The sequence below is a fragment of the Blennius ocellaris genome (genome assembly GCF_963422515.1).
Source record: "Blennius ocellaris genome assembly, chromosome: 6".
Taxonomy (NCBI): Eukaryota; Metazoa; Chordata; class Actinopteri; order Blenniiformes; family Blenniidae; genus Blennius; species Blennius ocellaris.
The window spans coordinates 25,135,976-25,207,460 of NC_137655.1; the positions used below are offsets into that span (position 1 = coordinate 25,135,976).

At 49.6% G+C, this 71,485-nt stretch overlaps 2 protein-coding genes across 2 annotated transcripts in view; both read left to right on the forward strand.

Annotated features, from left to right (window-relative positions):
- ska3 (spindle and kinetochore associated complex subunit 3) overlaps nt 1–2,901 on the forward strand; it is a gene marked incomplete at its 3' end in the record, with an annotated part of 10,732 nt that extends 7,831 nt beyond the window's left edge. Inside the window, exons 11-16 of the mRNA XM_080498570.1 lie at nt 529–656; nt 743–922; nt 1,034–1,213; nt 1,325–1,468; nt 1,580–1,651; nt 2,744–2,901. Coding sequence (XP_080354696.1) covers nt 529–656; nt 743–922; nt 1,034–1,213; nt 1,325–1,468; nt 1,580–1,651; nt 2,744–2,901 — 862 coding nt within the window. The remainder of the gene's footprint in view (nt 1–528; nt 657–742; nt 923–1,033; nt 1,214–1,324; nt 1,469–1,579; nt 1,652–2,743) is intronic.
- A 17,912-nt stretch (nt 2,902–20,813) lies between these two features.
- On the forward strand, nt 20,814–59,039 carry lats2 (large tumor suppressor kinase 2; the record flags this gene model as incomplete). The annotated part of the gene is made up of 9 exons (XM_080497566.1): nt 20,814–20,926; nt 37,013–37,698; nt 49,421–49,553; nt 49,633–51,236; nt 53,077–53,304; nt 53,381–53,735; nt 54,331–54,513; nt 57,567–57,673; nt 58,488–59,039. Exons 2-9 carry the CDS (start codon nt 37,342–37,344, stop codon nt 59,037–59,039), a joined length of 3,519 nt encoding a protein of 1,172 aa, XP_080353692.1. The 5' UTR covers nt 20,814–20,926; nt 37,013–37,341.
- Between the last annotated feature and the right edge of the window lie 12,446 nt (nt 59,040–71,485).

The window sequence follows — 71,485 nt, forward strand, 5'->3', positions numbered from 1 at the left end:
CTCAGCTCTTCTCTCCTGTCTCAACTCTTCTCTCCTGTCTCAGCACTTCTCTCCTGTCTCAGCTCTCCTCTCCTGTCTCAGCTCTCCTCTCCTGTCTCAGCTCACCTCTCCTGTCTCAGCTCTCCTCTCCTGTCTCAGCTCTTCTCTCCTGTCTCAGCTCTCCTCTCCTGTCTCAGCTCTCCTCTCCTGTCTCAGCTCTCCTCTCCTGTCTCAGCTCTTCTCTCCTGTCTCAGCTCTCCTCTCCTGTCTCAGCCCTTCTCTCCTGTCTCAGCTCTTCTCTCCTGTCTCAGTTCTTCTCTCCTGTCTCAGCTCTTCTCTCCTGTCTCAGCTCTCCTCTCCTGTCTCAGCTCTCCTCTCCTGTTCAGGGTTGCAGGTCTCAGCTGATCCCAGCTCTCCTGATGGGCACAGCAAATGCTTCACTTATATCAGTTTAGACGTCTCTTTATTTCTCTTTCCTTCATCCATGCTGTTCTCTCTCTCCCTCTGTCCTGTCCTGATGTGTCCCATGTGGACACTTGTCCTCTGCAGAGCCGGCAGTGTGTGTGACGTGTCGCAGGAGGAGTTCCACAGTCTACCGAAGCACCTGAGGCAGATGAGCCTGTCCAGCCTGAACGCTGCAGTCAGCAGCATCAGGAGGTTCTCCAGGGAGCACCGAGGTCAGGGTCCCTCTGGGTTCTTCAGGTCAGGGTCCCTCTGGGTTCTCCAGGGAGCACCGAGGTCAGGGTCCCTCTGGGTTCTCCAGGGAGCACCGAGGTCAGGGTCCCTCTGGGTTCTCCAGGGAGCAGCGAGGTCAGGGTCCCTCTGGGTTCTCCAGGTCAGGGTCCCTCTGGGTTCTCCAGGGAGCACCGAGGTCAGGGTCCCTCTGGGTTCTCCAGGGAGCACCGAGGTCAGGGTCCCTCTGGGTTCTCCAGGGAGCAGCGAGGTCAGGGTCCCTCTGGGTTCTCCAGGTCAGGGTCCCTCTGGGTTCTCCAGGGAGCACCGAGGTCAGGGTCCCTCTGGGTTCTCCAGGTCAGGGTCCCTCTGGGTTCTCCAGGGAGCAGCGAGGTCAGGGTCCCTCTGGGTTCTCCAGGGAGCAGCGAGGTCAGGGTCCCTCTGGGTTCTCCAGGTCAGGGTCCCTCTGGGTTCTCCAGGGAGCACCGAGGTCAGGGTCCCTCTGGGTTCTCCAGGGAGCACCGAGGTCAGGGTCCCTCTGGGTTCTCCAGGGAGCAGCGAGGTCAGGGTCCCTCTGGGTTCTCCAGGTCAGGGTCCCTCTGGGTTCTCCAGGGAGCACCGAGGTCAGGGTCCCTCTGGGTTCTCCAGGTCAGGGTCCCTCTGGGTTCTCCAGGGAGCAGCGAGGTCAGGGTCCCTCTGGGTTCTCCAGGTCAGGGTCCCTCTGGGTTCTCCAGGGAGCACCGAGGTCAGGGTCCCTCTGGGTTCTCCAGGGAGCACCGAGGTCAGGGTCCCTCTGGGTTCTCCAGGGAGCACCGAGGTCAGGGTCCCTCTGGGTTCTCCAGGTCAGGGTCCCTCTGGGTTCTCCAGGGAGCACCGAGGTCAGGGTCCCTCTGGGTTCTCCAGGTCAGGGTCCCTCTGGGTTCTCCAGGGAGCAGCGAGGTCAGGGTCCCTCTGGGTTCTCCAGGTCAGGGTCCCTCTGGGTTCTCCAGGGAGCAGCGAGGTCAGGGTCCCTCTGGATTCTCCAGGTCAGGGTCCCTCTGGGTTCTCCAGGGAGCAGCGGGGACAGGGTCCCTCTGGGTTCTCCAGGTCAGGGTCCCTCTGGGTTCTCCAGGGAGCAGCGGGGTCAGGGTCCCTCTGGGTTCTCCAGGTCAGGGTCCCTCTGGGTTCTCCAGGGAGCAGCGGGGTCAGGGTCCCTCTGGGTTCTCCAGGGAGCAGCGGGGTCAGGGTCCCTCTGGGGTCATGGTGTTTCTGTTGTCTTGGTTGGATGTGGGTCCTCCAGGTAACGGAGCCTCAGGCAGCTGGAGAACAAAGAACATTGAACCACTGTTGAGTAACACACTTTAGAAAATAAGATCAATAAATCTCGTTAGCATTTTAGGCCTTTTAATCCCCGGCCCTTCACAGCCACTGTGAACTGAAGCTGCACAGCTGTTTGCTTTATGTATTGTTGTTGAAAACACTTTACAGGTTTTCATATTTCAGTACAACTTTTTAAATAAAAATAGTCTACAGGTAAGCCATTACTGTTATGTGCCGTATTTTATCATCAACTTAGGTTGAAGTTAGTGAAACTCACTTTGTACATTTTATCTCCGTGTGGGAGGATCAAATATTAGAAACGTAGTGAATTAACTCAGTATATTTCGTGAAGCCATGACGGTCAGCAGGAGCTCCCTGGAAGTAACTGTAACGACACACGTGACCAAACTCAACAGTTTCTCCAGGTGATGGAAATACATCAGGCCGTTAGATTGAGAGTGGCGCCCCCTTCTGGCCGTCTGACATCATGACGTCAACCGTGAATAAAGAACAGGAATACTTTAATATTCCCTGGGGGAAATTCTTACGTCTAGATTAAAGGAATCGTGTGGCTTTTGTTGTTTTTTTTGACTGTGTGACAAACTAAACTTTATAAATTGTATTTTAAAAAAACACACACATTCAAAACAAATACAGTGATTGTGGTAAAAAAAAATTTTTTAAGAACTTTATTCATTCTGGTCGTCTTAATGCCACAAACAATTCTATCTTGTTGTTTGTCTGTAAACAATGGCAGTGAGTTACTCAGGTGGTTGTGTGGCGCCCCCTGCAGGAGAGGTGACGGAGCTTCGGATGGACGAGCTGAAGAGGATCATCGGTGTGGGAACCAAGGCTCCAGTGTTCGTCCTCTGCCTGGTGGAGCTGAAGAGGCTCTGCTCTGTGGGGGGGCTCAACGACACCTGTGTGTACCGGCTGCTGCCTCAGGATTAGACTGCAGGGCAACATCTGGATGGACCCAGACCCAGCATCTGGATGGATCCAGACCCAGACCCAACATCTGACTGGTGCTGCAAAAAACCTCCATGTGAGGAATCTCAACGTTTGAGCTTTGTTAACTTTGCTTAGTAGAGTTGTGCAGTTTTTGTATCCACATTGTAAACAGTTGATTAATAAATGGCCACCATACCTCTGAATACTGTGTAATACAGGAAGGTTTACTTCTTGTTCTACCTCTCCTTGGTCTCATTTATTGGCTGCTTCAGTGGGACTCTGGAAGCAGACGGGTCACTGTGGGTTCCTGAGCCAGACCCTGGACCCCCATCAGCCCCCCAGGAGGCCTTAACGTGGCCCACTGCAGCTGAGACAGTGAGGGTCTATTCTAGTTCTGCTCCACAACCAATGATATAACATGTCAATGTTTAAAATGTGACCAGTTTAGATTGAATAAAGCCAAAGAGGAATTATTTGATTACATTCTGGATTTCCCAGTGGCCCCTTGATGCCCAGGTCTGATGAGGGAGGGGGGTGAAGGGGGGGGGCAGCTTAAAGGTAATACATTTTATTGTTTTGCACTGAAAGCTTGTCTATGTTCAGTTAAGTCGTCTCAAGACATTCCAACATATTCCCGTTCTAGTTTTGATGAATAATGATCCTCCGCAGCCCCGCTTGAGTAAAGATCGCATTTCGGTGACGTCACGCCCAAACCGTCCAATCACGTCCCAGAGTAGGCAGCCCGGTGATGACGCGGCGGTGCCCCTCTCTCCCGGCGGCCTCTGCTCGGCCACCATTTTGGGAGTCAAAGCAGCGGCCAGCGCCGCCCCGCCGCTCCGCCGCCCGCCGCCCCGCCGCTCCGCCGCGGCCTTACTATGGTTCACACATGTGTGGTGTCCGGATGTAGGAACCGCAGGACCCCGGGAACCTCGCTGTCGTTCTACCGCTTCCCCCGGGACCCGGACAGGAAGCAGCGCTGGATCGCCGCGGTCAACCGGGAGGGCTGGGTGCCGAACGACGGCAGCCGGCTGTGTAGTACCCACTTCGTCTCAGGTAGGGAGCCACGGACCCCCTACCCTACCCTACCCTACCTCACTTCGTCTCAGGTAGGGAGCCATGGACCCCCTACCCTACCCTACCCCACTCACCCTCACCCCCCCTCACTCCGTCTCAGGTAGGGAAGCACGGACCCCCCCCTACCCTACCCTACCCCCCTACCCCACTCACCCTCACCCCCCCTCACTCCGTCTCAGGTAGGGAACCACGGACCCCCCCCTACCCTACCCTACCCCCCTACCCCACTCACCCTCACCCCCCCTCACTCCGTCTCAGGTAGGGAACCACGGACCCCCCCCCTACCCTACCCTACCCCCCTACCCCACTCACCCTCACCCCCCCCTCACTCCGTCTCAGGTAGGGAACCACGGACCCCCCCCCTACCCTACCCTACCCCCCTACCCCACTCACCCTCACCCCCCCTCACTCCGTCTCAGGTAGGGAACCACGGACCCCCCCCCTACCCTACCCTACCCCCCTACCCCACTCACCCTCACCCCCCCCTCACTCCGTCTCAGGTAGGGAACCACGGACCCCCCCTACCCTACCCTACACCCCTACCCCACTCACCCTCACCCCCCCCTCACTCCGTCTCAGGTAGGGAGCCACGGACCCCCCCTACCCTACCCTACCCCCCCACCTCACATCGTCTCAGGTAGGGAGCCACGGACCCCCTATCCTACCCTACCCCCCCCACCTCACTTCGTCTCAGGTAGGGAGCCACGGACCACCTACTCCCCCCCCCCCCCCCCCCCCCCCCCCCACCACTTCGTCTCAGGTAGGGAACCATGGACCCCCCTACCCACACCCCCCCTCACTTCGTCTCAGGTAGGGAGCCACGGACCCCCTACCCTACCCTACCCCCCCTCCTCCCCACTTCGTCTCAGTAGGGAACCACAGACCCCCCTACCCTACCCTACCCTACCCTACCCCCCCCCACCTCACATTAAACAGTCAGATAGAAAAGGCAGAGTAATTAAATACATAGATAAGTATTCACCGGCTAAATAAATAGCAGTAATAATAAAAATGTGTTAATAAAAGTGTGAGTCAGATTTAAATAGAACAAAGAACGAAGGTCAAAGGTTAAATATTATAAACATGCAGGAGGCAGGGGTCAGCAGGATGGGATGTGGTCGGCAGCTGCTGAAAGTAACTCAAAAGTTACTTGTCATCTAACTTTTTAAAACAAGTAATCAGTAAGTAAGATCGTGTTACTTTTTCAAGGCAACTGGCACCGCCGGTCACTAGTGGGGGCCGTTGTTTGTTTTGTGATGAGACCAGCCTGGCCGTTGTTTATTCAAGTGACGGAAGAAAAGAAGAAGAAAAACCAGTTTCATGATGGTAAAGTTTAATAAATACTGATTTGGTAGATCCACGTTGTTGTGATTCCCCTTTAGTCCAATTTAGATATTAGCATATATCAGTGTAGTGTGAGCAATAATGCTTTACTGTAGACACTGGATCTCAGTATTTATCACCAGACTGGATCTCAGTATTTATCACCAGACTGGATCTCAGTATTTATCACCAGACTGGATCTCAGCATTTATCACCAGACTGGATCTCAGTATTTATCACCAGACTTGATCTCAGTATTTATCACCAGACTGGATCTCAGTATTTATCACCAGACTGGATCTCAGTATTTATCACCAGACTGGATCTCAGTATTTATCACCAGACTGGATCTCAGTATTTATCACCAGACTGGATCTCAGTATTTATCACCAGACTTGATCTCAGTATTTATCACCAGACTTGATCTCAGTATTTATCACCAGACTTGATCTCAGTATTTATCACCAGACTTGATCTCAGTATTTATCACCAGACTGGATCTCAGTATTTATCACCAGACTGGATCTCAGTATTTATCACCAGACTTGATCTCAGTATTTATCACCAGACTGGATCTCAGTATTTATCACCAGACTTGATCTCAGTATTTATCACCAGACTGGATCTCAGTATTTATCACCAGACTGGATCTCAGTATTTATCACCAGACTGGATCTCAGTATTTATCACCAGACTGGATCTCAGTATTTATCACCAGACTGGATCTCAGTATTTATCACCAGACTTGATCTCAGTATTTATCACCAGACTTGATCTCAGTATTTATCACCAGACTGGATCTCAGTATTTATCACCAGACTTGATCTCAGTATTTATCACCAGACTGGATCTCAGTATTTATCACCAGACTTGATCTCAGTATTTATCACCAGACTGGATCTCAGTATTTATCACCAGACTTGATCTCAGTATTTATCACCAGACTGGATCTCAGTATTTATCACCAGACTGGATCTCAGTATTTATCACCAGACTGGATCTCAGGCTGAAATAAGGAGACACACTTGTATATAGTGTATCGTGATATGGCTGAAAGAATATTGAGATAGTAATAAAATGATGGCGAGTTCACAAACATCACCAAGTCGCAAGAGAAAACTGAGTCATGTAATTGTGGAGCCGCCATTGTTGTTGTTGTTGTTGTTGTTGTTGTTGTTGTTGTTGTTGTTGTTGTCCATCTCCTGGCACATGCAGAGGATCTACTTTCAGGTGTTCTACAGTCGTGGTGCACAAACATTTCCTGTCTACATGGAGGTGGAGCCAAGTTACAGAAAGTTGTGTTTTCAGTGGCTCCGCCCACTGTCGTCGTGTAAAGACACAACGGAACACAACGGAACACAACGGAACACAACGGAACAGAAGGGAAGGTTCACTTTTTCACGTGAACACGAGGTGAAATCAGAGCCGGATGCTGCTACAGTCTCAGAGCAGCAACGTCTCTGCTCACATCTCAGGGTTTAACACATTTCTTCTGTTTTATGTGACACTTCTGCAGTTTGCCTGGTCTGGTTCTGGTCTGGTTCTGGTCTGGTTCTGGTCTGGTTCTGGCCCTCAGGCCTTATGGTTCTGGTCTGGTTCTGGTCTGGTTCTGGCCCTCAGGCCTTATGGTTCTGGTCTGGTTCTGGTCTGGTTCTGGCCCTCAGGCCTTATGGTTCTGGTCTGGTTCTGGTCTGGTTCTGGCCCTCAGGCCTTATGGTTCTGGTCTGGTCTGGCCCTCAGGCCTTATGGTTCTGGTCTGGTTCTGGCCTGGTTCTGGCCCTCAGGCCTTTGGTCTGGTTCTGGTCTGGTTCTGGACCTCAGGCCTTATGGTTCTGGTCTGGTTCTGGCCCTCAGGCCTTATGGTTCTGGTCTGGTTCTGGTCTGGTTCTGGCCCTCAGGCCTTATGGTTCTGGTCTGGTTCTGGTCTGGTTCTGGCCCTCAGGCCTTATGGTTCTGGTCTGGTTCTGGTCTGGTTCTGGCCCTCAGGCCTTATGGTTCTGGTCTGGTCTGGCCCTCAGGCCTTATGGTTCTGGTCTGGTTCTGGCCTGGTTCTGGCCCTCAGGCCTTTGGTCTGGTTCTGGTCTGGTTCTGGACCTCAGGCCTTATGGTTCTGGTCTGGTTCTGGCCCTCAGGCCTTATGGTTCTGGTCTGGTTCTGGTCTGGTCTGGCCCTCAGGCCTTATGGTTCTGGTCTGGTTCTGGTCTGGTTCTGGCCCTCAGGCCTTATGGTTCTGGTCTGGTTCTTGCCCTCAGGCCTTATGGTTCTGGTCTGGTTCTGGTCTGGTTCTGGCCCTCAGGCCTTATGGTTCTGGTCTGGTTCATGGTGACGTCTGCAAGTTGTGAAGGTTGTGGTGGTTCCTGCCAAGGCTGATGTCACATCGTTGTCTCAAAGCCTCTTTCTTTACCCGCTTCATTAATGAGGCCAATGGGTATGGACATGTAAGGCTGAAACACATATCGTATATATCTATATCTATATCTATATCTATATCTATATCTATCTATATGCAGGTGCACATTAAGCTGCGATGGCTGTTATGTCCAGTAAAAACAGAGTTAAAGCGTCAAAACTGTTGTAGTTACCAAGCTAAAACACCAAAATATGACATTTTCACTGGAGAAAAGTTTTTTCTCAGTTCACAACAACTTAATAGAAATTGAATACAGTAAGTAATTTTTCCATCTGTTCTTTGTTTGATAGCTTGTTGTTTGTAATTGTTGACACTGTGGCTGGTCCACATTGCTGCTATGAGTTGTTGATCAACTGTTTTAGAAGGAATCCATTTTTAATGACAAATCACAACAAACGCGTAGTTCAGAGGACGAAAAGCGACATTTAAGCTTAAATGTAAAATTACAAGCTAGTTCAAATATCCAACTGTCAATGAAGAACTATGAAGTACATAAAATATGGTAGCTACATTTTAGCATGTCAATATTGGTCAATGACTTGGCCTGTTGTTTTTCGTTGCAAAGGGAAGGTTGTATTAACAGGTGATGTTTTAGACGTGGAGAACCTGCAGGGCTGCAGCTCTGGAGGACGGGAGTTCAACAAGGTGGTCTAACAGGTCTATTTCAACTGACAATGGGAAATGAGCCGACGTACCCTCCAGTTCATCAGAGACTGTCTCACACCTGCAAACAGTGATGGACCTCTCTGGTCCAACCGGACCGGCGGAGGAAGAAGCTGCTTCATGGAAACAAAACTCCATGTGGCCACAAGCAGAACTGCACTTACAAACACCCTGGACTCATTCAGTAACCTATGACAGTGATTCCCAACCGGGGGTACACGGACCCCTAGGGGTACGCGAGGGTATTGCAGGGGGTATGCAGAAAGATTATAAATTAGCCTACAGTATCCACACACACACAAAAAAAAATTATACTATATTATATTGTATTATATCATGAATTTTAGTAAGGCCATACGTTTATTTTCCATGAGTAGCAGTTCGTCCACAGTGATTGTAACACTACAATGCACATAATATGAAAAGACTATAAAGTGGCGCGCTTTAAAAAAAAAAAAAAAAAGGTTCACGTTCTTGCTGCGGGCGCGCACGATTCGCGAAGCTAGCTAACTCTAGCTGCATACCGACTGTAAACATGGATGCATGGCTAGGCAGGAGTAAACGTCCAGCTACCGCTACTGCTACCGTCGCCTCGGACGCAGGCACAGGGGAGCCCAGTGAAAAAAGGAATTATGAAAGACTTATGAAAGACAAGCAAGTGCAAGTGTCTCATTAAAAGGTATGTTTTTACACTCACAATAATTGTTTTATTTAAATGAGCAGTTGGATAGATAGAAAGACAAAGGGTTAAATATAAGTACACATTAAGGCGAATAATCACACACGAGAGAGGGGGTACTTTTCACATGGAAACCAGATCAAGGGGTACACTGGTCAAAAAAGGTTGGGAACCACTGACCTATGAGATCCCAGTGTAAGGCAAACGTCTACATCAGTGTAAGGCAAACGTGAAGACCTTGTCCACATCAGTGTAAGGCAAACGTGAAGACCTTGTCCACACCGGTGTAAGGCAAACGTCTACATCAGTGTAAGGCAATCGTCTACATCAGTGTAAGGCAGTCGTCTACATCAGTGTAAGGCAAACGTGAAGACCTTGTCTACATCAGTGTAAGGCAAACGTGAAGACCTTGTCTACATCAGTGTAAGGCAAACGTGAAGACCTTGTCTACATCAGTGTAAGGCAAACGTGAAGACCTTGTCCACATCAGTATAAGGCAAACGTGAAGACCTTGTCCACACCAGTGTAAGGCAAACGTGAAGACCTTGTCCACATCAGTATAAGGCAAACGTGAAGACCTTGTCCACATCATTGTAAGGCAAACGTGAAGACCTTGTCTACATCATTGTAAGGCAAACGTGAAGACTTTGTCTACATCATTGTAAGGCAAACGTGAAGACTTTGTCTACATCATTGTAAGGCAAACGTGAAGACTTTGTCTACATCAGTGTAAGGCAAACGTGAAGACCTTGTCCACATCATTGTAAGGCAAACGTGAAGACCTTGTCCACATCATTGTAAGGCAAATGTGAACAGCTGGAGCTCCAGTGTGTGTCCGGTACTGATCCGGTCACTGCACGACCCAGGAGATGTACCCCCCTATGAAAACTAGGCTGGTGGCCAACTGTTTGTCCTTGCTGTGTTTGGGTGGGTGGGTGTATTCGCTCATGTAGGGGGAAAGCATTATGTAATACAATACTGTACGCGGCAAAGTCACACATGGACGCTTGAGTTTTAACATGTTGTTCCGTTGTGGTTTTTGTCCCCGATCCTCAGGTAAACAGGTGAAGAATCCTCGCTCACCAGATTATGTTCCCTCTGTGTTCACGGCAGCTCCCCTGTCCCCAGAGATGAAGGAGCCGGGTGCCTTAGAGGTCCTGGACAAGCAGGAGGCGCGTGTGGAGGCAGCCAACGCCTTGCTGTTCCTGCAGGGTCAGGGCCAGCCGGTGGTGGAGGTCCAGGGCCAGGACAAGCCTGCTGGGGACAAAGACAAGGAGCAGCAGGCCGTCGCGGAGGAGAGTGGGTCCTCTTCCCTCAGCACGGATGAAGATGACGACGATTCCGTGAGCGAGAGCAAAAGAGGAAAATTTGCACAGACGTCCGATGCGCCGGTCATCTTTGAAGACATGTTGAAAGCCCTGAAGAAGGAGAACCAGGCCCTCAGGGAGTCTGTGGACAAAATGTCCCTTTCTGAGAACTCGCTAAGGAACGATGCCGAGAAGGTCAAGTTTTACACCGGTTTACCAAACTACTTTGTCTTGGAGACGGTCATGTGGCTGCTGGCCCCTCACATGGACGGGATGAAGAACGTGAAGCTCTCCAAGTTCCAGCAGCTGCTGCTGACCCTGATGCGTCTCCGTCTGGACCTTCGCAACCAGGACCTGGCCTATCGCTTCGGCGTGAAGATCGGCACGGTGACCAGAACAGTCCACAGGATGGTCAACATCATGTCCTCCACGCTGGTGCCCACGGCGGTCTTCTGGCCGTCCAGACTTGAGCTGCGGAAAAACCTCCCGGCAGCGCTGCGTTCGTCCCACCCCGACTGCGCCGTCATCGTAGACTGTTTCACGGTGCCTTTCGAGGAGCCGGTTTCTCGGGGTACCCAGCAGCAGAGGGCGCTGCCGGCCCCCCAGGAGGCAGGGACAACTTACAATGTTTTGAAGTATCTCATCGGTGTGGCTCCGCAAGGCGTCGTCACCTTTGTGTCTCGGGGCGTGTTGGGAAACGTCAGTGACAAGAGCCTGGCCGAGGGCTGTGGCTTCCTGTGTAAGCTCCTCCCGGGCGACGTGGTGTTGGCGAGTCGCGATCTGGACATCAGCGGGTCCGTGGCCGCCCGGGGAGCCCTGTTCAGGATGACTGGCAGCTACCGAGGACAGGCAGACGGCCCCCCGGCTGAGACCTGCTCGGAGACAGCCAGTGTGCGGAGGCATGTGGAGAGGGTGATCTCCATGGTGAAGCAGAGGTACGCTATGCTCACCGGCCCCGTGGAGAGCCCCTTCACCACAGCCTCCGAGCGCACATCCAACCTCTCCACGTTTGATAAGATTGTACAAGTTGCCTGTGCCTTAAACAACCTGTGCATCTCTGCTGCTCCGCTAGAGTGATCCGTACAGAAATGCCTCGTGCTCTTTAATGCTCCCTTTACTGCTTTGGACTGTATTCCTCACTCCCCCACGACGGGAAGGAGACTGACACCGGACGTTAGCTTGTTTTAGGTGGTTGCATTGCGGCACTTGAGGCCCAGACAAGTAAATGCGTTGAGGACAGATTGTGATCCGATTGTTCAGACCATCTCTGGATGGATGCATTCAAATAACATTAAAAACCATCGTGACAACGATGCGGGTAGAAATATGTCACGTTTGTGAAGCACCATTTGAGCACTGCTTCCTTCTCGTCCAGCTGTAAAGCCACAGTCTCTTCCCAACCGTCAGCCACAAATAGGATGAATCTACATGTGTAGGTCTGACAGCCCCCCCCCCCCCCCCCCCCCCCCCCCGCCTGCTGAGGTCCCCATCACTGTCAGCTCCATCTACTATGATGTATCGGCCCTCATGGTCCTGCTGACAGTGACCACATGCTCAGCTTGTCCATCTTCTTTGCTTTAGTTTTGGACATTCCATGGAGAAAACGCCATGGGGCTGCTTTCTGAATGGCAGCCTCCCTCCCCTCCCCTCCCTCCCCTCCCCTCCCCTCCCCTCCCCTCCCCTCCCCTTTCTTCTGTTGGACTTCACCTGAACAAAGCAATCAGATCACAATCAAATCTCAATGTCAGACACATACTAATGTAATCAGGACAAAGTCAGAATGGAAAACACTTTAATGGCAGGTTAATGAGTCAAACAACAGATTGACTCAATAAAACCAGAGTTGTACTCTTTCATTTGAGTTCTACTCTGAAGCTCTGTCACTTCCTCAGTAGGCAATAAGAGCACTTCTCCCAAACCTAGGAACCACACTTTTGAGACGTGTCATTAACTTATGCAATGCAACTTTGGGCTTTGAATGACATCTGTAAAAGCGAAACCTTTCTTTAAACCCTCCTCCATCAGCTGTCTTCTAACGCCCAGGTCCACACTGCTGTTTGTGTTTTCTCATTAATCCCGTGTCCACCAACAGTCTGCATCCCCTCCTCCATCCTCAAGCACTGCAGCTGCTGACTTCACAGATCACCTCGTCCTTCTGTTGCAGAAAAGGGGTTTTGCCGATGAAACCAGCTTATTGTGTCCCTACTGGTAAATCAGGAACAGTCCTCACAAGGCAAAGGCGTAAAGCGGTCCAGATAAGAAGAAGAGCTGCACCTCGTTGATAAGCTGCTCAGAGACGCAATGAACCTCTTGGGCTCTGAAAGATCTGCATTTACTTTTCTCAGCATATACATTTATTAGTAAAGTACATTTCTATAACCCTCTACTCCTGTCACTGGGAGGATGAGGCACTACAGACAAGTACGCCACCTACAGGCCAATCCTGCGCCACATGTCCAGAGTGCCGTTCAGGGCCTGGTAGAACCAGCTCGGTTCCAGGAGCTTTCTACCAGGCCTCCTGGTCCAGCACACATCCTGTACTGACAGCTGTGTGGTTCAGCAGGGGTTTGCTGGTCTTGACCACTTGTACGCAGAATAAACTACTTCCTGCAGAAAAGTCAACTGGAAAGGACCAAAAGCTTCCAGCTATTAACTCATGATGTCACTTCTTACCTCGTGTTTCAACACATCCGTGCAACTTAGTTCTTTTTTCTCATTTTGGCCAAAATGGTTAACACTTAATTGTAAAAATGTCTTTTTCCACATGTAGTAGGGAGGAGAACAAACAAATGGAAGTGGCTGCTAATATTTAAAAACAATCCCACATGGAAGCTCTTCCTTTACGACACTGCTGTTCTTTACTGTCAATCAGAGGACCGTTGGTCATTGAAGCACACGGTAAAGACATGTACCCAAACACTTTCCTTCCTTCCTCACAGACTGTTGATCAGAGTTGGTCACGTTCAGAGTGGATGAGCTTTGCTCCACCTGCTGGTTCCAGTCGGAGCTTTGTTCCACCTGCTGGTTCCAGTTGGAGCTTTGCTCCACCTGCTGGTTCCAGTCGGAGCTTTGCTCTACCTGTTGGTTCCAGTTGGAGCCACTGGGCTGTTCAGTGTTCAGTTCCAGACTGAAGCTGTTTCTACTTCATGAGTCAAATGAAGACACAATGTCAGGATGTCAAAAAACCCAAATCTGCTCTTGATTTTGTCTGAATCTTTTGTTGTCCTGCGTCGTCGGTGCCTTAGTGACCAGCTGTTACACATCAGTGCATCTTCACTTTGCTTCAGTGGTTACCGGTGAGGATCCAGGACCCCCCAGTGAGGATCCAGGACCCCCTCGGGGGGCGCCAGATGTCACAGTGAAGATCCAGGACCCCCTGGGGGGTGCCAGAGGTCACAGTGAGGATCCAGGACCCCCCAGTGAGGATCCAGGACCCCCTCGGGGGGCGCAAGAGGTCATGGTAAAGATCCAGGACCCCCCAGTGAGGATCCAGGACCCCCCAGTGAGGATCCAGGACCCCCTCGGGGGGCGCAAGAGGTCATAGTAAAGATCCAGGACCCCCAGTGAGGATCCAGGACCCCCTCGGGGGGCGCAAGAGGTCATAGTAAAGATCCAGGACCCCCCAGTGAGGATCCAGGACCCCCTCGGGGGGCGCCAGATGTCACAGTGAAGATCCAGGACCCCCTGGGGGGTGCCAGAGGTCACAGTGAGGATCCAGGAACCCCCCCAGTGAGGATCCAGGACCCCCTCGGGGGGCGCAAGAGGTCATGGTAAAGATCCAGGACCCCCCAGTGAGGATCCAGGACCCCCCAGTGAGGATCCAGGACCCCCTCGGGGGGCGCAAGAGGTCATAGTAAAGATCCAGGACCCCCCAGTGAGGATCCAGGACCCCCTCGGGGGGCGCAAGAGGTCATAGTAAAGATCCAGGACCCCCCAGTGAGGATCCAGGACCCCCTCGGGGCGCGCCAGAGGTCACAGTGAAGATCCAGGACCCCCTGGGGGGTGCCAGAGTCACAGTGAAGATCCAGGACCCCCTGGGGGGGGGGGGGGCGCCAGAAGTCACAGTGAGGTTCCAGGCACTGACCTGCCCTGAGACTGAGACTCAAAATTTGATTTGCACAAACAAACAAATAGAATACGGCACTTTGTTAGAATAAACAGATGTGGTGTTTTTTCTTGTTTGACCTGTTGTGTCTAACTTCACTCAGCCTTTTTGTTTTTAAGGAAATGAAGGGGATGTTCAAGACTAAACCTGAGGGGAACCACTGCTTTAGACTTTCTTTCTGTTTGGTATCTAAACCAAACGTGTGTTTAGGAATGACGTGTTCATGAAGTGTCCTCTGGTTTTCAAGATGTTTGTTTGTAAAGTGGCTCAACATTGTCTTCATTCTTCAGCCTTTAGCCAGTCGAGTCTTAGTTCCCAACATTGTCAAGTATTTCTGCTTATGTATGAATATTTAAAGTATTGAGAGTTTATTGTTCTGAACATTGTCCCCTGGGTTAGTAACTAATTACATGTTGTGAAAACTGGCTTCTGATCGTAATGTTCCTCCATGACCCTGTTCTGGTTTAGCCTCTGTCTCCCTTCCTCTGTCTCCCTCTGTCTCCCTTTCTCTGTCTCCCTCTGTCTCCCTCTGTCTCCCTTCCTCTGTCTCCCTCTGTCTCCCTCTGTCTCCCTTCCTCTGTCTCCCTTCCTCTGTCTCCCTTCATCTGTCTCCCTTCCTCTGTCTCCCTCTGTCTCCCTTCCTCTGTCTCCCTCTGTCTCCCTCTGTCTCCCTTCCTCTGTCTCCCTCTGTCTCCCTTCCTCTGCCTCCCTCTGTCTCCCTTCCTCTGTCTCCCTCTGTCTCCCTTCCTCTGCCTCCCTTCCTCTTGAGGCTCTCCCTCTGTCTCCCTTCCTCTGTCTCCCTTCCTCTGTCTCCCTCTGTCTCCCTTCCTCTGCCTCCCTCTGTCTCCCTTCCTCTGTCTCCCTCTGTCTCCCTTCCTCTGCCTCCCTTCCTCTTGAGGCTCTCCCTCTGTCTCCCTTCCTCTGCCTCCCTTCCTCTGCCTCCCTTCCTCTGCCTCCCTTCCTCTTGAGGCTCTCCCTCTGTCTCCCTTCCTCTGCCTCCCTTCCTCTGCCTCCTTCCTCTGTCTCCCTTCCTCTGCCTCCCTTCCTCTTGAGGCTCTCCCTCTGTCTCCCTTCCTCTGTCTCCCTTCCTCTGCCTCCCTTCCTCCGGGGGATCTTCCTCTGGAGGCTCTTCCTCTGTCTCCCTTCCTCTGCCTCCCTTCCTCCGGGGGCTCTTCCTCTTGAGGCTCTTCCTCTTGAGGCTCTTCCTCCGGGGGCTCTTCCTCTGGAGGCTCTTCCTCTTGAGGCACTTCCTCCGGGGGCTCTTCCTCTGGAGGCTCTTCCTCTGTCTCCCTTCCTCTGGGGCTCTTCCTCTGGGGGCTCTTCCTCTGGAGGCTCTTCCTCTGGAGGCTCCTCGCCATCAACGGTACTGTCATGTGCTCCTGGTGGACACTTCTGCTCCTCAGCCACCATGTTCACCTCCTTCTGCTCCTCCTCACCCACCATGTTCACCTCCTTCTGCTCCTCCTCACCCACCATGTTCACCTCCTTCTGCTCCTCCTCACCCACCATGTTCACCTCCTTCTGCTCCTCCTCAGCCACCATGTTCACCTCCTTCTGCTCCTCCTCAGCCACCATGTTCACCTCCTTCTGCTCCTCCTCAGCCACCATGTTCACCTCCTTCTGCTCCTCCTCAGCCACCATGTTCACCTCCTTCTGCTCCTCCTCAGCCACCATGTTCACCTCCTTCTGCTCCTCCTCAGCCACCATGTTCACCTCCTTCTGCTCCTCCTCACCCACCATGTTCACCTCCTTCTGCTCCTCCTCACCCACCATGTTCACCTCCTTCTGCTCCTCCTCACCCAACATGTTCACCTCCTTCTGCTCCTCCTCAGCCACCATGTTCACCTCCTTCTGCTCCTCCTCAGCCACCATGTTCACCTCCTTCTGCTCCTCCTCACCCACCATGTTCACCTCCTTCTGCTCCTCCTCACCCACCATGTTCACCTCCTTCTGCTCCTCCTCAGCCACCATGTTCACCTCCTTCTGCTCCTCCTCAGCCACCATGTTCACCTCCTTCTGCTCCTCCTCAGCCACCATGTTCACCTCCTTCTGCTCCTCCTCACCCACCATGTTCACCTCCTTCTGCTCCTCCTCAGCCACCATGTTCACCTCCTTCTGCTCCTCCTCAGCCACCATGTTCACCTCCTTCTGCTCCTCCTCACCCACCATGTTCACCTCCTTCTGCTCCTCCTCACCCACCATGTTCACCTCCTTCTGCTCCTCCTCACCCAACATGTTCACCTCCTTCTGCTCCTCCTCACCCACCATGTTCACCTCCTTCTGCTCCTCCTCAGCCACCATGTTCACCTCCTTCTGCTCCTCCTCACCCACCATGTTCACCTCCTTCTGCTCCTCCTCACCCACCATGTTCACCTCCTTCTGCTCCTCCTCACCCAACATGTTCACCTCCTTCTGCTCCTCCTCACCCACCATGTTCACCTCCTTCTGCTCCTCCTCAGCCACCATGTTCACCTCCTTCTGCTCCTCCTCACCCACCATGTTCACCTCCTTCTGCTCCTCCTCACCCACCATGTTCACCTCCTTCTGCTCCTCCTCACCCACCATGTTCACCTCCTGCTCCTCCTCACCCACCATGTTCACCTCCTTCTGCTCCTCCTCAGCCACCATGTTCACCTCCTTCTGCTCCTCCTCAGCCACCATGTTCACCTCCTTCTGCTCCTCCTCACCCACCATGTTCACCTCCTTCTGCTCCTCCTCACCCAACATGTTCACCTCCTTCTGCTCCTCCTCAGCCACCATGTTCACCTCCTTCTGCTCCTCCTCACCCACCATGTTCACCTCCTTCTGCTCCTCCTCACCCACCATGTTCACCTCCTTCTGCTCCTCCTCACCCAACATGTTCACCTCCTTCTGCTCCTCCTCACCCACCATGTTCACCTCCTTCTGCTCCTCCTCAGCCACCATGTTCACCTCCTTCTGCTCCTCCTCACCCACCATGTTCACCTCCTTCTGCTCCTCCTCACCCACCATGTTCACCTCCTTCTGCTCCTCCTCACCCAACATGTTCACCTCCTTCTGCTCCTCCTCACCCACCATGTTCACCTCCTTCTGCTCCTCCTCAGCCACCATGTTCACCTCCTTCTGCTCCTCCTCACCCACCATGTTCACCTCCTTCTGCTCCTCCTCACCCACCATGTTCACCTCCTTCTGCTCCTCCTCACCCACCATGTTCACCTCCTTCTGCTCCTCCTCAGCCACCATGTTCACCTCCTTCTGCTCCTCCTCAGCCACCATGTTCACCTCCTTCTGCTCCTCCTCACCCACCATGTTCACCTCCTTCTGCTCCTCCTCAGCCACCATGTTCACCTCCTTCTGCTCCTCCTCAGCCACCATGTTCACCTCCTTCTGCTCCTCCTCAGCCACCATGTTCACCTCCTTCTGCTCCTCCTCACCCACCATGTTCACCTCCTTCTGCTCCTCCTCACCCACCATGTTCACCTCCTTCTGCTCCTCCTCACCCAACATGTTCACCTCCTTCTGCTCCTCCTCACCCACCATGTTCACCTCCTTCTGCTCCTCCTCAGCCACCATGTTCACCTCCTTCTGCTCCTCCTCACCCACCATGTTCACCTCCTTCTGCTCCTCCTCACCCACCATGTTCACCTCCTTCTGCTCCTCCTCACCCAACATGTTCACCTCCTTCTGCTCCTCCTCACCCACCATGTTCACCTCCTTCTGCTCCTCCTCAGCCACCATGTTCACCTCCTTCTGCTCCTCCTCACCCACCATGTTCACCTCCTTCTGCTCCTCCTCACCCACCATGTTCACCTCCTTCTGCTCCTCCTCACCCACCATGTTCACCTCCTGCTCCTCCTCACCCACCATGTTCACCTCCTTCTGCTCCTCCTCACCCACCATGTTCACCTCCTTCTGCTCCTCCTCACCCACCATGTTCACCTCCTTCTGCTCCTCCTCACCCACCATGTTCACCTCCTTCTGCTCCTCCTCACCCACCATGTTCACCTCCTTCTGCTCCTCCTCAGCCACCATGTTCACCTCCTTCTGCTCCTCCTCACCCACCATGTTCACCTCCTTCTGCTCCTCCTCAGCCACCATGTTCACCTCCTTCTGCTCCTCCTCACCCACCATGTTCACCTCCTTCTGCTCCTCCTCACCCACCATGTTCACCTCCTTCTGCTCCTCCTCACCCACCATGTTCACCTCCTGCTCCTCCTCACCCACCATGTTCACCTCCTTCTGCTCCTCCTCACCCACCATGTTCACCTCCTTCTGCTCCTCCTCACCCACCATGTTCACCTCCTTCTGCTCCTCCTCACCCACCATGTTCACCTCCTTCTGCTCCTCCTCACCCACCATGTCGTCATTCTTTCCTCGGAGCAAACCCCAAACATGAAGTGACTCGGCAGTGGTGTGTGTGTGTGTGTGTGTGTGTGTGTGTGTGTGTGTGTGTGTGTGTGTGTGTGTGTGTGTGTGTGTGTGTGTGTGTGTGTGTGTGTGTGTGTGTGTGTGTGTGTGTGTGTGTGTGTGTGTGTGTTGGACAGGACTGTTGCATGATCAGGTACTTAAGGAATTGAAACACATGTTGTGTCAGTGGCTCTGGAAGCGTCCAGTGCAGCACTTCTTATAGTGTGTGTGTATATATATATATATATATAATAAATATATATATATCTTGTATACAGAGGACGGTTAGTGGTGTTACTTTCACACACAACTTTAAAGAAATGAGTTCCACATGTATTTGCAGGAGCAGTTTTTTTTCCTGATTAATCTTCACAGTGTCTCCTTTTATGAATTAGATCATGATCTTCTAGGTTTGTGTGCATTAAATCAGAGGCAGACTGTTAAATGTCTCTGGTTGTTTGGGTGCATGTTCTCCAGTGGTGTTCATCTCAGACCTCCAGTTCCTCTTTCAATATGTCGCTGTGATTGAATCATTAAAGTTTGGAAATGCTTCAAGCCTTTTCTACTGCACACCTCAGAGTTGTGTTCTTTTTTAGTGTGTGTGTGTGTGTGTTGCAGAAGTGTCTTCAAGCCTCCATGTTCTTTCAGTGCTGAGCTCACTGGAGAAGATTCCTCCAGGAGGAGTGACTGACTGAGTAATGTACTGTGTTTTAAACAAAATGATGATTTGTGAGGAGAAGTGAGCAGGAAGCTCCACCTAGAAGAAGAAGTGGTGAAGAGCAGGAGAACCGACGACCTCCCACTCTGCTCACTTTACGATCCCCTCACTGAACGTTTACTACGTTACTTCCAGCTGGAGGCTGCTGACAGTTTTCATTCAAATCATTGATAAGATAAGATAAGAGAAGCCTTTATTGATCTCACAGTGGAGACATTTACTCGCAACATTCTGCACTTAAGGACTCATGAGTAGGAAAGACAAGGAATGTGCAAACAGTAAGAATAGAGGAATGTTATATACAGTGACTATCAAATAGGACTAAAAAATAAGATACAATAAGATACAAATCACAAACTATAATAAAGTATAGTAAGTTCTAAGGGGAGCAAAATATACAGTAAGATGAGATACAAGGAAATTAAACTATGATGGGGGGGGTGGGGGGGGGGGTGGCAAAGTGTAGAATAAGTACAATAAACCTACTATAGTAAAAAATATACCAGTGTTGGCAGAGCAGGGTCAGTCCTAACAAGGTCGATTAATGGCGGAGATAAAGTGACGTAGATAAAGTGACGGAGATAAAGTGACGTAGATAAAGTGACGGAGATAAAGTGATGTAGATAAAGTGACGTAGATAAAGTGATGTAGATAAAGTGGTATAGCTGCAGGGTTATTGCACACACTGTTGCTGTTACTTTACAGTCTTGTTGTCCAGTCTAACAGCAGTAGGGATGAAGGACTTGCGGTAGGGATGAAGGACTTGCTCCGTCCTGCACTGAGAGCTCCTCAGCTCCTCTACAGTCCCGTGCAGTGGGGGGGGGGGGGGGGGGGGGGGTCAGTTTGATGAAGCTCTTTATTTATTAAACCCTGAGAGCAAAGTCACACTCTTGCTTGGTGTGGTTCAGGTTTACGTTTCGAGTGTTGCTGCAGGAGGAGGAGAGCAAACCATCACTTCTACTGAATCCTCAATGAGAAGCACGTGTGGAGTTTGACTCCGTATTAAACTCTATTCTCATCGTTGAAACGAGTAATGGTTCTAACCAGAGGGACTACAGAACTGAGCGGCGGGTTTTGGGGCGGAGTGAGACGTCCTCCTTGGGCGCGCGATCTCCGGCGGCGCTCTGACGTGCGTCGGTCCGTCACGTGACCCGAGGAATGTTAACAATGCAGCGAGTGTCCAACTTTGTGCTGCATTTCTGATCCCGAGCGGAGAAAATGGAGGCTTATTTCATCACATTGGGCCCGCGCCCCCGGCCCGCGGCCCCCCCGGCCCCCCCGCCGCCACACGGACTGTAAAACTCCACTTTGTGACGGAACTCGAACCTCCAACCTCGACTTCTAGTTCTTCTCTCACATGGTAAGTGGAGCGTTACTCGGTCTTCTGGGGGGGGAGGAGGGGAGGAGGGGGGGGGGGGCGCTGGGGCTTATTTCTACGACCCGTTGCGGTGAAGAGGGACTGAAAATGAACACAAGCAGAAGTTAAAATGTCTTTTCTCTTCTAAATTTTCCGCCGCTGCCTCCACGGTCGTCTGGGCTTTACAGGAACCCCCCCCCCCCCCCCCCCACTCCCCCTGCACAGGAATGTCCCCCCCCCCCCCCCCGGGATACAGGCAAGGCCACAGAACTTTAAAAACGAGACTCTTAACTCTGCAAACCGCCTCGAATCCAACTTTCCAGCGGTTTTCTCCACTTTTAAAACGTCTTCAGGGAAAATGAACTTCCAGACGCAGAAATCGTCATTGCAGAGTTCGAATGCGGACCAAGACGTCCTGGGATCGTTTTCACTCATGACGCTGCTGCACAGCGACGCTGGGACGATGATCGTCTGGCTCGTGACGTCACAGCTTGTTTGGACAGGAAGCAGCAGGTTGGTTAGGTTTCATCCAGGTGAGGATCCTGGTCCGGTTCACCGCCTTCCTGCAGACCCGGTGTGGATCAGCTGGAGCGGACCTGGGGGGTCGGGGGGCCGGGGGTCCGGTGTCGGGGGGTCGGGGGGTCGGGGGCCGGGGGTCGGGGGTCGGTCTGAGCAGCACAGACCTGGTCCTGTCTGGTCACCTCACTGTGTCACAGCAGGACACGGTTACATGACGGGTGGAGGATGGAGATGGAGGGGAGGTGGAGGAGGATGGTGGAGGTGGGTGTGGAGGATGGAGGTGTGGAGGAGGGTGGAGGTGGAGAAGGATGGAGGTGTGGAGGAGGGTGGAGGTGGAGGAGGGTGGAGGGCCCCTCAATGAGGCAGCAGCAGTTTGACTCCAGATCCTCTTGTGACTTCAGAGTTTAATTCTTCAACAATGGAAGAAATTCTTCATCACAAAAAGCCTCGCTGGTGCTTCTGATCTGGACCATCGTCTATAGTCCTGGTCTGAGAGCGGAGCTAGACCAGGACCCCGAGGACCAGGACCCCGAGGACCAGGACCCCGAGGACCAGGACCCCGAGGACCAGGACTGAAGAAGCCAGTTTGCCCCCCTTGTCCTCCAGCAGGAGATCTTTAATTCTCCCAGCAGTGCAGAGCTGCTGCTGGTTATGAAGCCATGAGACGTTTGAGAGGCTGAGGATGAACACATGAACTCATGGACACATGGACACACGGCGTTTGGTCTCACTGTTGCCGGGGCGACGGCGTCACTCTGGTCTGTGGGATGAAAATCATCTGATTTCTTTTTTGCTGCTTTTCAGAACATTTGTCATTTTGAATCTTGTTTTAAACAAAACTTCACATTTTCTCGGTGATTCACTGTAAAAACTGATCACGTTGAACATAAAACTAGTTATTTCTGTATTCCAGCCTTTAAGAACAAGTCTTTGATATTTTTCACCATTTCTTGTTTTTAAACAGCAAAAAACCTTCTAATTTGATTGAGTATCCAGTTTATCTGTTCACTTTCACAACATGAAACAATTTAATCTACTGTAATGTGACGTTTCGCCTGAAGTCACTGCAAACACAACTGGCATTTGATTGGTGGATAAAGAACTGGTGTTAATGCTGAGAAGCCGGGTTGATAGAGAACTGGTGTTAATGCTGAGAAGCCGGGTTGATAGAGAACTGGTGTTAATGCTGAGAAGCCAGATTGATAGAGAACTGGTGTTAATGCTGAGAAGCCGGGTTGATAGAGAACTGGTGTTAATGCTGATAGGCCGGGTTGATAGAGAACTGGTGTTAATGCTGATAGGCCGGGTTGATAGAGAACTGGTGTTAATGCTGATAAACCGGGCTGATAGAGAACTGGTGTTAATGCTGATAAGCCGGGTTGATAGAGAACTGGTGTTAATGCTGATAAGCCAGGTTGATAGAGAACTGGTGTTAATGCTGATAAGCCGGGTTGATAGAGAACTGGTGTTAATGCTGATAAGCCAGGTTGATAGAGAACTGGTGTTAATGCTGATAAGCCGGGTTGATAGAGAACTGGTGTTAATGCTGAGAAGCCAGATTGATAAAGAACTGGTGTTAATGCTGAGAAGCCGGGTTGATAGAGAACTGGTGTTAATGCTGATAGGCCGGGTTGATAGAGAACTGGTGTTAATGCTGATAGGCCGGGTTGATAGAGAACTGGTGTTAATGCTGATAAGCCGGGCTGATAGAGAACTGGTGTTAATGCTGAGAAGCCAGATTGATAGAGAACTGGTGTTAATGCTGAGAAGCCGGGTTGATAGAGAACTGGTGTTAATGCTGATAAGCCAGGTTGATAGAGAACTGGTGTTAATGCTGATAAGCCGGGTTGATAGAGAACTGGTGTTAATGCTGATAAGCCAGGTTGATAGAGAACTGGTGTTAATGCTGATAAGCCGGGTTGATAGAGAACTGGTGTTAATGCTGAGAAGCCAGATTGATAGAGAACTGGTGTTAATGCTGAGAAGCCGGGTTGATAGAGAACTGGTGTTAATGCTGATAGGCCGGGTTGATAGAGAACTGGTGTTAATGCTGATAGGCCGGGTTGATAGAGAACTGGTGTTAATGCTGATAAACCGGGCTGATAGAGAACTGGTGTTAATGCTGATAAGCCGGGTTGATAGAGAACTGGTGTTAATGCTGAGAAGCCGGGTTGATAGAGAACTGGTGTTAATGCTGATAAGCCAGGTTGATAGAGAACTGGTGTTAATGCTGATAAGCCGGGTTGATAGAGAACTGGTGTTAATGCTGAGAAGCCAGATTGATAGAGAACTGGTGTTAATGCTGAGAAGCCGGGTTGATAGAGAACTGGTGTTAATGCTGATAGGCCGGGTTGATAGAGAACTGGTGTTAATGCTGATAGGCCGGGTTGATAGAGAACTGGTGTTAATGCTGATAAGCCGGGCTGATAGAGAACTGGTGTTAATGCTGATAAGCCGGGTTGATAGAGAACTGGTGTTAATGCTGATAAGCCGGGTGGATAAAGAACTGGTGTTAATGCTGAGAAGCCGGGTGGATAAAGAACTGGTGTTAATGCTGATAAGCCGGGTTGATAGAGAACTGGTGTTAATGCTGATAAGCCGGGGTGGATAGAGAACTGGTGTTAATGCTGATAAGCCGGGGTGGATAGAGAACTGGTGTTAATGCTGATAAGCCGGGTGGATAGAGAACTGGTGTTAATGCTGATAAGCCGGGTGGATAGAGAACTGGTGTTAATGCTGAGAAGCCGGGTTGATAGAGAACTGATGTTAATGCTGATAAGCTGGGTTAATAGAGAACTGGTGTTAATGCTGATAGGCCGGGTTGATAGAGAACTGGTGTTAATGCTGAGAGGCCGGGTTCATAGAGAACTGGTGTTAATGCTGAGAGGCCGGGTTGATAGAGAACTGGTGTTAATGCTGATCACAAGGGTTGATAAAGAACTGGTGTTAATGCTGATAGGCCGGGTTGATAGAGAACTGGTGTTAATGCTGATAGGCCAGGTTGATAGAGAACTGGTGTTAATGCTGATAAGCCGGGGTTGATAGAGAACTGGTGTTAATGCTGATAAGCCGGGGTTGATAGAGAACTGGTGTTAATGCTGATAAGCCGGGTGGATAGAGAACTGGTGTTAATGCTGATAAGCCGGGTTGATAGAGAACTGGTGTTAATGCTGATAAGCCGGGTTGATAGAGAACTGGTGTTAATGCTGATAAGCCGGGTTGATAGAGAACTGGTGTTAATGCTGAGAGGCCGGGTTGATAGAGAACTGGTGTTAATGCTGAGAGGCCGGGTTGATAGAGAACTGGTGTTAATGCTGAGAGGCTGGGTTGATAGAGAACTGGTGTTAATGCTGATCACAAAGGTTGATAGAGAACTGGTGTTAATACTGATCACAAGGGTTGATAAAGAACTGGTGTTAATGCTGATAAGCCGGGTTGATAGAGAACTGGTGTTAATGCTGATAAGCCGGGTTGATAGAGAACTGGTGTTAATACTGATCACAAGGGTTGATAAAGAACTGGAGTTAATGCTGATAAGCCGGGTTGATAGAGAACTGGTGTTAATGCTGAGAATGCCGGGTTGATAGAGAACTGGTGTTAATGCTGATAGGCCTGGTTGATAGAGAACTGGTGTTAATGCTGATAAGCCGGGTTGATAGAGAACTGGTGTTAATGCTGATAAGCCGGGTGGATAGAGAACTGGTGTTAATGCTGATAAGCCGGGGTGGATAGAGAACTGGTGTTAATGCTGATAAGCCGGGTGGATAGAGAACTGGTGTTAATGCTGATAAGCCGGGTGGATAGAGAACTGGTGTTAATGCTGAGAAGCCGGGTTGATAGAGAACTGATGTTAATGCTGATAAGCCGGGTTGATAGAGAACTGGTGTTAATGCTGATAGGCCGGGTTGATAGAGAACTGGTGTTAATGCTGAGAGGCCGGGTTCATAGAGAACTGGTGTTAATGCTGAGAGGCCGGGTTGATAGAGAACTGGTGTTAATGCTGATCACAAGGGTTGATAAAGAACTGGTGTTAATGCTGATAAGCCGGGTTGATAGAGAACTGGTGTTAATGCTGATAGGCCGGGTTGATAGAGAACTGGTGTTAATGCTGATAGGCCAGGTTGATAGAGAACTGGTGTTAATGCTGATAAGCCGGGGTTGATAGAGAACTGGTGTTAATGCTGATAAGCCGGGGTTGATAGAGAACTGGTGTTAATGCTGATAAGCCGGGTGGATAGAGAACTGGTGTTAATGCTGATAAGCCGGGTTGATAGAGAACTGGTGTTAATGCTGATAAGCCGGGTTGATAGAGAACTGGTGTTAATGCTGATAAGCCGGGTTGATAGAGAACTGGTGTTAATGCTGAGAGGCCGGGTTGATAGAGAACTGGTGTTAATGCTGAGAGGCCGGGTTGATAGAGAACTAGTGTTAATGCTGAGAGGCCGGGTTGATAGAGAACTGGTGTTAATGCTGAGAGGCCGGGTTGATAGAGAACTGGTGTTAATGCTGATCACAAAGGTTGATAGAGAACTGGTGTTAATACTGATCACAAGGGTTGATAAAGAACTGGTGTTAATGCTGATAAGCCGGGTTGATAGAGAACTGGTGTTAATGCTGATAAGCCGGGTTGATAGAGAACTGGTGTTAATGCTGATAGGCCGGGTTGATAGAGAACTGGTGTTAATGCTGATAGGCCGGGTTGATAGAGAACTGGTGTTAATGCTGAGAAGCCGGGTTGATAGAGAACTGGTGTTAATGCTGAGAATGCCGGGTTGATAGAGAACTGGTGTTAATGCTGATAGGCCGGGTTGATAGAGAACTGGTGTTAATGCTGATAAGCCGGGTTGATAGAGAACTGGTGTTAATGCTGAGAGGCCGGGTTCATAGAGAACTGGTGTTAATGCTGAGAGGCCGGGTTGATAGAGAACTGGTGTTAATGCTGATCACAAGGGTTGATAAAGAACTGGTGTTAATGCTGATAGGCCGGGTTGATAGAGAACTGGTGTTAATGCTGATAGGCCAGGTTGATAGAGAACTGGTGTTAATGCTGATAAGCCGGGGTTGATAGAGAACTGGTGTTAATGCTGATAAGCCGGGGTTGATAGAGAACTGGTGTTAATGCTGATAAGCCGGGTGGATAGAGAACTGGTGTTAATGCTGATAAGCCGGGTTGATAGAGAACTGGTGTTAATGCTGATAAGCCGGGTTGATAGAGAACTGGTGTTAATGCTGATAAGCCGGGTTGATAGAGAACTGGTGTTAATGCTGAGAGGCCGGGTTGATAGAGAACTGGTGTTAATGCTGAGAGGCCGGGTTGATAGAGAACTGGTGTTAATGCTGAGAGGCTGGGTTGATAGAGAACTGGTGTTAATGCTGATCACAAAGGTTGATAGAGAACTGGTGTTAATACTGATCACAAGGGTTGATAAAGAACTGGTGTTAATGCTGATAAGCCGGGTTGATAGAGAACTGGTGTTAATGCTGATAAGCCGGGTTGATAGAGAACTGGTGTTAATACTGATCACAAGGGTTGATAAAGAACTGGAGTTAATGCTGATAAGCCGGGTTGATAGAGAACTGGTGTTAATGCTGAGAATGCCGGGTTGATAGAGAACTGGTGTTAATGCTGATAGGCCTGGTTGATAGAGAACTGGTGTTAATGCTGATAAGCCGGGTTGATAGAGAACTGGTGTTAATGCTGATAAGCCGGGTGGATAGAGAACTGGTGTTAATGCTGATAAGCCGGGGTGGATAGAGAACTGGTGTTAATGCTGATAAGCCGGGTGGATAGAGAACTGGTGTTAATGCTGATAAGCCGGGTGGATAGAGAACTGGTGTTAATGCTGAGAAGCCGGGTTGATAGAGAACTGATGTTAATGCTGATAAGCCGGGTTGATAGAGAACTGGTGTTAATGCTGATAGGCCGGGTTGATAGAGAACTGGTGTTAATGCTGAGAGGCCGGGTTCATAGAGAACTGGTGTTAATGCTGAGAGGCCGGGTTGATAGAGAACTGGTGTTAATGCTGATCACAAGGGTTGATAAAGAACTGGTGTTAATGCTGATAAGCCGGGTTGATAGAGAACTGGTGTTAATGCTGATAGGCCGGGTTGATAGAGAACTGGTGTTAATGCTGATAGGCCAGGTTGATAGAGAACTGGTGTTAATGCTGATAAGCCGGGGTTGATAGAGAACTGGTGTTAATGCTGATAAGCCGGGGTTGATAGAGAACTGGTGTTAATGCTGATAAGCCGGGTGGATAGAGAACTGGTGTTAATGCTGATAAGCCGGGTTGATAGAGAACTGGTGTTAATGCTGATAAGCCGGGTTGATAGAGAACTGGTGTTAATGCTGATAAGCCGGGTTGATAGAGAACTGGTGTTAATGCTGAGAGGCCGGGTTGATAGAGAACTGGTGTTAATGCTGAGAGGCCGGGTTGATAGAGAACTAGTGTTAATGCTGAGAGGCCGGGTTGATAGAGAACTGGTGTTAATGCTGAGAGGCCGGGTTGATAGAGAACTGGTGTTAATGCTGATCACAAAGGTTGATAGAGAACTGGTGTTAATACTGATCACAAGGGTTGATAAAGAACTGGTGTTAATGCTGATAAGCCGGGTTGATAGAGAACTGGTGTTAATGCTGATAAGCCGGGTTGATAGAGAACTGGTGTTAATGCTGATAGGCCGGGTTGATAGAGAACTGGTGTTAATGCTGATAGGCCGGGTTGATAGAGAACTGGTGTTAATGCTGAGAAGCCGGGTTGATAGAGAACTGGTGTTAATGCTGAGAATGCCGGGTTGATAGAGAACTGGTGTTAATGCTGATAGGCCGGGTTGATAGAGAACTGGTGTTAATGCTGATAAGCCGGGTTGATAGAGAACTGGTGTTAATGCTGATAAGCCGGGTGGATAGAGAACTGGTGTTAATGCTGATAAGCCGGGTTGATAGAGAACTGGTGTTAATGCTGATAAGCCGGGTGGATAGAGAACTGGTGTTAATGCTGATAAGCCAGGTGGATAGAGAACTGGTGTTAATGCTGATAAGCCGGGTGGATAGAGAACTGGTGTTAATGCTGATAAGCCGGGTGGATAGAGAACTGGTGTTAATGCTGATAAGCCAGGTTGATAGAGAACTGGTGTTAATGCTGAGAAGCCAGGTTGACAGAGAACTGGTGTTAATGCCTGGAAGAGACCAGAGAGGAGAAAAGGAGCACAGGCGGCGGGAGCCGCTAGCCGTTAGCTGGCACGGCTAGCGGGAGCCGCTAGCTCAGGCGGCTAGTAGATGATCAAGTAAAACCTGGACTCATCTTCGGTGATTCCACAGTCTTCTAGCTCTTGGACATGTTGGATCCAGGAAGCCGGTCGTTCTGCCAAAAGTCAGGAGCCTCAAAGCCTCAAAGGTGAAAAGTGGCGGCTGCTGAGGCGAGGAGACGAGGACGAATGGAGGACGAAGCGTCTTCTGCTTCCTCAAACATGTTCCAGACGGGGTCACCGATGGCAGAACCACCTTCTGGGTCTTCTTCATCAATCACTGGGTTTGAAATGACCATGATGATGAAATCTGATTCAATTCAGCCTCTTCGTGGTCAAAACTCTGATCCTCCATAATGTAAACACAACTTGGGCGTGTGCACAACTCGTGATGTCACTCTGTTATTGTCAGAAGCTCCGCCCAGCAGAGGAAATAGCGCCGTTTATCGGGTATTTTCTCTCAGATTGTCGTGTTTTAACATTTGACCTTCAGCCAGTTAGCAGGAAAAGGTTCTAGAAGAGACACCAGAGAGTTTTGGAGGTGGAACCTTCATTTCACTGGGACTTTAAGTGATTGCGTCCCTGAATGCCTCGTCACTTCATCCTGGTCAGGAGGCTCCAATCGGTTCCATGTTTCTCACTTCTAAAATGCAACTTTAAGTTCCAGTACTCGGTTTTATTTTGAATATGTTTCAGGGAGCGTCCATTATTATAATTCTACGACTTCCAGTCTGAGTCTTTGTCCTGATCGTCAGTCCAGCTTGTTCAGCAGCCTCTACCTTTCACAAGCTGCTCTCCTCCTCCTCCTCCTAACATGTTCTCCTCCTCCTCCTCCTCCTAACATGTCCTCCTCCTCCTCCTAACATGTTCTCCTCCTCCTTCCTCCTCCTTCCTCCTAACATGTTCTCCTCCTCCTTCCTCCTCCTTCCTCCTAACATGTTTCTCCTCCTCCTTCCTCCTCCTTCCTCCTAACATGTTCTCCTCCTCCTTCCTCTCCTGAGGCCTAACATGTTCTCCTCCTCCTTCCTCCTAACATGTTCTCCTCCTCCTTCCTCCTAACATGTTCTCCTCCTCCTTCCTCCTCCTTCCTCCTAACATGTTCTCCTCCTCCTTCCTCCTCCTGAGGCCTAACATGTTCTCCTCCTCCTTCCTCCTAACATGTTCTCCTCCTCCTTCCTCCTCCTTCCTCCTAACATGTTCTCCTCCTCCTTCCTCCTCCTGAGGCCTAACATGTTCTCCTCCTCCTTCCTCCTCCTAACATGTTCTCCTCCTCCTTCCTCCTAACATGTTCTCCTCCTCCTTCCTCCTCCTGAGGCCTAACATGTTCTCCTCCTCCTTCCTCCTAACATGTTCTCCTCCTCCTTCCTCCTAACATGTTCTCCTCCTCCTTCCTCCTCCTGAGGCCTAACATGTTCTCCTCCTCCTTCCTCCTCCTGAGGCCTAACATGTTCTCCTCCTCCTCCTCCTCCTTACATGTCCTCCTCCTCCTCCTCCTCCTCCTTCCTCCTCCTAACATGTTCTCCTCCTCCTCCTCCTCCTCCTCCTGAGGCCTAACATGTTCTCCTCCTCCTCCTCCTCACATGTCCTCCTCCTCCTTCCTCCTAACATGTCCTCCTCCTCCTCCTCCTCCTCCTCCTCCTCCTCCCTCCTAACATGTTGAAGTCTGCAGACAGAACTCTGCCATGTGAGTTTCTTGTGGAGGTTATTTCTGCCGCCCCGTCGCGTCCCATGATTCCTTGCGGTATGTTCCTTGTGGTTGCTTGAGGAGAGGAATGCTCGTCGCTTGTCCACGGCGCCCGCAGCGTCACTGGAATGGAGGCAGCAGATCTGAACGCCGGGGCAACATTTACGTGGCTGTGCTCCCCTGGCCCAACATGACCGCCGCCCAGCAACAACAACCAGAAGCACGTCTTTATCTGCACAAACTGTGACTAGTGGCGATAATGGGCCCAGTGTGTGGCGGGGCTGGCCCAGAGGGCTGCAGCCCACTGACTTCAAGGCCCTTCTGTGTTTCTACATTTGCCCCTGCAGGCTAATTCCATGTTAAATTGGCAGATTTGGAGAAATATTCATGGCCGACTGTCTTAGACATTTGGTTCCATCTTCTTGGCTTCATAAAACGTAATAAATGGAGCAAAAATATGCTAAAAGACATTAATTTTAAATGGATATTTTCCACTGAGTGTCACACATTCTTGGATGTTTTTAATCAGTGTGTCTTTTATTCAGTGTGCTTTGTTTCTCCTTATTTAAAGGCCGTCATGATAAAGTGGGAAGAAGTGGGGTTTTTAAAAGTTTTGCCCCCTTTTTATAAATGGCACAACTTCATTTTGAGTAATCTGGAGTGTTACTGGTATAACAGTGTCATGGATATAAAAACAATTCTATTACATTTAAAGTAAAGAACTCGACCAAATAATGCAGCTTGTCTGGCTTCTTGTGTGAGTTGAATCATGTTTCGCTCTTTGTCTGTATTACTTTGGTCCAAAGCCACTAATAACTGTATTTAACAATTAATCTTGTTGTGAAACAATACTTTTCACAATTGAACGGCTTGTAATATAATATAATTCCAGATTACACTATAAACAAGGTCATGTGATTATATAACAGGGAGATCTGCCTGTTTTTTGTCACGTATCTTTTAAACAGTGAACATGAAGAGAACAGCAGCATTCTATTGGTGGAACTGGAGTCCTGACGTCCACACTGTCCTGACGTCCACACTGTCCTGACGTCCACACTGTCCTGACGTCCACACTGTCCTGACGTCCACACTGTCCTGACACCACACTGTCCTGACACCACACTGTCCTGACGTCCACACTGTCCTGACGTCCACACTGTCCTGACACCACACTGTCCTGACGTCCACACTGTCCTGACGTCCACACTGTCCTGACGTCCACACAGTCCTGACACCACACTGTCCTGACACCACACTGTCCTGACGTCCACACTGTCCTGACACCACACAGTCCTGACACCACACTGTCCTGACACCACACAGTCCTGACGTCCACACAGTCCTGACGTCCACACTGTCCTGACGTCCACACTGTCCTGACACCACACTGTCCTGACGTCCACACTGTCCTGACACCACACTGTCCTGACGTCCACACTGTCCTGACGTCCACACAGTCCTGACACCACACTGTCCTGACGTCCACACTGTCCTGACGTCCACACTGTCCTGACACCACACTGTCCTGACACCACACTGTCCTGACACCACACGGTCCTGACGTCCACACTGTCCTGACGTCCACACTGTCCTGACACCACACTGTCCTGACACCACACTGTCCTGACGTCCACACTGTCCTGACGTCCACACTGTCCTGACGTCCACACTGTCCTGACACCACACTGTCCTGACGTCCACACTGTCCTGACGTCCACACTGTCCTGACGTCCACACAGTCCTGACACCACACTGTCCTGACACCACACTGTCCTGACGTCCACACTGTCCTGACGTCCACACTGTCCTGACACCACACAGTCCTGACACCACACTGTCCTGACACCACACTGTCCTGACGTCCACACAGTCCTGACGTCCACACTGTCCTGACGTCCACACTGTCCTGACACCACACTGTCCTGACGTCCACACTGTCCTGACGTCCACACTGTCCTGACACCACACTGTCCTGACGTCCACACTGTCCTGACGTCCACACAGTCCTGACACCACACTGTCCTGACGTCCACACTGTCCTGACGTCCACACTGTCCTGATGTCCACACTGTCCTGACACCACACTGTCCTGACACCACACTGTCCTGACACCACACGGTCCTGACGTCCACACTGTCCTGACGTCCACACTGTCCTGACACCACACTGTCCTGACACCACACTGTCCTGACACCACACTGTCCTGACACCACACTGTCCTGACGTCCACACTGTCCTGACACCACACTGTCCTGACACCACACGGTCCTGACGTCCACACGGTCCTGACACCACACTGTCCTGACACCACACGGTCCTGATGTCCGCACGGTCCTGACGTCCACACTGTCCTGACACCACACAGTCCTGACGTCCACACAGGAAGCAGAGACATTACTTTAGAAAAGCTCCTGGGAAATATTTACATTTTCACGTCCCGTCATGTCTGATAATTGTGGTAAATATGGAGAAGAAATTAGAGCTGCCAGGCGAAACCAACGATCAGATTTCGGTCCCTGAAGAACGTGTCCGTCCCTCAATGTTGGACTTCCCTCTAAGAATCTAATCTGATCACAAGTTGTGTCTCTGGTCAACATGAGAAATTCTGCTGCCTGCAGGAAAGTTGCAAAAGGAAACTGCTTATGAGATTGAGCCTGTAGGAACTCGTGTCCGTCCTCCGTGCTCCCTCCTCTGTCCTCATCCTCTGTCCTCATCCTCCCTCCTCTGTCCTCCCTCCTCTGTCCTCTGTCCTCGTCCTCCGTTCTCGTCCTCCCTCCTCTGTCCTCCGTCCTCATGCTCCCTCCTCTGTCCTCGTCCTCCCTCCTCTGTCCTCCCTCCTCTGTCCTCTGTCCTCGTCCTCCCTCCTCTGTCCTCGTCCTCCGTTCTCGTCCTCCCTCCTCTGTCCTCGTCCTCTGTCCTCGTCCTCCGTCCTCATGCTCCCTCATCCGTCCTCCCTCCTCTGTCCTCGTCCTCCCTCCTCCGTCCTCGTCCTCCCACCTCCCTCATAGGTCCTTGTCCTCATCCACCGTCCTCCCTCCTTCCTCCTCCGCCGTCCTCTGGCGTCCGTCCTCGTCGTCCCTCCTCCGTCGTCCCTCCTCCGTCCTCATCCTCCATCCTCTGTCCTCGTCCTCCCTCCTCCGTCCACAGCCATGTCCTGCTAGCACATTGTGATGTGTGTAGTTGACGCCTGAGAGACAAGAAGAGATTTTGTCTCCCAGAAGTTACTTGAGGTACTGATTACATCAAGTACTGCTCTCTAAAGTAAACATCGTTGTTTGAAACATCCCAATATTTACATGGATGTTCATCAGCGGTTGTGACCCTGGGAAATGTGTCGACGTTTGTCTTCCACATTAAACAATAAGTCTATGGATCACTTTAGAATCTTAAGACTGAACTGTACAGTGTGGCTCTGCTGGAGTTGTCCTCCAAGCTCCTCCGTACAGCCCAGGGAGCTCTGGTCAGTCATGAACACTTTAGTTACATTCATCCTCTTTATATTGGTCTGTAGACCTCCACCCTCACCATATAGTCTTTATATTGGTCTGTACACCTCCACCCTCACCATATAGTCTTTATATTGGTCTGTAGACCTCCACCCTCACCATATAGTCTTTATATTGGTCTGTACACCTCCACCCTCACATATAGTCTTTATATTGGTCTGCAGACCTCCACCCTCACCATATAGTCTTTATATTGGTCTGTACACCTCCACCCACACCATATAGTCTTTATATTGGTCTGTAGACATCCACCCTCACCGTATAGTCTTTATATTGGTCTGCAGACCTCCACCCTCACCGTATAGTCTTTATATTGGTCTGTAGACCTCCACCCTCACCGTATAGTCTTTATATTGGTCTGCAGACCTCCACCCTCACCATATAGTCTTTATATTGGTCTGTAGACCTCCACCCTCACCATATAGTCTTTATATTGGTCTGTACACCTCCACCCTCACCATATAGTCTTTATATTGGTCTGCAGACCTCCACCCTCACCATATAGTCTTTATATTGGTCTGCAGACCTCCACCCTCACCATATAATATTTATATTGGTCTGTAGACCTCCACCCTCACCGTATAGTCTTTATATTGGTCTGCAGACCTCCACCCTCACCATATAATATTTATATTGGTCTGTAGACCTCCACCCTCACCATATAGTCTTTATATTGGTCTGCAGACCTCCACCCTCACCATATAGTCTTTATATTGGTCTGTAGACCTCCACCCTCACCATATCATACTTTCTCTTTTGACTGTAACAGATGAGTTTGACCTCCTTCAGACAATAACCGTCCAGAGTCTGATTTGTGTCGTTTCCTCCTCTCATTCACCGTTTTGGGAACAGAAGCAGATTTATTAAGATTAATCACTTAACGACATGATTGTAATGCTCGTCGAGATTTTAAAACCGCAGCCGTGTCCAAACCTGCCACAGGAGGATCGTGTGTGTGTGTGTGTGTGTGTGTGTGTGTGTGTGTGTGTGTGTGTGTGTGTGTGTGTGTGTGTGTGTGTGTGTGTGTGTGTGTGTGTGTGTGTGTGTGTGTGTGTGTGTGTGTGTGTGTGTGTGTGTGTGTGTGTGTGTGTGTGTGTGTGTGTGTGTGTGTGTACAGAGGAAGTGTCAGTGGACGTCAGAAGAAGAGGTGTCACACTAACAGCGAGATGCTGCTGGGGGGAATTCCCCTGCTCTCAGCTCAACAGTCTTAAATAAACCTGAGCCTGGTGCTTTAGTGCTGATTGAGTTTGCATGTGGAAGTTGAGTTCTGCTGGTGGACGACGGTCCGTGTGGCCCAGCGTGGTGGAACGTCACCACCAGCTCCTCTTTTGTCAATGCAATGTTGTTTTAGTCCAGATTCTCCATCGACCTTCCCTCGTCTGTACGAACCTCAGACATTCAATTTAGTTGCAATCTCAATTGACGGTTAAGCATGGCCGTGGATTCCAGAGCAGAGCAGACTGATGGTGTAACTCAGGTTCTCTCATATAGTCTAAGTCACACAACAACTTGACACTCGGCATCTCGCGGCGTCGCTCCAAACAGGAAACGCCTCACGCTGGTCCCCAGTGACTTTCCTGACGGGAACATTTATTCTGCATGTCATCCAGTCGGCCCGGAGGAGGAACGCCGCTGCGGCAGAATGCAGTGCTGCGGCAGAATGCAGTGCTGCAGCAGAATGCAGTACTGCGGCAGAATGCAGTGCTGCTGCAGAATGCAGTACTGCGGCTCCAGATAAGAGCGCTGGCTGTATTAAATGTCTGACCACAGAGGAGCGTCTCTTGTTTGGACCCGGCGCTGCAGCTCTAACATTCATCAATGACCCCCGAGCAGAAGTCTGCAGTGACATGGACGGACTTGTGCAGCTGCAGCCCTCCACTGGGGGGGGGGGGCAGGTGGCGTTTTATTGCCCCCAACGTTCTTGAATAATAGACGAGGTGTGCACTGGCGCGTCTACATTACTGGTGCTGGAGCTGGTCCAGTGTGACCACCAGCACCATGATCCGGTCTCTTACCTTGTGGCAGACTGGTTTATTCTTTCTGCTGACGTTTTGTCTCCACACGTCTGGTTGACTTGAAGAGCAGCGTTGGTGAAGAGTCTGATGTGTTGGTGAAGAGTCTGATGTGTTGGTGAAGAGTCTGATGTGTTGGTGAAGAGTCTGATGTGTTGGTGAAGAGTCTGATGTGTGGGTGAAGAGTCTGATGTGTGGGTGAAGAGTCTGATGTGTTGGTGAAGAGTCTGATGTGTGGGTGAAGAGTCTGATGTGTGGGTGAAGAGTCTGATGTGTGGGTGAAGAGTCCGATGTGTGGGTGAAGAGTCCGATGTGTTGGTGAAGAGTCCGATGTGTGGGTGAAGAGTCTGATGTGTGGGTGAAGAGTCTGATGTGTGGGTGAAGAGTCCGATGTGTGGGTGAAGGGTCCGGTGTGTGGGTGAAGGGTCCGGTGTGTGGGTGAAGGGTCCGGTGTGGGTGAAGGGTCCGGTGTGTGGGTGAAGGGTCCGGTGTGTGGGTGAAGAGTCCGGTGTGTGGGTGAAGAGTCCGGTGTGTGGGTGAAGAGTCCGGTGTGTGGGTGAAGAGTCCGGTGTGTGGGTGAAGAGTCCGGTGTGTGGGTGAAGAGTCCGGTGTGTGGGTGAAGAGTCCGGTGTGTGGGTGAAGAGTCCGGTGTGTGGGTGAAGAGTCCGGTGTGTGGGTGAAGGGTCCGGTGTGTGGGTGAAGAGTCCGGTGTGTGGGTGAAGGGTCCGGTGTGTGGGTGAAGGGTCCGGTGTGTGGGTGAAGGGTCCGGTGTGTGGGTGAAGGGTCCGGTGTGTGGGTGAAGGGTCCGGTGTGTGGGTGAAGGGTCCGGTGTGTGGGTGAAGGGTCCGGTGTGTGGGTGAAGGGTCCGGTGTGTGGGTGAAGGGTCCGGTGTGTGGGTGAAGGGTCCGGTGTGTGGGTGAAGGGTCCGGTGTGTGGGTGAAGGGTCCGGTGTGTGGGTGAAGGGTCCGGTGTGTGGGTGAAGAGTCCGGTGTGTGGGTGAAGAGTCTGGTGTGTGGGTGAAGAGTCCGGTGTGTGGGTGAAGAGTCCGGTGTGTGGTGACCGTAGCAGCCTGAACGTTGTGCCTGACCTCAGTCTCTCCCACTCTCTTCCTCCACAGGCGCAGATTGGCATCATCATGGTTTGGCTCCACTGTGCCCTCGTGACCGGCTGCATTTCCTGGAACAAGCTGGAACCCGAGCCTTGAAATGTCACACCATGGCCTGCCTGTAGTCTCCCGCCTCGCCTCCATCCAGCCCGTCAGCGGGACTCGGCCGCAGAAAGTGAGACAAGCGACGGAGGGACTAAGAGGACGACTGCCTCCGGTCGCTCCTTGGTCTATTTCGGGCAGACGGCTGCAGGGGAGCGTTTGAAGGGTGAAACAAAGGGCCACAGCTGGTGTGGGCGTGTTTCCCTCCAGAGGAGGTCACTGGCCTGGGCACCGAGGCCATGAGGCCCAAGACTTTCCCCGCAGCCCCGTACGTGGGCAACACCCGGCAGAGGCTGCAGGAGATCAAGGAGGGCCTGAAGCAGCCGGCCAAGCTGGTGAGCCAGGCTCTGCACGGCTCCCGGAGCGACGGCGGCAGGGCGGCCGACTGCAAGGGCGGGAAGGACCCGGCCGGCCGGCAGCAGCAGCTCCGCCCCCCCCAGAAGTTCAACAACTACCAGAATGCACTGCGGGAAATCCGCAAGTCCCTCATGCCCTTTGCCAACGAGTCGGGCCCCTCCTCCGGGTCGGCCCACCCACACGCCGGGGAGGTGAACCGACAGATGCTGCAGGAGCTGGTGAACGCCGGCTGTGACCAGGTGAGGCAAACGAGACTCACTGCACAGTACTGTGGAACTGTGGCTTCGTTGATCCACGTTTCTCAGTCCTCACACTGTGTCCACTCACATCTCAGCAGCAGTGGAGGTTTTCCAGGAGCCCTCCATGGCTTATTGTCCTGTATCTGCCTCTTCCTCCATCAGTACTTCTGTACGAGGACGTTTCACTGCCCTTAAATTCAAATCAGTGATGGTGAACGAGTCACAATGACCTTCTGAAGATTCGGTTCAGTTGAAATGGACCTTTGTGTAATTTCTTTGTTCACCATGTTTTCTTCAGCAGTGCTGTGTTCTCCATTGACAGTGATTGTCTATTACATGACAACTGGTGTGGCTGTTTCCACTCTATTATACATTTCATAGACTGCAGGCGGTCCATTAACCATTAGCAGCAGCAGCTCCTGGAGGCTCTGACTTGATCCTTTTCTCAAAGATGCCAAGAAGAGTGCAAAGTGAACAGAACCCAGCTTTACCCCTCTGAGTACGTCTCCAGTGGTTCAACACTCTGAAGACTCGGCTGTCAATAACTTGGTTCTTGGAGTGTCGTCACACTTGGATTTGTTGCAGTTGAATGTCAGAGGCTTGTTTTGTCTGGTGCTGCTTGGTTTAGTTAAACTAGCAGAACTGAGTGCAGCGTTCAGATGTGTCATATCATATGTTCACCTCAGACCTGACTTTTTCTAAGCGGTGACCTCTAGTCCAACATGCAGTGTGTTGATTCACTGAGTCCATCCTTTATTCTTGTGGAATTCATTTCAGAAAGAAAAGTTGCAGCAGGTCTTTTGGTCTAGAATAAAAACATACGCATGTAAATAACCACTTTTCAGCAATGACTTTATTATAAATGATCAAGCTGCTCTGGACCAGGGAACCACGAGAAGCTCCTCTTGATGCCGCGCTGCAAGATGCAGTACAACACGTGTCCAGGTGAGGCAGTGTTGGACGGTGACCAGCCCCGTGACGGACACAGTATGTGGAGGTGCTGGGCTCAGGCCCCTGGAAGCACCGGGGACCAGAGGCCACTATGAGGCTGCTGGAGGCCCATGTCAGGACGACCTTTGACCTGCGTCTTGGTTCCACATCTGGACTGAGTGGACCACGTTACAATGGCACCCAGTCTGAGCCCTCACGTTTTGGTTTTTATTATTTCAATTGACTTACTTTTGGGTTGTTTTGTTCTATTTTGTGCTTTTTCAATCTTTTAATCCTCCGTCACTTGATGGTAAAGCTGCAGGCACCTGAAACGTAGTGGGTTGGAATAAGAATCCGTGAGATACCTCTACAGTCGCGACAGGAATACATGGTATTTCCCTGGTTTTTCTTTATTCTGAGTGGAAGTTTAAATAAAGGACACATGAAGCAGCCATCTCCATTGTGGGTTGTAGCCTGACCTCCGCTGCTGCCAGCGATTGTGAACGACCAGAGTGGTGCCGGCAGTGCAAACAGGAAGTGAACTTTCAATGGCAGCAGGGTGGAACAGTTCCTTCTGCTGCAGTCCAGTCGCTTTGCCTCCTCCAGCACTTGGTCTGTCCTGAACTGGACGTCCGTCTTTGTCCTAAGTTGGTGGCAGAGCCACTGGATGTGTCCTCCAGTTGGTGGCAGAGCCACTGGATGTGTCCTCCAGTTGGTGACAGAGTCACTGGATGTGTCCTCCAGTTGGTGGCAGAGTCACTGGATGTGTCCTCCAGTTGGTGACAGTCACTGGATGTGTCCTCCAGTTGGTGACAGTCACTGGATGTGTCCTCCAGTTGGTGGCAGAGTCACTGGATTTGTCCTCCAGTTGGTGACAGCGTCACTGGATGTGTCCTCCAGTTGGTGACAGCGTCACTGGATGTGTCCTCCAGTTGGTGGCAGAGTCACTGGATGTGTCCTCCAGTTGGTGACAGAGTCACTGGATGTGTCCTCCAGTTGGTGGCAGAGTCACTGGATGTGTCCTCCAGTTGGTGGCAGAGTCACTGGATGTGTCCTCCAGTTGGTGACAGAGTCACTGGATGTGTCCTCCAGTTGGTGACAGCGTCACTGGATTTGTCCTCCAGTTGGTGACAGCGTCACTGGATGTGTCCTCCAGTTGGTGACAGCGTCACTGGATGTGTCCTCCAGTTGGTGGCAGAGTCACTGGATGTGTCCTCCAGTTGGTGGCAGAGTCACTGGATGTGTCTTTCAGTTGGTGGCAGAGTCACTGGATGTGTCCTCCAGTTGGTGACAGTCACTGGATGTGTCCTCCAGTTTGTGGCAGAGTCACTGGATGTGTCCTCCAGTTGGTGGCAGAGTCACTGGATGTGTCCTCCAGTTGGTGACAGCGTCACTAGATGTGTCCTCCAGTTGGTGACAGCGTCACTGGATGTGTCCTCCAGTTGGTGACAGCGTCACTGGATTTGTCCTCCAGTTGGTGACAGAGTCACTGGATGTGTCCTCCAGTTGGTGGCAGAGTCACTGGATTTGTCCTCCAGTTGGTGGCAGCGTCACTGGATGTGTCCTCCAGTTGGTGGCAGAGTCACTGGATGTGTCCTCCAGTTGGTGGCAGAGTCACTGGATGTGTCCTCCAGTTGGTGGCAGAGTCACTGGATGTGTCCTCCAGTTGGTGACAGTGTCACTGGATGTGTCCTCCAGTTGGTGGCAGAGTCACTGGATGTGTCCTCCAGTTGGTGACAGAGTCACTGGATGTGTCCTCCAGTTGGTGACAGAGTCACTGGATGTGTCCTCCAGTTGGTGGCAGAGTCACTGGATGTGTCCTCCAGTGGACGGCGACGCAGAGCTTCTGGTTGTTTGCTGATGAAAGAAGTTTATTGTGCGTTTCTCTCTGGCGACGGTGTTCTTGAGTGTGTTGCTCTGAAGTAAAGGCTTCAGTGTGAGAACAGACCCCCCAGTGTGCCGTGGTCCGTGGTGGTCAGTGGTGGTCCGTGGTGGTCAGTACTGGTCAGTGGTGGTCAGTACTGCTGGTCCCTCGTTGGAGCTGGGCCTGGCAGCCTCTCGGGGGGGAGACATGTCCTCCCGTGTGGGGCTACCGTTCAGAGTCTCAGAATATCATTAAAACATGATGGATTACATTGTAAAATCAGCAATAAACATTATAGTAATAAAGATTATAGATAATATAGCAAAGCTTTATCTTGGATAATTCAAATATAGAATAATACACATGAATTATTATTGTACCAAATAACAAATAATAAACACATGAATTACCATTGTACCACCGGTGAAGATTTGATATTTAGCAGTGTGGCCCATGAGCAAACTGAAGACAGAAATAAGGTTATGATGATGTCGGTCTGGTTAAAGACCACATGTTGACCAAGTCACCACGACGGTCATACGTCACGTCTCAAGTGTTGCTCATTTTCTGTCTTTTCTTATTTTCTTTGCTTCTATTTCTGGTGCCATTTGTTGAACTTTAATCAGATTGTTGTCATTTTCTTGTAACCTTTTCCAGTCTATTTAAGGCACTTGGTAATATCTCCCTTATTGCTTCTTCTAGCATGTGTGTGTTTATTGCCCTCGATAGACGTTCCTGCTCAGCCCTGCTAGTGAAGCCTGGAGTTACTGAACTCACCCGAGTCTGTTCACCTTGAATTCAGGCCTGAACATGATCAGAATGGAGAACCTCAGTTGTGTTTTGGTTGTATGTTTACACCAAGCGGTGGTCAGAGTGCAGTGTTGTGAACAAGTGTTCCACCTCGTCTCCATGACGATGGCGGCAGTGCTGCTGTGGCAGTAGTGGGCTGTGTTCACACGGCCAGTCCATGTCCTCAGCATTGGTAGTTTAATCGTTGAGTCCTCTGGAATTACCGTCCACTCAGTCCTCCATCCAGACCAGGGTCCAGGTGCTTTGATCACAAAACAACTCCTGGCCAACATGATGACCAACATGACGACCAACATGACGACCAACATGACGGCCAACATGACGACCAACATGACGACCAACATGACGACCAACATGACGACCAACATGACGGCCAACATGACGGCCAACATGACGGCCAACATGACGGCCAACATGACGGCCAACATGACGGCCAACATGACGGCCAACATGACGGCCAACATGACGGCCAACATGACGGCCAACATGACGGCCAACATGACGGCCAACATGACGGCCAACATGACGGCCAACATGACGGCCAACATGACGACCAACATGACGGCCAACATGACGGCCAACATGACGACCAACATGACGGCCAACATGACGGCCAACATGACGACCAACATGACGGCCAACATGACGACCAACATGACGGCCAACATGACTGGACCAGGACCAGGAGGGGGTCTGGTGCACTGGACCAGGACCAGGACCAGGAGGGGGTCTGGTGCACTGGACCAGGACCAGGACCAGGAGGGGGTCTGGTGCACTGGACCAGGACCAGGAGGGGGGCTGGTGCACTGGACCAGGACCAGGACCAGGAGGGGGGCTGGTGCACTGGACCAGGACCAGGACCAGGAGGGGGGCTGGTACACTGGACCAGGACCAGGACCAGGAGGGGGTCTGGTGCACTGGACCAGGACCAGGACCAGGAGGGGGTCTGGTGCACTGGACCAGGACCAGGACCAGGAGGGGGTCTGGTGCACTGGACCAGGACCAGGACCAGGAGGGGGTCTGGTGCACTGGACCAGGACCAGGAGGGGGGCTGGTGCACTGGACCAGGACCAGGACCAGGAGGGGGGCTGGTGCACTGGACCAGGACCAGGACCAGGAGGGGGGCTGGTACACTGGACCAGGACCAGGACCAGGAGGGGGTCTGGTGCACTGGACCAGGACCAGGACCAGGAGGGGGTCTGGTGCACTGGACCAGGACCAGGACCAGGAGGGGGTCTGGTGCACGCTAAGCATGTTTAAGACTTCAACATGTGAGCAAACAAACATTGTGGTGTTTATGTAACAATCAGAGCTACTGTGTGTGTGCGTGTGCGTGTGCATGTGTGTGTGTGTGTGTGCGTGTGCGTGTGTGTGTGTGTGTGAGAGAGAAGGGTTAAAAGTGTCCTGCTGTTCCCACTGAGAGAAAAGATGGACGAAACTCTCCACAGTGCAAATAGCTTGAATTCCTGCTTCCTGTGCTGAGGAATGTGAGCGAGGAATATCTGTCGCCATGACAGCCGGGGTCACCAGTCCCCCCCCCCCCCCCCCCCCCCCGCCACACACACACTGCTGGCACTTCATATATGACTCTGGTTTAAACAGGATTCATTTTGATTTGCTGGAGGTTGAATTTGTCCTCCAAATCGTTTCATTACAACTTGAACTTTCAACATGTTGTAATGTTATAAATATAGTCCACAGTAAAGCCTAATGTTTGACACTTTCCTTTCTAATTCTCTACATTCTACAAGCTTTCAGTTTATTGAAATGTGCAGGACAGACGGGTCAGTGGTGACGGCTGGAATGTGGAGCTCAATGTCAGTATTCACCGACACCTCTGGTCACATATTTAGGATTACAAGTTCATGAGATCAGAGGACAAAATATAACCTTTGTAAAGGGAGAAGCAGATTGTTGGAAATCTAACTTTATTTCACAACTGCAGCAGCAGAGTATTAAGTGTGGGAATTTGTTTTATTGAGTAAAATTATGACAATGACACTTTGCTTTCAACTCGTCATAATAATGAAGTTCATCGTCGCTGGTTTACACATCAACTGGTTTACGCACCAACAAAACTGTAGAAATGTTCTTTCAAACTCGCAGGAGGTCCAAAATATAGACAAATGCAGTTTGATAATAAAACTAAAGAATCAATTTGGTGACTTTGTATTTGAACCAAGTCGACTGTGCTTGAAAAGAAGCAGCACCACAGGAAGAACATGTAGTTTTAGCTCAAGTCTAAAAAGAAAAGGGTTCAACTTATTCGCACTAGCAAACATAAATAAATGTAAATACGTTTTGATTTTTGTTCATCATTCAACAATATGAGCAGAAGTGCCTCACCTGGTTTCCACCGGAGCATCACTTCATCTTGTTCGCTGATCAAAACTTGTCAATTAGACATTTAAGAATGAAGAAAACCATCCTACTGTTTGCAGTTTTGTTTTTTCCACTAGATTTGAAATCGGAGCCTTTCCGGGTCCTATTTTTATTGTTTGAAGGCTGAAGTGGCTCCGAGGTTCACTGCAGGCTGATGAACTACCACACCTACTCATGTTCACATCTATGGTCCATCAATTGTCACCAACCAGCTTCAAATCCATGTTTTTGCATTTTGATGGAAAGAAAGTTGTGCACACAGAAATGCCAGGCTACAGACGGACGTTTGTACTTTGCCGTTTTGAGTCCCGTTCATGGTTTAGTGTGGACGAGCCCAATGAGGAGGGACGTTTTCATGTATCTTACCAGGAATCTGCTGGTATTACTGGTTTCCAATAGTACGTGCAAATGTTTGATTCAGGCTTCATTTCAGTTTTATACGTAGTTATTGTCAATAAAGTTTAAAACTCTTGAAAGTGGCTGCGTAGTAATTCATGACGAGTGCAGAAAGCAGAGTGAGTAGAGGAGGTAGAGAGTCTGAGTAGAGAGTCTGAGTAGAGGAGGTAGAGAGTCTGAGTAGAGGAGGTAGAGAGTCTGAGTAGAGGAGGTAGAGAGTCTGAGTAGAGAGTCTGAGTAGAGGAGGTAGAGAGTCTGAGTAGAGGAGGTAGAAAGTCTGAGTAGAGGAGGTAGAAAGTCTGAGTAGAGGAGGTAGAGAGTCTGAGTAGAGAGTCTGAGTAGAGGAGGTAGAGAGTCTGAGTAGAGGAGGTAGAGTCTGAGTAGAGGAGGTAGAAAGTCTGAGTAGAGGAGGTAGAGAGTCTGAGTAGAGAGTCTGAGTAGAGGAGGTAGAGAGTCTGAGTAGAGGAGGTAGAAAGTCTGAGTAGAGGAGGTAGAGAGTCTGAGTAGAGGAGGTAGAAAGTCTGAGTAGAGGAGGTAGAGAGTCTGAGTAGAGTCTGAGTAGAGGAGGTAGAGAGTCTGAGTAGAGGAGGTAGAGAGTCTGAGTAGAGGAGGTAGAGAGTCTGAGTAGAGGAGGTAGAAAGTCTGAGTAGAGGAGGTAGAGAGTCTGAGTAGAGAGTCTGAGTAGAGGAGGTAGAGAGTCTGAGTAGAGGAGGTAGAAAGTCTGAGTAGAGGAGGTAGAGAGTCTGAGTAGAGGAGGTAGAGAGTCTGAGTAGAAAGTCTGAGTAGAGGAGGTAGAGAGTCTGAGTAGAGGAGGTAGAGAGTCTGAGTAGAAAGTCTGAGTAGAGGAGGTAGAGAGTCTGAGTAGAAAGTCTGAGTAGAGGAGGTAGAGAGTCTGAGTAGAGGAGGTAGAGAGTCTGAGTAGAAAGTCTGAGTAGAGGAGGTAGAGAGTCTGAGTAGAAAGTCTGAGTAGAGGAGGTAGAGAGTCTGAGTAGAAAGTCTGAGTAGAGGAGGTAGAGAGTCTGAGTAGAAAGTCTGAGTAGAGGAGGTAGAGAGTCTGAGTAGAGGAGGTAGAGAGTCTGAGTAGAAAGTCTGAGTAGAGGAGGTAGAGAGTGAGTAGAAAGTCTGAGTAGAGGAGGTAGAGAGTCTGAGCAGAGGAGGTAGAGAGTCTGAGCAGAGGAGGACAAAATGTGACATTACAGGGCGGCTCTGGCAGCCTGAACTCTGTCGGCTGTACTGGAATGTAACAGACACACACTGACATGAACACACAGGAAACACACTGTAAACTGTGTGTGTGTGTGTGTGTGTGTGTGTGTGTGTGTGTGTGTGTGTGTGTGTGTGTGTGTGTGTGTGTGTGTGTGTGTGTGTGTGTGTGTGTGTGTGTGTGTGTGTGTGTGTGTGTGTGTGTGTGTGTGTGTGTGTGTGTGTGTGTGTGTGTGTGCAGCCCTGTCCTGCGCTCAGAGATATAAAGTTGTGTATGTTCTTTTCAAGGGGAGGCGACCGAACAGGCAGGCTTGTGCACGTCACACACACACACACACACACGTTGTGCAGAAGGCGTAGAAAGTGTGTGTCCTTGGCATTTCCGGCCTTTCTGTGCCCACGGTGGCTGTGCAGCCCTACTTTACTGTACGATGTTTGATTTACTGTCTGAGGAACCACAACATGGCTCCACTGGGACCAGACCTCTTTTCTCAGCTGTTCTTTCATTTCCTCACACTCTCAAACACAAAGACTTTTTTTTGTTGCCTCTGTTCTTCGATGATATGTTTTGTGTTATTTTACCAAAAAAAGACATTGTTCTCATTGAGGTGCTGTAAATGACGACGGTAGATGGTTTAAAACCAAACCAAAGCTCATCATGTAGATTTGTATATCAACGTGCACAAAGAGGCAAAGATAGGACGTTAATGAATAAAGTACAATTCCAAATAGTATAATATTGGAATTAAATATATGATATAAAGGCAGCGTGCATGCAGTGGTGGAGCTCGCTGCAGCAGCCGTTGATCAAAACGGTGAATTCAAACATTTTCTGGAGTTAACTTGAAGAGTCAGTCGGCTCTACGAGGGACGGGGCCGATCGGATCCAGTATCAGTATCAGGTTCAGATGTCAGCGTATGTCAGATCAGAGAGTTCTGATCCATGAAGCCTCGTCTGCTTCACTGCTGCTGAAACGACTGAAGTGTTGCTCTGCTGCTCTGCTGGCTGCAAACTGTGGACTGGATTTCCTGGAGGGAGGCGGGTCTCAATGAGACCTGGAGGAACGAGTCAGGAAATCCAGTCCACAGTTTGCAGCCAGCTGGCAGGCTAGGGAAGTAGCACTGTGTTATCCTACTGTTCATGACCACATGTTGCTGTTTGGACGTATTTCAGGCTCAAAACAGCACAAAGCCTCAGAAACATGATGTTAGTAAAGCCGCTGTACAGCGAGGCGCTGCTCTGGAGCGGTTTGTCACATTCCCCGTTCACACCTCAGCTGAGCCTGTAAAGCAGCTGTATTCAGTGAGCATCTTCCACCACATCACTAAAATGTACTGAAGTGCACAAAGAGGACCGTCATCATGGAGTTGCTTTCACTGATATGCTGCATAGCAGCTGATGGCAGTTTTGTCATTTTGACTGACCTCAATACCGACGATCTGACTGCTCAGTGATTTATAAACTCTCAGCAGCCTTAATATCACCTAAAATGATCTTGAAGCCGCCTCAATGATTAAAGAGCTGGAATAATGTTGTCACATCTCTGGGTTCTCGTTAGAAATCGGTCGGCGAGGGACTAAAGATACTGCAGGGGATGAATGGTCTCTTTAAACTGTTCTATTGACAAATGAAACGATCCTAGCAGTGCTGTGACCGTCACGACCCTGGAGAGGTCTGAGAACCTCCTGTGCTTTGTGGCTGCTGTTCTCCCGCTGGGCCAGCAGGGGGCGTCTGGCTCTCCGTGGCTGCAGCCAGCTGGAGAAATGTCTTTGCAGTGAGGTCATATGCCATTGGAGGGGATTTCCTCATGGAGGTGTGGGTGGAAACAGACTTCTGCTGTGGTTCTGCTTGTTTACATGTTTACTGGTGTGAAACAGACGCTACCGTTGTTTGTTTACATGTTTACTGGTGTGAAACAGACGCTACGGTTGTTTGTTTGTTTACATGTTTACTTATGTGAAACAGACGCTACGGTTGTTTGTTTGTTTACATGTTTACTTATGTGAAACGGACGCTACGGTTGTTTGTTTGTTTACATGTTTACTGGTGTGAAACGGACGCTACGGTTGTTTGTTTGTTTACATGTTTACTAGTGTGAAACAGACGCTACGGTTGTTTGTTTACATGTTTACTGGTGTGAAACCGACGCTACGGTTGTTTGTTTACATGTTTACTGGTGTGAAACAGACGCTACAGTTGTTTGTTTACATGTTTACTGGTGTGAAACAGACGCTACGGTTGTTTGTTTACATGTTTACTGGTGTGAAACAGACGCTACGGTTGTTTGTTTGTTTACATGTTTACTGGTGTGCAACCGACGCTACGGTTGTTTGTTTGTTTACATGTTTACTGGTGTGAAACAGACGCTACAGTTGTTTGTTTACATGTTTACTGGTGTGAAACAGACGCTACAGTTGTTTGTTTACATGTTTACTGGTGTGAAACAGACGCTACGGTTGTTTGTTTACATGTTTACTGGTGTGAAACAGACGCTACGGTTGTTTGTTTGTTTACATGTTTACTGGTGTGAAACAGACGCTACCGTTGTTTGTTTACATGTTTACTGGTGTGAAACCGACGCTACGGTTGTTTGTTTACATGTTTACTGGTGTGAAGCAGACGCTACGGTTGTTTGTTTACATGTTTACTGGTGTGAAACAGACGCTACGGTTGTTTGTTTGTTTACATGTTTACTGGTGTGAAACAGACGCTACAGTTGTTTGTTTACATGTTTACTGGTGTGAAACCGACGCTCCGTTCAGGAAGAGAAGTGCTGCGTCTCCGTCTTTACGAGGAATCTGGATTTTCTAAATGGAGTCACGTCCAGTTTTCCTCAATAAGTCGGCTGTTGAACTAATGAGCTGAATTAAATGAGACGCGTCGATGATCAAACTCCTCATGAGTTAATGTTTCTGCTCGTCTTATTCCAGATAACGCTGGTATGTCAGCACTTAAACCTCAGGATGTCTTACTCGTACTTAAAGTATGGTCAGTGTGGTTTGATACGTAAATGGTTGCAACCCAAGAAGGAAGCTCTGCAGGTATTTTAGCATCACTCAGACCAGAACAAGTTTAACACACAGTGTTCACACAAGTGGCATCAGTTCCTCTTGGCTCTTCCCGGGACCCCCTGCTGTGTTTGGCTGGATGTTCATGTGTTCCTCACCTGCAGGTGTGATTCAGGAGTAAAACGTAATGAGGTGAAAACTGCACTCAGCATGGGAAGTGATGCAATCATTCATTCTTTTCAGTTTGAATATTGTTTTGCTCGTTCCAACAGTCATCTGAAGGCGATTCACAAATGGAACAATAAGAATAACCCTGATAACAGCCAGCCCACATGTAGGAGGCAGTGCCAAAGAGAATTTCCTTCCAACAGGAAGAATCCATCAGAAGCACAGTTGGTGGCAGGAGCCAAAACAAAAGAACCGACTGGAGATAATAACAACAAATAATCAGCATAATCTAGACACAGTTCTCTGCAGGAAGCTGCTCTGCATGGAGACTGGAGGCTGAGAAACCTCATGTATTAATGAATGTGTCCTGACCATGTGAAGCTATTGCCTCCTAATGAGGAACTGGTCTCATGGGGACCTGGACCGGCCCTCGTGGCAGCTTTACAGAAGTGTTGTGAGTTGTCAGTCTACACACAGTCCCGGTTCACAAGGTTACTGTCAGACGGGATTCATCTCCACAATCTGCTTCCCAGCGATGACTACGAGTCAGTAGAAGCAGAGAAATGGATTAGATGACGTTGGATCAGAGGTTTTCTGGATAAGACTGAGGTGGACTCCCTCGTCACGCTGTGCTCACATTAACGCTTCAGTTGGAATTTTGTATTTTTGTGTACAAGAGAGAGAATAACCACTTACAAGGCTTTCCATCCCTCTGCATTTTCCTTGTGTTTGTTGGGTGACGGACAGGAAATCACTGGTTTGTGACCTTGAATGTAGAGGATGCAGGTGCTGGTTTTTTATCTGCCTGTTTTCACAAGTGTTGCAAAAACACACATTCCCATTTTCATTTACGCTTTTGTGTCTGATTAATTGCAGGGGCCTATTAATGCACATGGTTGTTTGTCTCCTCTGGATGAAGCCAACAGTCAGCTACTAAATCACTTCTTGTGTGCGTTGCAGGAAATGGCAGTGCGTGCGCTGAAGCAAACGGGCAGCAGGAACCTCGAAGCAGCCTTGGAGTACATCAGTAAAATGAGTTACCTCGACCCTCGCAATGAGCTCATCGTCCGTGTCATCAAACAGACGTCACCAGGTACGACCTCATTTCAACTAACCAGCATGCGCCTGTCATATAGATCAGCAGTTGATTGAACTCCCGTGTCTCGTCACAGGAAAAGCCGTCATGCCAAACGCCATGGACCACCGGCCGGCGCTCGAGGCGTCGGGCGAGGCGGGGGCCATGCCTCCCTACCATCAGATGGGCGCTCCGATGTATGAGGGTGCGACAGGGTATGGGCCAGAGGGGGAGATACCCCGACCCTACATGGCCGCTCCCCCTGTCATGAACTACATGATGCCCCCATCGGGTGCAGCACAGGGCCCTGCAATGGGGAACCCCATGGTGGGTCGACCCCCCAGTATGGGCACGTACCCACCGGTGATGGCGTCCCAAACCAACCCGGGGAACGCCATGTATCCCCCCGGAGCCCAGCAGAAGGCCTACCCAGGCAGCCTGGAGCAGCACGGCCCCATGATGGGCTACAATGTCCCCGGACAGCCGTTGCAACTCCAGCCGCAGCCTCCGGGGGGCCCCGTTCCAGGGCCACACTATGACTATGGCCACGCCAGGCCACACATGATGGAGCCCGCGGGCTATGGCGTCAAGAGGACCTCCTCTTTTCAAAACAAGATGCCAGCACCTCCTATGGCACCCCCAGACAACTACGTCAACATGCAGGGGAAAGGAGGCATGGGCCAGACCGGGCCTGGCGGAGCGGGCGGAGGTTACCCCGCTAACTTATACCTCCCTCCTCATTCTCACCCCCGACAGGCGAGCCCCACCTCACACCAGGTCCACATGATGTCTCGCTCCCCCGGTGGGGTGGCAGCCATGGGTCCGGACTTCTCAGATCTTCCCCAGGGCTTGATGACCCCATCCAGGGCCAGCCTCAACCTGGACCTATACGAGCACCACTGGGCCGGGCCTCCCGGCCCCGAAGGGGCCCCGCCAGCACGCCAGCCCCAGCCCCAGGGCCCCTTCAGGGGGGAGGTCCGTGTCCCCAGCAGGACAAACTCCTTCAACAGTCGCTCTGCAGGTCCAAATGGGGTCCGGCCCCCAATGGCTGCACCTCCCGCCGCTGGGAAACAAGACCCTTCTCTTGGACCCCCGAACACCATCACGGCTGTAACGTCCCCGCCCATCCAACAGCCGGTCAAAAGTATCCGTGTGATGAGACCGGAGCCCAAGACGGCTGTGGGCCCCTGTCACCCTGGCTGGATGACGGCCCAGGCCCCCGAGGCCGCGGAGCAGCTGGCCTACATGCCAGAGGAGACTTATTCTCTGGAGCCTGCACAGGAGCCACGCTGCCCGCCACCTCCTTACCCCAAAAACCTGCTCATGTCTGGGCCTGCCGGAGAGCCGGGAGCCCTGGAGGCCAGCGGAGCCCTGTGTGGAGCCCAGGAGCACAGCGGCCAGGCCTCCAGGAGCACACATGGGGGCAGTGGGGGGAGTGGGAAGGGCGAGGACAGCCAGCAGGGGAAAGACAAGACGAAGACGGCGAAGTCGGAGAAAACGGTGAAAGACAAGAAGCAGATCCAAACGTCTCCGGTTCCTCTGAGGAAGAACGGACGCGATGAGGAGAAGAGGGAGTCGCGCATCAAAACGTACTCGCCTTTTGCCTTCAAGTTCTACATGGAGCAGCACATCGAGAACGTTATGAAGACCTACCAGCAGAAGCTGAGCCGCAGGCTTCAGCTGGAGCAGGAGATGTCCAAGGTAAGGACACACTTCACAGCCTCTCCTGCTTCTGCAGACCAGGCTGAAACACTCAAACCCTAAAAGCTCCAATGAGGGTTTTACTGGATGACCATACTGTATTCTTACATCTGCATTGCTTCGATCAATCGTAGGACTGCAATTTGAAGATGTTTGCTGCATCTGCAAAGATACTTCATTGTGAAACACGACACTCATGACCTGGGCTGCAGGATTCAGTTTTCTACATTTCTATACATACAGACACAACACAAGACCGGCTGAGCTCAGGAGTTCAGTGGTCAAAATGTAGATTTTGACAACTATGGATGGTCTCGGCCATGAAACCTCCACTGTGCTAAACACGACAAACTACCAAACATGCTGCTCATGAGTAAATGATCCTGTCCTCTAGGTTTTCTGCTTTGCAGGCTGCTTTGAACCTGAAAAGAAACATTTAAGATGAAGTTTATATGTTGACGGTCAGTGTTCCGTCAGTGGTCCAGAGGTTCTGTGATGGTCAGTGTTCCGTCAGTGGTCCAGAAGTTCTGTGACGGTCAGTGGTCCAGAGGTCCAGAGGTTTGGTGATGGTCAGTGTTCCGTCAGTGGTCCAGAGGTTCTGTGACGGTCAGTGTTCCGTCAGTGGTCCAGAGGTCCAGAAGTTCTGTGACGGTCAGTGTTCCGTCAGTGGTCCAGAGGTCCAGAGGTTTGGTGACGGTCAGTGTTCCGTCAGTGGTCCAGAGGTCCAGAGGTTTGGTGACGGTCAGTGTTCCGTCAGTGGTCCAGAGGTCCAGAGGTTTGGTGACGGTCGTGGCACCAGGATGCTTTCTCACTAGTTCATCTGACAGTTCCTCACACTCGGCCTTGTCCTGTAACAACCGCTGACATTAGTGAAAGTATATCGAGGGGTATCATGAGCCCTCTTCTTCCCTGTGACAACAGTGTCATTCTGGTCGTTTTCTGGATGCTTCTCAGTGTTTTCTGCCTCTTTTGAAGTTCACTGCTCTTCCACTGTGTCTCCAACGGCTTCGGCCATTCAGCTGTTTTACCTTCTATGAGTGACTCACTGCATCGTCTGGTGGTAAAAACTGTTTCCAGACTAAACAAGCTGGGACGTCTGTAAACGATATCCAAATATGACATCAGAGCAGTGGGTTTGTCTAATTCAACTGATTTATTGAGGTTATGTTGGTTTTCCTTGCACAAACCTGCATTATCTATGTAACTGTGTGATGAAGCCAGATTACACAGAAGACACAGGCAGGTTCAGGTGAAACAGTCTGGACAGAAGGCTGGTACAGAGTCAAACCTCTGCTCACATGTACTGCTGGTTTCCTCGGGGGGGCGGGGGGGGGGGGGGATTCTACAATTGGCTCTCATCAGCCTTTGCAAATTCCCCATGAGCACAAATCCACTGCTTCTGCGATGAATTGAAATGTTTTTTTCTCAAGTGAAACCCGATAATCTGCGGAGGTTTGTGGGGCGAAGCAGCAGATCAGATAAACACCATCATGGCTGCGAGGCGTCGGAGGTCAGCATGTGGAGAATTCTCCCTCAGGACCTGGTGTCACACAACGAGACCCTTGTGGAAGTGAGGCGTCAGTGTGTTCACCCTCCTGTTTGCTGGTCTTGAATCAGGGTGTCGGCCTCTGGCCTTTGACCTTTGACCTCTGGCCTTTGACCTCGTTCTGAACAAAGTGGCTGAAAGTCATTAACGCACCAAATCTAGACATTAAACAGAAGTTTGAGTTAAATGTGGTCGTGGAGGTCCGGTACTGATGAGGACAGAAGGTCGTCCAGTGTTTGTTAGAAGCTGTGTGGTTCTGCTGACCGGCTGTCGTCCTCTGTCCTGCCTGACCAGGCCGGCCTGTCGGAGGCGGAGCAGGAACAGATGAGGAAGATGCTGAACCAGAAGGAGTCCAACTACAACAGGCTCCGTCGGGCCAAGATGGACAAGTCCATGTTTGTCAAGATCAAGACGCTGGGCATTGGGGCGTTTGGTGAAGTGTGTCTCACCCGGAAGGTCGACACCGGAGCACTTTATGCCATGAAGACGCTGCGCAAGAAAGATGTCCTCAATCGCAACCAGGTACTCTCACTCACTGTGGTCGTTGTTTAACTGAGTTCCTGCTTGACTCTCAGCCGTTGGCGTTGCCGTCCTGCAGGTGGCCCACGTGAAGGCAGAGCGAGACATCCTGGCCGAGGCCGACAACGAGTGGGTGGTGCGTCTCTACTACTCCTTCCAGGACCGCGACAGCCTCTACTTCGTCATGGACTACATCCCGGGCGGAGACATGATGAGCCTGCTCATCCGGATGGGCGTCTTCCCCGAGCCGCTGGCTCGCTTCTACGTGGCGGAGCTGACGCTGGCCATCGAGAGCGTCCACAAGATGGGCTTCATCCACCGAGACATCAAGCCGGACAACATCCTCATCGACCTGGACGGACACATCAAGCTGACCGACTTCGGGCTGTGCACCGGCTTCCGCTGGACCCACAACTCCAAATACTACCAGAAGGGTGAAGCTGCTCCCTCTGTTTTCATGTCACAAGCTGAGATGTACCATCATGTGTTCACATGGAGGGTTTCTCTCGTTGTTGTATTTAGATACAGCCTTATAGGTTAGAGTAGAAGATGGGGGGGGGGGGGGGGGGGGTACAGTGGGACAGCAGTAAGATACAAACAAGTCATTGAGGTGTGATGAAAACCCAGGATGGGTTCAGTAATAAGTTCAATAAGTGTTTCATGTATCATGAACATAAGCAAGGCAGCATTTATGGCTAAATGTTGCACACGAAGGCTCCGTCCTTCTTGAAGACCGGGTCTGTCTGCAGACCAGTCCAGCTGGTGGTCCGGGTCTGTCTGCAGACCAGTCCAGCTGGTGGTCCAGGTTCACCCCCAGATATTTAAAGGTGCCGCAGCTTCTTGAAGGAGGAGGTCTGAGGAGACCTGCTGCTCTAATCTCACCACGTCTTGACACTGAAGTTGGAGTTTCTAGTCTCTCAGTAGACTTTGTGATTAAATAAATGAATAATCCAGACGAGGGTTTCCTCCCGGGTCCGGGTCGGTGTTCTGGACGGTTCCAGTCCCAGCTCATGTGCTGTTGTGTTCCAGGGAGCCACGTGAGACAGGACAGCATGGAGCCCAGCGACTTCTGGGACGACGTGTCCAACTGCCGCTGTGGCGACCGGCTGATGACGCTGGAGCCGCCGGCCAACCGGCAGCACCAGCGCTGCCTGGCTCATTCCCTGGTCGGCACCCCCAACTACATCGCTCCGGAAGTCCTGCTGCGCAAAGGTAAAGGTCCTCGTGGAGCAGACGTCTCTGGTCTCTGAGCCCTGGTCTCTGGTCTCTGGTCTCTAGTCTCTAGTCTCTAGTCTCTGGTCTCTGGTCTCTGGTTCAAATGTTCCAGAGACTGATTTACCCACCAAATAGGATTTATTTGGTGTTTTCCGCTCAGTGTGTTGTGCTCTTTCATGTATTTATCTTTTCTCTGGGTCTCATCCTTCTGCTCCACTTCTCAAGCAATTCAATACCCAAACTATATTCAAATAATACAAATACACAGTCCTGTATTAGAACACATTGCGCTGCCGGCGTTTTGTGTGGTATTGGCTGTTTGTTTGTTTGTTTGTTTGTTATACAGTAGGTATTGTTTATAGTTAGTCTGGTGCTGCTCTTCAGAGCGACAGGAATACTTGAGTTATCATTCCATCACTGATCAGTGCTCTAGAACATGATAGAACGTGAGTGTATGAGACATGAGAACCTCCATCACTGATCACTGCTCTAGAACATGATAGAACGTGAGTGTATGAGACATAAGAACCTCCATCACTGATCAGTGCTCTAGAACATGATAGAACGTGAGTGTATGAGACATAAGAACCTCCATCACTGATCAGTGCTCTAGAACATGATAGAACGTGAGTGTATGAGACATAAGAACCTCCATCACTGATCAATGCTCTAGAACATGATAGAACGTGAGTGTATGAGACATGAGAACCTCCATCACTGATCAGTGCTCTAGAACATGATAGAACGTGAGTGTATGAGACATGAGAACCTCCATCACTGATCAGTGCTCTAGAACATGATAGAACGTGAGTGTATGAGACATGAGAACCTCCATCACTGATCAGTGCTCTAGAACATGATAGAACGTGAGTGTATGAGACATGAGAACCTCCATCACTGATCAATGCTCTAGAACATGATAGAACGTGAGTGTATGAGACATGAGAACCTCCATCAACGACCACGACTCTCATTACGATTCATCAGCGATTCATTGAATCTCTGGCGATACGATCAGTCCTGTTCCAGTCCAGACGGTTTGATATTAGTTTGATGGCGATGAGAACAAGAAGCTGCAGTTCCATTTGGTTCTAGAGGCAGAGGATTTCTTCTTTATTCCAAACCTCATCAGCAGCACATTGAACAAAGTTCTCATGTTGCTTCTCCTCTGGTAGAACTGTGCTTCACTTCATGCTTCTTCTTCTGTCCTCTTAAAAAGCACAAGACTAAAACACGTCTTTTCACAGCCAGATTCAACATCAGGAACAGGAACCGGTTCCTCTCTTGTGGAACTGCTTTTATCACACTGTCACAACGTAAACAGTAAACAACAACAACAATCACTGTCAATGAGGAACTTAAGGAGACACTTTCCATAGTGACTGTCCTTCTGCCAGACAGACACTGAACTAAGATTTCAAATCTAAATAATACATATAATAACAGCCTTTTGCAATTTCACTGGTTATGCAAAAATAAAAATAAATAAAATACTTGCTGTAAACAGTCTGACTCTCACGAGTCACATTCAATGTAAATAAACCAAACGAACAGATCAGTGTGTAAATCTCACCTGGTGGTTTATTCATGTGGCTTTAGTTCCAGTTGGTCTCCAGGAAGATCGGTTGGTCCACAGGTTCATGAAGAAGCAGACGGCCTCTGCTGTCACAATAATAATAATAATAATAATATAGTGACACTGTCAATACCTCCTGCTGCGCTCAACACTCACTGTCCGTGTGGGTTGAGCAGCTTGACATTCTTTACAAACCGCCTGCGTCTTGTCAAGGCGACCGTCGTTCTTGTCAAAATACAATTCTTCTAAACTCCTGATTTTAAGTGTTTGGGTGCGTCAAAGATCTGGTCCACCTGCTTTCTGCTGCTCTGGGCCTCCATGCTGCAGGACTGGCTACTGGGAGAACTGGCCAGTGAGGGTGCGTTCAATGTGCCTGGGAAACACGGGCTACAATTACATACAACGTGAATAAATACAGTGAGAATAAATACAACGTGAATAAATACAGCGTGAAAAAATACAGTGTGAAAAAATACAACGTGAAAAAATACAGTGTGAAAAAATGCAACGTGAATAAATACAATGAAAAAATGCAGCGTGAATCAATACAAGGTGAATAAATACAATGTGAAAAAATACAGCGTGAATAAATACAACGTGAATAAATACAGCGTTAATAAATACAACGTGAATAAATACAACGTGAATAAATACAGCGTGAATAAATACAGCGTGAATAAATACAGCGTGAATAAATACAGCGTGAATAAATACAGCGTGAATAAATACAGCGTGAATAAATACAAGGTGAATAAATACAAGGTGAATAAATACAGCGTGAATAAATACAAGGTGAATAAATACAAGGTGAATAAATACAGCGTGAATAAATACAGGGTGAATAAATACAACGTGAATAAATACAGCGTGAATAAATACAAGGTGAATAAATACAGCGTGAATAAATATGTGAATAAATATGTGAATAAATACAGCATGAATAAATACAGCGTGAATAAATACAGCGTGAATAAATACAGCGTGAATAAATACAGCGTGAATAAATACAGCGTGAATAAATACAAGGAGAATAAATACAAGGTGAATAAATACAGCGTGAATAAATACAGCGTGAATAAATACAGCGTGAATAAATACAGCGTGAATAAATACAAGGTGAATAAATACAGCGTGAATAAATACAGCGTGAATAAATACAAGGTGAATAAATACAAGGTGAATAAATACAAGGTGAATAAATACAGCGTGAATAAATACAAGGTGAATAAATACAAGGTGAATAAATACAAGGTGAAAACCAATTGATGCAGCGTGGATGTCCCCGGTGCAGCAGGCAGTGACCGCTGCGTCTTGATTCCACCTGTAAACTCTCCAAGACACACTGAAGGGACCGAAACAAACCAGATGGTGTTTCACGTCCAGGTGGATTAGGGTTCAGGTGTAGAGGTCAGTGTCGCCCTGCTGACCCTGATGGTGTCGGTGTGACGGTAAGCAGCTGACTCCCTGTGTCCAGGCTACACCCAGCTGTGTGACTGGTGGAGTGTGGGCGTCATCCTGTTCGAGATGCTGGTTGGACAGCCGCCCTTCCTGGCCGCCACGCCCACCGAGACCCAGATCAAGGTGAGTGGAGAGGAGAAGCATTTCACTGGATTATCATTATTATCATGAGCAGCTGGGAAACGTGGCTGGACTCACATGTTCACCTCAGTGACCCGTTATGTTTCCAGTCAGTCTGGAGGAGCAGCCACAGCAAGACCACCGTGTCCTGCAGGGGGCGCTGCCACTGCTGTTATACTGACTGCACAACAACTTTCTCTTCCATTTGTTTTCATATCGCCAAATACATCAGTCATTTCCAGGTACTTCTGCAGAGAAAACTATGGTTGTGGATAATTCAACCCCTGCAGCTCCACACGTCCAACACAATGGATAAAGGAGGGATTTAAAATAGGTTCAAGGTTCAAGGTTCAAGGTTCAAGGTGTTTTATTTGTCATTTCAACAGTAAAAGCAGGTTTCACAGTGTAATGAAATTCTTACTTTGCCGTCTGCCCTGGTGCCGACATACATAAATAAGTATATACACAAGAAAATAGAATACAAATAAAATAAAATATAAAATAACAGAGCAGTGCAAAATATTAGTTAGAAAGTGAGATGTGCATTGTGTGTGTGTGTGTGTGTGTGTGTGTGTGTGTGTGTGTGTGTGTGTGTGTGTGTGTGTGTGTGTGTGTGTGTGTGTGTGTGTGTGTGTGTGTGTGTGTGTGTGTGTGTGTGTGTGTGTGTGTGTGTGTGTGTGTGTGTGTGTGTGTGGACTCAAGTCAAGAGTTTGTAAATGAAACTGTTGTCAGAGGGATCTTTGTTGTTGTTGTTGTCGTCTCCAGTGTGATTCTCTTAACCCTCCGACATGATGGTGTGTTTGTCGCCGCCCTGCAGGTCATCAACTGGCAGAGCACCCTGCAGGTGCCGGTCCAGGTCAAACTGAGCCCGGAGTCGGTGGACATCATCGGCCGCCTGTGCTGCTCTGCTGAGGACCGGCTGGGCTCCAACGGCGCCGGAGAGATCAAAGCCCACGCCTTCTTCTCCCCGGTGGACTTCTCCAGCAACCTGCGGCAGCAGCCGGCCCCCTACCGGCCCAAGATCGCCCACCCCATGGACACGTCCAACTTCGACCCGGTGGAGGAGGAGGGGGGCCCCAGCGGGGACAGCGGCCGGGCGCTGGACGCCCTCTGCCTGCCCCACGGGAAGCACCCGGAGCACGCCTTCTACGAGTTCACCTTCCGCAGGTTCTTTGACGACAACGGCTGCCCCTTCCGATACCCCAAACCCCCCGAGGCCGGCGAGGGGCCCCCCAGCATCACTGGAGCCGCTGGCCTGGGCCCCGAGGAGGAGGAGGAGGAGGACGAGGAGGAGGAGGACGAGGAGGAGGAGGAGGAGGAGGAGGAGGAGGGAGGGCAGGTGGAGGGGTGTGAGCCGGTGTACGTGTAGAGCCTGGCTCCTGATGGACTCTCACTGCCCCCCCCCCCCCCCCCCCCCCCCCCCACTGCTGACCCCCCATGCTTCTGGGTGTGGCAGTGCTGCACTGGCTCACTGCCAGGCGTGGTTGACCTGCTGCCGGAGCAGGATGGAGCAACGCTGCCACCTGGTGGACGAGGAGGTGTACTGCAGAGACTGAAAGGCCCCTGATGGTCCAGGACCAACCAGTGACTGGCTGCTGGTCCAGGATGTGAGATCGGGGGCTTGTTCCATTCCTTCCACCCCTGGTCTTACAGACCCCCCCCCCCCCCCTCCTCCCCCCCCCCCCCTCCTCCCCCCCCCCCCCTCCCCCCCGTCACACAGGAGACACGTCTTGTTCAACCTGAGCTGCTTTACTCTCAAGTATTGGACTCGGCAGTGTGAAGACTGGAGACTTTACCAACATCACGTCTCTTCACCGCCGCTAATAAGCTACACACACACACACACACACACACACACACACACACACACACACACACACACACACACACACACACACACACAGGCCGGAGGTTTCAGCTCAAAGACGGACAAAGATTGTTGCACACAGAGAAATGGTGCTTGACCATTTGCTCCATGTTTCCTCTATATGCCTACGCCGCCCTACGGCCCTACGGCCCTACGCCGCCTTACGGCCCTACGCCGCCTTACGGCCCTACGTCACTGTTTGGGTGGAGGCGACTCCACGTCGTCCTCAAACAACCAGGGCTGACATTTAAGTTCACATCTGGATTGTAAACAAAAACAAAGGCCAAATGTGTTTCCTATTGGCTGATTCAAGACTGATCCAGAGTATTGATCCAGACTGACTGATCCAGAGTATTGATCCAGACTGACTGATCCAGAGTATTGATCCAGAGTATTGAACCAGAGTATTGATCCAGACCAGGCTGACTGAACCAGAAGTCACTTTACCTTCGTCACCACAGAGAAACTCCTGAAGAAATCCTTCTTCTGTTTACAACATACATGAGCTGCAGTCCTGTGCTGAACTACCAAAGTCCTGAAGCTCTGAGGAGGCCTGCCATGACCAGAGACCACACACACACACACACACACACACACACACACACACTCATCAAGGTGCACAATTGTACAGCTAGTTTGCAAAGATGTGTTAAAAAGCCGTTGCATTGTAACTTAAGCAGCCTCCCGTCTTTCTGGGAGTCGCATGACAACAAAGCAACGCGTTCCAACAGCCAAACATGTGACAGTGTGACTATGTGCAATACAAATAAAATACATTATATATAGTTTTTTAAACACTTAATATCCTTTTGAAAGTTTAGTTCCAAAATGTTCAAATATATTGGTTTATATATATATATATATATATATATATATATATATATTTCCTCTATTCAGTTACAACATGCTGCTTATTATTGTGGTTATAATATTATTTACGTTATTATAATAACTGTCATTACATGTGTTTTCTTTTGCTCTGGCTCAAGGAAGTGTTGACTTCAGTGTGTTTGGGTCTGAAACTAATGAGCTGTGTGCTTTAATGACCATGTGGAGTGTCGACACCCGGAGGAGGAGGAGGGGAGGAGGAGGAGGATGATGATGATGAGGATGATGATGATGTTTGCAGAACATGAATGGAGCAGTGTGGACCCGGTGCCGTCAGGCTGGTCCTGAGTCAGCGTCGGGGTGTGAAGGTTTGTGTTTTTGTGAAGAGAGTTGTTGGACGACGAAGAGCGGCGAGGAAGGTCGGGTTCAGGAAATGCAATCGGGCGACAAAACGCTTCCTCAGTGTGACTGAACGTTGACGTGTTGGTACGTCGTCCTTGGTTCTTCCAACGTGACGACAAGTGAAGGTGCCGCCGTCATCCACGACTTTACTGCATGTTGACAATCAGCTGACCTGAACCAGGAGCAGCAGCAGAGCAGCAGCAGAGCAGCAGAGCAGCAGCAGATCAGCAGAGCAGCAGAGGGAGGATGCTCTCCGTGGCCCCGGGCGACATGAACTCCACACTATTCAGTGATGGAAGAGCAGACTAGGTTGATCACAGAAGTTTGTTTTTGCTCGACAATGATCTTTCTGGTGTGTAAATGTACCTTTTGTAAACATGAGCAGCACGATCCTAAAGAATTCCTTCATTTCTCTGGTTTCCAGCTCTGGATGTTGGACTGGGGGGTGGACGGCTGCTTCACGGCGGCTCAGTTTACATGCAGGCGACCTGGAGTGTTGAAAGTCAACCACATGGCCTCACGTAGATCCAGTGTTTCTAGTTGCTGCATGTGTCGGAAAGGGAAACGGGGGTTTTCCCTGCCAGTTTTAACATTGCAGCTCAGGTCTCTGCTGGTTTCCTCTGGCTGGAGAGCGTCGCTCACATTGTCCAGACTCCAGACGGACTGAGGGATGGGAATGATGTGAAACAACTATTATTTTAATTTAACCTGTCGTGTGTTTTATTAGTGGAGTTAAACTGGAGTGAAGCCTGGACCTGCATGTAAACACAGCCGGGGTTTCCTGTTGCAGCAGCAGCAATGTTGCACAGAAGTGTCACCTTTGCCAGTGATTTTCAAAGTGAGGAGCCCCTCCCTCCACTAGGGGGCGCTTGTCTCCACTAGGGGACGCTTGTCTCCACTCGGGGGAGCTTGTCTCCACTCGGGGGAGCTTGTCTACACTAGGGGGCGCTTGTCTCCACTAGGGGGCGCTTGTCTCCACCAGGGCGGGAAGAAGTCCAGGGGTGTCTTCACCTAGTATGACTGATGTATTTTTAACTTTTGAGCAGAAATCCCAAATAAAATTACTAAATTTGTGGTAAAACTATAAATAATTTAATTAATCTGCACCTTTTTTGAATTTAAGTTATTTTATATAACGGGGATTACCAACCTTTCCACATTCCCAGCATGGTGACCCGTGACGACCCCCCCAACTCACCTCGTCCCTTCACTGCAGCAGTCGATGGAACCGTCACATTAGTTGTCAGTTGCTTCCATGAAGCCACATTCTAGGTTTCTTTGTTGGTTCACTTCTTCTTTCTCAGCCTTTCTGCTCCCGGGACTGTGACGCACTGACAACTTCCCTCCGTGCAAACTGCAGACACTTAAATCAGATTTTTAGATTTAATGTAAACGCTCACACTGAGCAGTTTTTTTGATATAAACGTATTTGTCTCAGACTCGCCTATTTTTAAGACATTACAAAATGTTATAGCCCTTAAAATCAAGAGGAAAGGATGTTTGGCGTCTTGGTTGGGAATCACTGGTTTATGTACTGGAGAGGATTAAAGTCCTGTTAGAGTTCTGACACTAGATGAAGACGAGTCGTTCCAATTGGAAACCGAACCAGAATGAGAACCATGAGGAATGAGAACCATGAGGAACGAGAACTATGAGGAACGAGGTCTGAAATGAAAAACGACTCTTTATGAGACGTGACGGTTGAAGTGAGGATGTTGGTGCTGCTGCACTTTGAAACCTGCTGGACTGGAGAACCCAGCTGGTGTTTCCTGGTCCCTTCCTGCACAGGACGTCCCTCTGTCCCCCGTCCCCCTGTCCCCCGTCCCCCCAAACCTCTGGCTGGGCTGCCGGTCCACATCCCAGCGGAGGAGAAACGGCTAAATAGCTTTATGCAGAGAGTGTGAGGTGTTTTTAGTGTTTGAGTGACGACTGACAATCCTGGACTGACTTTGTCCTCCGACATGATTTCTGTTCATGTTTGTCTCCTGTTGTTTTGTATTTCTACTCTGAGGAGTCTCTGCTCGTCTCCGGTGCTCCTTAATGTATTATACAACTCTGTTACTCTTGAATTTATATTTATACAGATATTCATATTTTTTGTATCTTTTACCCTTTTTCTCAAGTTGCCTTTGTGCTAATGTTACAGATCCTCGTCTACGCAGTATTATAATGGTGTCATTTGGACAGCTGTCTCTTTTTTTACATTCATGTATGAACTGAGAATTTGTTTAAAAAAAGAATGCTTTTACTGTCCTTGTGTGTAAAATGTATGTATAAATTAAATTAACCAACTTGGTCTTTGGTGCATTTATATTTGTAAGGGACATGAGAAAATGTCCCTTTATTACTGTTTATAGTTATTTCAACTGCAACATTCTGAATTTAAGCCCAAAACTGAATCCAACCACTCAATGTATGTCCGTTTAATGTGTATTTTTACATAGCGTTGTTACCAGTGGTTGTATTTGTTGTCATCTCAAACCTTTCCGTAGCTTTTTCTAACAAATATTTGATCACCTTGGATTAAAAAAAAAAAAAACTTTATTATTGTTATGGTTCAGGAAACATCTACACACAATTCTACAGTCAAATAACCTTTGTGACTCGTCTCTGCCCAGAGAGAGACGGACCTGGAGAGGTCCTAACCAACCCTAACTAACCTTAACCAACCCTAACCCAGAGAGAGACGGACCTGGAGAGGTCCTAACCAACGCTAACTAACCTTAACCAACCCTAACCCAGAGAGAGATGGACCTGGAGAGATCCTAACTAACCTTAACCAACCCTAACCCAGAGAGAGACGGACCTGGAGAGGTCCTACCTAACCTTAACCAACCCTAACCCAGAGAGAGACGGACCTGGAGAGGTCCTAACCAACCCTAACTAACCTTACCCAACCCTAGCCCAGAGAGAGACGGACCTGGAAAGGTCCTAACCAACCCTAACTAACCTTAACCTAGAGAGAGACGGACCTGGAGAGGTCCTAACTAGCCTTAACCAACCCTAACCCAAAGAGAGACGGACCTGGAAAGGTCCTAACCAACCCTAACTAACCTTAACCAACCCTAACCCAGAGAGGGACGGACCTGGAGAGGTCCTAACCAACCCTAAATAACCTAAACCAACCCTAACACAGAGAGGGACGGACCTGGAGAGGTCCTAACTAACCTTAACCAACCCTAACCCAGAGAGAGACGGACCTGGAGAGGTCCTAACCAACCCTAACTAACCTTAACCAACCCTAACCCAGAGAGAGACGGACCTGGAGAGGTCCTAACCAACCCTAACTAACCTTAACCAACCCTAACCCAGAGAGGGACGGACCTGGAGAGGTCCTAACTAACCTTAACCAACCCTAACCCAGAGAGAGACGGACCTGGAGAGGTCCTAACCAACCCTAACCCAGAGAGAGACGGACCTGGAGAGGTCCTCACCAACCCTAACTAACCTTAACCAACCCTAACCCAGAGAGAGACGGACCTGGAAAGGTCCTAACCAACCCTAACTAACCTTAACCAACTCTAACCCAGAGAGGGACGGACCTGGAGAGGTCCTAACCAACCCTAACTAACCTAACCAACCCTAACCCAGAGAGGGACGGACCTGGAGAGGTCCTAACCAACCCTAACTAACCTAACCAACCCTAACCCAGAGAGGGACGGACCTGGAGAGGTCCTAACTAATCTTAACCAACCCTAACTAACCTTACCCAACCCTAACCCAGAGAGAGATGGACCTGGAGAGGTCCTAACTAACCTTAACCAACCCTAACTAACCTTAACCAACCCTAACCCAGAGAGAGACGGACCTGGAGAGGTCCTAACTAACCTTAACCAACCCTAACTAACCTAAACCAACCCTAACCCAGAGAGAGACGGACCTGGAGAGGTCCTAACCAACCCTAACTAACCTTAACCAACCCTTACCCAGAGAGGGACGGACCTGGAGAGGAGACTGCTCACTCACATGGTCATGCAACACTAATGTTGGGATTTATGGTTGGTAATTAGCATAAATAATTACTGTAAGTAATGGATTACTGAAAGTAATTGATTACTGAAAGTAATTTAGGAAAAATCGGAATTACTAATAAAGTACACGGTTAGTTACTCATCAGCAACTCCTAGAGTAATTGAGTAATTACTCAAAAGTTAAATTATCAAAAATTATTTATTAATGAAAAATTATTAATTTGCATAAATTGGTTATTTATCAAATAATAATTAAATCGGGGCACCATCAGCTAAGCTGGAAATAGCTAATACCAAATTTCAGTCTCGTTTGTCAAAAAGGGTTATTTAAGTAAAGTTAATATTTCTGTGTAAATATAACAATATTAAATAACAAGGAAGGTGTGAGATTTGAGCACAGACTGTTACAAACCAGTGAATTGTCAACAATAAATACACAATGATTACCAAGAATCGATCAATTCAGTTAAAATGCGTTTATTAACAAAAAGTATTTATTCAAAAATAATTCATAAATTATTTATTAAAACAACACAATTAAGTAATAAACAATCAAACACGGAGATCTAATCTATTAAACAGCAAACACTATGTACAAAGAAAGAGTGTGTGTGTGTGTGTGTGTGTGTGTGTGTGTGTGTGTGTGTGTGTGTGTGTGTGTGTGTGTGTGTGTGTGTGTGTGTGTGTGTGTGTGTGTGTGTGTGTGTGTGTGTGTGTGTGTGGAAGCCTGAGTGTGGGTGTAATGACCACAAGTGTCCAGCAGGTGGCGGCGGACCTTGGCGGGTCAGTGTCAGTGAGTGTAATGACCTTGAACGTCCACCAGGTGGCGGCAGGCATTGGAGGGTCAGTGTGTGTGAGTGTAATGACCTCGAACGGACACTAGATGGCGGCAGGCGTCTGGTTCGAGGCAGTAACCGGAACGACCACTAGGGGCGCGGCGGCGCACGGAGGGAGAATGCAATGACTCGACTTGTCCACCGAGTGGCGACCTTTCAAGAGATTGCAATCGCCCACGCAGCCACCAGAGGCGCTCGGCGCACTCTTTCTGGACAGCGTGACGTCACTGTGCTCGTGCACGGCTCGTGAGCCTGCTTGGAGCGCGCGCCTGGGGCTCGTGACCGAGTTTTCCCAGGGGCAGTGAACTACACACGGTCACAGAGCGCATGGGGAACAGCTGTGGCTGCTTTTACGCGATGGTTTAGTGAGGAGGAGAGGAAAAGAGAGAAAGGAGAAGAAGGAGGGGGAGAAAGGGCAGTGGACAAGGTTTGTCTAGTTCTGCACACTGTCTCGGCCTGCACAGGAATCTAGAAATGATCTGTGCAGGTTGAGAGAGAGAGAGAGAGAGAGAGAGAGAGAGAGTGGGCTGCACAGTGCGGAGGCTCGCTCTGATGTAAATCCAAGGCGCAGACACAGATTGGTTGGAAACACGGGATCAGGTCCCTGACTTCAACACAATAATAAAACACACAGCAATATTACAGTCACGTTATTCTCATTGACCCCAGACTCTAAGCCTTACTCAGTGGGACGAGGGTGAACGTGCTGCGGCGGGGAAAGTCCGTTGATTTGCGAGCTTGTTTTTCTCTCTGGGGTCCCAGGTAAACAAGCTCAACTGGTCTGTGGACAGGGAAAAGTCTACAGGATCCGAGGAGGACCAAGCGCTTCTTTTGAGGAGGGGAGAAGAAGCGGCTTCAGGTCTGCATGCGGGGGAGGGTGCGGTGGCAGCTGCACACTCGGGCTCCGGTGAAGAAGAAAAAAAGGAAAAGTAATTCCACGGTGGTTCTCGGCTCGTCCAGCGAGATCCCGGGGGTGATCACGTGACCAATGGCGAACTTTCCAGTTCTGACCATGTGGTCTCTTTGTTCTCAAAACGTGGTCCCCCCTCCCCCCTTCCATGAGGTTGAGTGGCCCAACACTAACTAACCCTAACCCTAACCTTTACCAACCCTAACCCTAACCTAACCAACCTGCAGACAGGGAGGGCCGAGAACAAAGTCAAGACTTGAACCATTATGAGGTAAAATGATTAAAACTCCCGCCTGCAGGACCCTGGAAACAATAATCACTTTGTTTATAGAAAGTTCATCCTAGATTGTTTTCCACTGATGGACTATACTGTGTAATGGTGTGTGTGTGTGTGTGTGTATTATACTGTGTGATGGTGTGTGTGTGTGTGTGTTTTATACTGTGTAATGGTGTGTGTGTGTGTGTGTGTGTGTGTGTGTGTGTGTGTGTGTGTGTGTTTTACACTGTGTGATGGTGTGTGTGTGTGTGTGTATTATACTGTGTAATGGTGTGTGTGTGTGTGTGTGTATTATACTGTGTAATGGTGTGTGTGTGTGTGTGTGTGTGTGTGTTTTATACTGTGTAATGGTGTGTGTGTGTGTGTGTGTGTGTGTGTATTATACTGTGTAATGGTGTGTGTGTGTGTGTATTATACTGTGTAATGGTGTGTGTGTGTGTGTTTTATACTGTGTAATGGAGTGTGTGTGTGTGTGTATTATACTGTGTAATGGTGTGTGTGTGTGTGTGTGTGTATTATACTGTGTAATGGTGTGTGTGTGTGTGTGTGTATTATACTGTGTAATGGTGTGTGTGTGTGTGTATTATACTGTGTAATGGTGTGTGTGTGTGTGTTTTATACTGTGTAATGGAGTGTGTGTGTGTGTGTTTTATACTGTGTGATGGTGTGTGTGTGTGTGTGTGTGTATTATACTGTGTAATGGTGTGTGTGTGTGTGTGTGTATTATACTGTGTAATGGTGTGTGTGTGTGTGTGTGTGTGTGTTTTATACTGTGTAATGGTGTGTGTGTGTGTGTGTGTATTATACTGTGTAATGGTGTGTGTGTGTGTGTATTATACTGTGTAATGGTGTGTGTGTGTGTGTGTGTGTATTATACTGTGTAATGGTGTGTGTGTGTGTGTATTATACTGTGTAATGGTGTGTGTGTGTGTGTATTATACTGTGTAATGGTGTGTGTGTGTGTGTGTATTATACTGTGTAATGGTGTGTGTGTGTGTGTATTATACTGTGTAATGGTGTGTGTGTGTGTGTGTGTGTGTGTATTATACTGTGTAATGGTGTGTGTGTGTGTGTGTGTGTATTATACTGTGTAATGTGTGTGTGTGTGTGTGTGTATTATACTGTGTAATGGTGTGTGTGTGTGTGTGTGTATTATACTGTGTAATGGTGTGTGTGTGTGTGTATTATACTGTGTAATGGTGTGTGTGTGTGTGTGTATTATACTGTGTAATGGTGTGTGAGTGTGTGTGTGTATTATACTGTGTAATGGTGTGTGTGTGTGTGTATTATACTGTGTAATGGTGTGTGTGTGTATTATACTGTGTAATGGTGTGTGTGTGTGTGTATTATACTGTGTAATGGTGTGTGTGTGTGTGTGTATTATACTGTGTAATGGTGTGTGTGTGTGTGTATATACTGTGTAATGGTGTGTGTGTGTGTGTATTATACTGTGTAATGGTGTGTGTGTGTGTGTGTATTATACTGTGTAATGGTGTGTGTGTGTGTGTGTATTATACTGTGTAATGGTGTGTGTGTGTGTGTGTGTGTGTATTATACTGTGTAATGGTGTGTGTGTGTGTGTGTGTGTATTATACTGTGTAATGGTGTGTGTGTGTGTATTATACTGTGTAATGGTGTGTGTGTGTGTGTGTGTATTATACTGTGTAATGGTGTGTGTGTGTGTGTATTATACTGTGTAATGGTGTGTGTGTGTGTGTATTATACTGTGTAATGGTGTGTGTGTGTGTGTGTATTATACTGTGTAATGGTGTGTGTGTGTGTGTGTATTATACTGTGTAATGGTGTGTGTGTGTGTGTATTATACTGTGTAATGGTGTGTGTGTGTGTGTGTATTATACTGTGTAATGGTGTGTGTGTGTGTGTGTATTATACTGTGTAATGGTGTGTGTGTGTGTGTGTATTATACTGTGTAATGGTGTGTGTGTGTGTGTATTATACTGTGTAATGGTGTGTGTGTGTGTGTATTATACTGTGTAATGGTGTGTGTGTGTGTGTGTGTATTATACTGTGTAATGGTGTGTGTGTGTGTATTATACTGTGTAATGGTGTGTGTGTGTGTGTGTTTTATACTGTGTGATAGTGTGTGTGTGTGTGTGTGTTTTATACTGTGTGATGGTGCGTGTGTGTGTGTTTGTGTTATACTGTGTAATGGTGTGTGTGTGTGTGTGTTTTATACTGTGTAATGGTGTGTGTGTGTTTTATACTGTGTAATGGTGTGTGTGTGTGTGTTTTATACTGTGTAATGGTGTGTGTGTGTCTGTGTTTTATACTGTGTAATGGTGTGTGTGTGTTTTATACTGTGTAATGGTGTGTGTGTGTGTGTATTATACTGTGTAATGGTGTGTGTGTGTTTTATGCTGTGTAATGGTGTGTGTGTGTGTTTTATTCTGTGTAATACTGTGTAATGGTGTGTGTGTGTGTGTGTTTTATACAGTGTAATGGTGTGTGTGTTTTATACTGTGTGTGTGTGTGTGTGTGTGTGTGTGTGTGTGTGTGTGTGTGTGTGTGTGTGTGTGTGTGTGTGTGTGTGTGTGTGATGGACTGCAGGATGCCGTGGCCGCCCCTTGTTGTAATTACATAAGCGCGCGGACGCGGGCTCCCGGGCACGCGCTCCCCCCGCCGGGTCCCCGCGCTGTAATCCCACAATGCAGTGCGCGCGGCGCGTCATTGGAGAGCGACGACGATGGCGGCGGTCGGTGCACCAGAAGTGATCACACAGCTGGAAAGCGCTGCCAAAGTGTTGATGGTAGGAACTTCCCGCTCGTTCCGGGGCCGGGGGGGGGCGGGAGGCGGCGTGTCTCTGCGGGAGGCTGGCGGCTGTCTGCGGGGTCGCGGGGTCTGGAGAGCCGGAGGAGGGCCGGGCGGTGCGGAGCGATGCGGGAGCGATGCGTGGCGCAGCGCCTCGCGTCTCCCGGCGGGAGGAGGAAACAGAGGGAAACAGGGAGGGAAACAGGGGCAAACAGAGGAAACAGGGAAACAGGGGGAGGGAAACAGAGGGTAACAGGGGAAACAGAGGGAGGGAAACAGAGGAAACAGGGGGAGGGAAACAGGGGGAAACAGAGGGAGGGAAACGGGGAGGGAAACGAGGGAAACAGAGGGTAACAGGGGAAACGAGGGAAACAGAGGAAGGGAAACAGAGGAAACAGGGGGAGGGAAACAGAGGAAACAGGGAAACAGGGGGAGGGAAACAGGGAGGGAAACAGGGGGAGTGCAGGACAGACTTCCCGGATCCCTCCTCCTACAAACAGTGGGTGTCTATAGGAGGCTGTCTGGTTGAGAATTCAACTTTATTCTGAGTTCTATTCCTTGAGGAACAACAAACACAGAATGTCCCTCTGGTACTGATAAAGTGTCCCTGTCCTATAAAGTCCCACAGTGACGGACGAACCGCCACAAAGCAACACTAAACATCCAGAGGAGCAGCTGAGGGGCTCAGGCATCTGTTTGGGAGGGACACCTCCCCGGGGAGGGGTTCTGGGTACGTCCCTCTGGTAGGGGGTCTCGGGGCAGAGCTAGGACACCCTGGAGGGACTATGTCCCTCTGGTAGGAGGCCTCGGGGCAGACCTAGGACACCTGGAGGGACTATGTCCCTCTGGTAGGATGCCTCGGGGCAGAGCTAGGACACCTGGAGGGACTATGTCCCTCTGGTAGGAGGCCTCGGGGCAGACCTAGGACCCCTAGAGGGACTATGTCCCTCTGGTAGGAGGCCTCGGGGCAGACCTAGGACGCCCTGGAGGGACTATGTCTCTCTATGGCCTGGGAAGTCAGTCCTCGGGGTCCCACCAGAAGGGTCTGGGGGAGGAAGTCTGGAAGCACATTTTTAGAAAGTCACCTGGACATCAAGTCTTTCAGTGTAGTTTGACAGCAGCCGTCTTTCATGACATCACTGTCTGTCATGACATCACTGTCTGTCATGACATCACTGTCGTCGGCGACTCTTAAAATCAAGGTTTTCCTTCAAATGTCCTGTTAGCTGGAGCTCTGGCTGGACTGGAGCTGATGGCTGCTTTGGCCTCATGTTTGACGTTCTTGATATAGAGGAATGTTTGGTTCCTGCTCCAGAGGTGGTTCGCGACCCCGGCTTTCATGGTACAAAATAAAATTCCATGGCGACAAGTGATAAACTGTATAGAGTTAAAAACAACACACAAAGAGTATGAAAAGCAAACGTTACAAGAAAGTTTCCCAAACAAGCTGATCAAATGTCTACAACTCATACCTTCTCTTAATATCTCAGTAAAAAACATCATCAAAAGTTTCTTCTAAAATCAAACGTTTTAAAATGCACATGAATGCATCATCTGCATGTTGGCGTGTCGACACATCCTTCATACGTCTAGTTCTGTAGTGTTGTGTCATTTGAGGGTTTTCTATGGATGCAGATGAGAAAAGAGCAGAGGGGATATTCTGGAGGAGAATAGAAGAGACTCTCATGTCTGTTGTCTCATCGTCAGCCTCTATAAAGATAAATAGAAGAGACTCTCATGTCTGTTGTCTCATCGTCAGCCTCTTAAAAGATAAATAGAAGAGGTTCTCATGTCTGTTGTCTCATCATCTCCCTCTATAAAGATAAATAGAAGAGGTTCTCATGTCTGTTGTCTCATCATCTCCCTCTAAAGATAAATAGAAGAGGTTCTCATGTCTGTTGTCTCATCGTCAGCCTCTATAAAGATAAATAGAAGAGGTTCTCATGTCTGTTGTC